This window comes from Papilio xuthus, unplaced genomic scaffold (assembly GCF_000836235.2).
Source record: "Papilio xuthus unplaced genomic scaffold, Pxut_1.1 DF825017.1, whole genome shotgun sequence".
NCBI classification, from domain to species: domain Eukaryota; kingdom Metazoa; phylum Arthropoda; class Insecta; order Lepidoptera; family Papilionidae; genus Papilio; species Papilio xuthus.
Window position 1 is genome coordinate 5599595 of NW_013533632.1, and position 72089 is coordinate 5671683.

Sequence of the window (72089 nt, forward strand, 5' to 3'; positions counted from 1 at the left end):
AATTTCAACAATTACTGAGCCAAGCTCTTGTTCAAACATTTTCAACTTACTATCATAGATTTATAAAAAAGTTGTCAATTTATGAAAATTGCTAATCTTGTACATTATATAAAAAAATGTTATCACTTTGAATCTCACTGTTGTTCCCTAGACATTGCTTTGTATTCTTAAATATCAAATATTGAAATGCTTCATTAAATCCATAAGAATTATAAAAAATACCCATGTAAAAGTGAATATTATAATATATAATATAATTAATACAATTAAAAGAATAGCTACAGCTATAGATCCGTCCAACAAACTTATGTCCCAAATTAAAAGTAAACAGGACCTAGCCAGTAACTAAACACCAGCCACAATTTTACTATTGTATGATGAATACCAAGTACATTCATCTCAATACTTATTGTAACAATTTAAGCTTCATCAATGTGCTGAGCAAAATTGTGCATTAATTCACTGATTCAAGCAACTACAGTTAATTGAACATTTCATATGTTTGCCAGTTTCACACAAGGGCAGAACAGTGCGGCAAAACAATAGACAATGCAGTACTCCTACTATTTGATTACATAGTTAGTGTTAAAACAATATCAATACTGCACTACCTTGCTGTTCTACCCTGCATTAGACATGGCACTATCAGTGTTCAATGACAATACGAAGGTGTTAAAAAAGCACTCATGCTATTGGCCGGCGAGCTTTGCAAATGGATTCTCACAATCCTGGTTAAAATTTATCATATACATTTAGTGCGTACTTGCTCATCAAATATAAGGTCCGATAAGATATTATAATGTTATGATACAAGCAGTTAATTGCAGCTGTAATATTCAATATTTTTAAATATGGCATAATATTTAATAATTGTTATTAGATTATAAAAATATGCTGAATATTACAGTGATAGCTTATAAACATTTGATAGCTTTGAGGGTTTTAACATGTGTATGTTATTTAACCGCACAAATTACAGAATCCTGCATCCCTTTTTCTTTGGTGGTTCCGGAGGCTCCAAGGCAGCAAGAATTGCCTCATCAAATACATTTTTCAATCCTTTCTGAAAATCAAAAATTTGCCACTGATATACTTACTAAATTGAAAGACAAGATCCATGTTAAAAAGAAGTACTTGGAATTATTATTAACAAAAACAAAATCAAACTACAAACTTAAATCAATTTAAAATGCAAAGTTGTTTTGTACTACTTCTGATGTAGATGTTCCGTTATTGTAAGTTTCTTCATAGTACCATATGGGCACAAATTAAATATAAGTTAAAGTATAAGACCTTCATTGATAATCACTAAAGAACTTATGAAATAAACAGTTAAAGTATATTTCAAATACAAACCTGAGTCAGAGCCGAGCATTCCACATATTTTACAGCCTTGAGCTCTTTAGCGAGTTTCTCTCCTTGTTCAAGAGACACTGGCTTCTGTTTTATCTTAGCCAATTTCTCCATAGTTGCGGGATCGTCACGTAAATCTATCTGCGTCCCAACCAGCAGGAATGGAGTCTTTTGCTGATGATGAGTTATTTCCGGCACCCACTAAAATATTTTTTTATTATTATTATAAAACCAATGTTATATGCATTACCGAAAAGTATGAAATAACATGTATGTTTTTATCGAAGTATTCCAATTGATTCAACATTACCTTTTCCTTCACATTTTCAAAGGAGCTTGGACTCACTACACTGAAGCACACAAGGAAAACATCTGTTTGAGGATAACTCAAGGGTCGTAGTCTATCATAATCTTCCTGACCTGTAAAAGATTGACTACATTAAATAACATAATATTTTGTCACAGTATAAGCATAAGACCATAGACAAAAATCAAATAATAATGAATAGTAACTTAAAAATAAAGAAATAGAGGTGCTTCACCTGCAGTATCAAAGAGTCCCAAAGTGTATGGTTCCCCACCAATCATAACAGTTACGGCATAATTATCAAAGACTGTTGGCACATATTCTGATGGAAACTTGTTGGTTGTGTAGCTGATCAGAAGACACGTTTTACCAACAGCCCCATCACCAACTACCACACATTTAATAGTCTGCATTTTTAAGACTTTAGAAATTAGTGATATTTACTTCAATAAAGCCCTTGTTTTTTTTATTCCAGTTATTCTCCTGTCATAGCCTCACAATGGAGACAAGTACCTGAAACAATGCATAAAAGTACTTTAAGATTTTGTTCAATTTCTTGAAGTCTGTTTCTAGAAACATACACCGGAAACACAAAATAACAAACATATAACAGCAAATACAGATATAACATAAGCAGGAAACCAAAATCATTCATTTTAATTAGCTCAGCGCATTTGCATCAAAATAATATCATATACAGTTGAACATAAGAGAGAGATATGGATTAGAGATAAATGTTTAATAGCGAGTAAAAATATTGCAGTGTCTTTGACTCTCACTTATTGAGATTTAATTGTATTTATAAATTAAATTTGATTAATGGTTTTTTCTCTTACTAAACCTAACTTAAATAGTCTTTAGAGAGATGTCAACTGTGAGCAGTTTGACCGTGTATTTTATTGTATAAAATATTGAGATAATATAATAGTGTTATTTGAGTGATTGATTTGTGTTTTAAAATGCTTAAAAATTATAATCATATAGTTATTAAGTGCCAGTGCATATATTTTATTTAATTACATTTGTAATTGAAACATATAACAATTAAAATTTAAATAAACAAAGTCATATTTAGTTGACGCAAACTGTACAATCATTATAAACAACAAATTGTTGTTCTCAACAATTTGTATTCTTACAGATATCCATTGTTAATATAAACACAACTTGTAAAGAATTTTATACCTATATTCAAAATGTAATCTCCTTGTGAATACTATGATACTTATATTAAGTACCAACTTTTAGTCTAAAGTACTATCTAATTATTCTCAAAACTATACAAATTTCAAATAGCCTGATTGCCCAAAAGCCAATTTCGCCTACCTGAAAATTATGAATTTAAAAAATTCTTTCCCAAAAATATAATTTAACCCAATTAAACTCTATCGAAAATGATTGCTGATATGGTTAGATGACTACTTTCATGCTCTACAGTACTCAGCAAGTTTAAGTTAAGGGGTTTGCGTTATATGTTTGATTTAACCTACGGATCTTTGTTGCACTCATCTTATACGGACTTCATATCTAACAAAGAACACAACAAGTTTTGTATTCCATTCATTAATAATCTAAATTAATGATAATAAATGAATAAGAACTCTGTTGTAGGTCATACATAATAACCCATACTTCTTCTGTATCTGTTGTTACAGTGGAAGAAATCTAATAAATTACCACACATTTAAATTTTGATTAATGTCAATGACAGCTTGTATTATCTATTGAGCATAGTTTATTTTAAATTTTTGATTCTTCATAATTAATATAGATGATTTAGGCTAAGAACAATAGCCTATACCTTTGGCAGCAATTTAAAAACCAGCAAACACCACTATTGTCCTAAATTAACCAGCCGATGTAATGCTTACTAATATTCGCAAAGCCAAAATAACACGATATGACAATGTAATACAAATGTAAACAAAAATGCACAAAGAATTGTCTAAAATACAAATAAAGTGACACGGTTATTTTAGTTAAATTAAGCTTGATAGTAATATCGCTTCACAATAATTAATTTACATGGAGTCATTAACGAGACTAGCTAGTCATCGCCATGCCTTCTTGTCGGATGCCATCATAACTGTTCTACACCGCATTCCATTGTACAAATACACATACATCTCATAAATAAACGATTTACAAAATCTACATATGTCAAAAAGTTTACAAACCACTATATTGTAATCGAATCCTTGTATATAGCTTTGGAGAGAAGTATTTCTTTACATAATCACGTCACAATATGATTTGACGTCCATTTTGTAAAGATAGAATACCATCTATGTCGTAGCGTTTGAATGTCATCAATTCTTATATTATTCAATAATTTTCTTACCTTTGTTTTAAATCTTCAATGCAATCAACAATTACTACCTGGCCTTGGAATTACTCTAGATATTATAACTCATAAACTACGCCAAGCTATAACTGTCTGGAAATTTAGCGACTAGCGACGACTCAATACTACGTTTTTCAAAGTTGCGCCCCTAGCGCCAACGCACTATAACCACACCTTTTAATTTTAATTATGAGAGTGTTCAAAGAGTAGCCATAGCATATACCAAAACCATAGATCATGTAATAAGTGCAAAGCTTTGCTCAGTGTTACCAACATAGAACATTTTCGAAGAAAATGGATAAAAATAACATTTTTTTTGATCGTTGTTAGTTAAACTATGGAAAATGGTGAATTTTTACTGCCACATCACCACTATTGAAATGTTGTTTTCTATGTTTTCCCATAGAATTTTATGATTTATACAAGTTCGTCCTGTGAAATTTCTCAGATCTCGAACTTGTATTTTATTGCGTCAGAAATTCATATAGACCGACACGGACTCATGTCTTCCGATGGGCATAAGTTAAGCTAAATTATGATAGGTCACTAACGCTACATTTTCAATATCAATAAGTTTCAAAATCCTTTCAGTACGGAGCCGTTACTTTTTTTTTTCTTTTGCCATTTTTTATGCCCAACTAAGTTTTACATATTTTACAGCGCTTCGCTCACCGGCTTAGATACTCTTATTTGGGTCTAACCGTTATACATAATATTCATATACTGTTTGGTTCAGATAACGTTATACTAGAGTTTTATATCTTAAATTTTAACAAATCTCAAATTGAAAAGCTGGGGAACTTGGGAACACTAGTTATAGGTCATACTGACAAAGAACTTTCTTGTAACTAAGCTTCAATAAAACAATATTTTATAAAGACATTTTAATAAAAAAATATTTCCACCGTTATATAAAATAGTGCTTTTTTTATTCTCCTAACTTTAAGGCAGTACCAACATCACGCATTAACATCAACTTTGAGTCATTCAAAACAATTTAATTTCTATTAAAAAGCCATTTTATCTCATTGGGGTAAATAGGTAAATATTTGTCGTATCACAAATCTTAAAGTTACGAGAATACAAAAAGAACATAGGTATAGAACCATAACATGTAAGTATAACTTCAATTAAATATTGCTTTAAGTGGTGTTTCCATTAGTTACAATTTACTCAGCCTACTTTACGGACTGAATTAAATTAATTATTGCTAGAAAATTTTAATTAGTTATATAAAAAGCAAACAGTGCCTTATATTAATTTGCTATAAAGGCTTTTAATAATACAAAAGGCAAAAAGATTTTATGGTATGTACCATAAAATTAGTAAGTATTAGAAACATATATTTAAATTTTTCCCGTTGAATTAATCAAGAAGGAGAAAAAAAGTCTATTAACTGATTTTAAATATCTTTGTGATGACAATACTCCTCTAAATTGATGACTACTTACTTATTTTCCAAATAACATCATTGCTCATTTAAATCAACATTGTATAATTATTTTATTTTCAATTGTTTACTAATCTTTTACTATTTACTCATTTTGCAAATAACTCTGTTATAATTATTATTATTATAGTCATAAGATTTAATATTAAAATTTATTTAATTAACATTATCATCTTTAGTGTTAAGACAAAAAAGTATTTGTAACCATAGGTTTTTATTGTCGAAACACTTGACATGACTCTAAACCACATTTTCATATGTGGCTTTAAAGTGTAACATATCTTCCTTTTTACATATACTTTTTTGTGTTCCTTCAGTGAATACCCACATTAAAAATATTGCTAAACATTTAAACACTTTATTAATTTAATGAAAAAGCTATGTATTATAAAATAAGATTGTACATTTTCAATAATATATTTTCTTCTATATTATAATTAATAACAATAAACATTTACTAGTACCGGTTCCCATTTCACTAACATTATATTAAAGTATATAGTATGTTTTCATTACATCACAACAGGCCAATATCCGTTCATAAAAAACAGAATATATAATATAATCCTAATCATCAAATATATTGCTCATGGATCGTGCATTTAAAAAACAATGCACACACTGCTGAAAAGTTACATAGAAGCTTAAAAGCCAAAATTTAAAACATTAAGAATACAGCAATATTATAATTAACGATTTAAATAACAAATATGTTATTTGTGATGTTACGAAATTTATAGTCATATGTTAAAAGCGACTTCAATTTCCAAATCAATTATTTATAACATGTATAACTAGTATTTAAATTCAGTTTAATTCACATAACAAATTATTATTTAATCATACCACATAGGGCACTATATAAGACAATAAAATTGTATAAAAATACTTTAAATCTTCTAAACAAAAAAAGTCTTATTGATATGAATGGTAATAACCATTTTAATATAATGATGACTTTCTAATATATTCATTTGGTCATATAAAAATTGCTTTATTATAACACTGTTTGTGTAGCACTAAAATCATTTTAATAGTTATCACAAAATCATAATAATAATACTTTAATATTTGTTTGAATAATGTGTGGCGATCTGATTATATTTTGTAATGTGTACCAATGCTAAGGAGATGGGAGGCCTAATGTCTTTCTTACGAGTTTCTCCGCTATTTTATTGAATTGTTTGCGATCCTCCCTCCACATTTTGGCAGCATCAACATTTGCTCCACTCTCATCGTTGGGTTCTGTAAAATATTTGATACCGGTTAATCCATTACTTAATTCGTTAACTTCTGTTCTGTAAGAAAATGAAATTAATGTTTTAGTACACATGATTCAGCAGTGATCTACGGAATGAACTTCGTGATGCAATTTAAAATAAATAAAAAATAATTTTTAAATATACGTGGATGTAGTCGCGAGCGACAGCTGGTTATAATTTTTTTTTTTTGAAGAATCTCACCTGCTAACATGCTGACTACTGACAGAAGAATTTTTTCTACACTCTGTACGGGTGACCATCTCTCTGCACTGCTTTCATAGCCCATCGGGTCATCACCCGGAGCATGTAGAATGGAAATGCAAACTCTCCCATCAGCATATACTAAAAATATAATATAAAGTATCTTAATATACCACTTAATGTGATAATGTTATCTATATATATATAAAAGAAAGTAGTGTTAGTTACACTATTTATAACTCAAGAACGGCTTTACCGATATGTCTGGAGAGGTAAAAAATATAAATTGGTGAGGAGGTATCTTAGAGCCAGGAGATGGACATAGGATAATATATATTCAATTTTTTTTCGAATTTATTCCTTGAAGAGTTACTTTTTATTTAACTTACTAATATTATAAATACGAATGTTTAGATGGATGTGATGTGGATGGATGGGTGGGTGGGCTACAATAATTAAGTTTTTTTTATATATCCACGCGGGCGGAGTCGCGGGCGAGTAGCTAGTAAGTAATATTTTAATGATTGAAATGGAAAACTGATGTATCTGATATAAATTAAGTTTTCTAAGAAATGTAATGTAAGTCATTATAGAATACATGGAAATCTTAATGAGAGAGAATTGTGTTTAAATGATTCATAACATTCACTGTACGTGAATTTGAATACAATTTCTTGTTTCTGTTGATGAAATATCTACAGCTATACCTGCAAAAATACATTTAAATAATATCTTATTAATTAAGAATAGAAATGTAATAAAATATTTTTTTCCAAATAAAGTTAAACAAGAAATAATTTTTAGTTGTTTGTCTATCACAATGTTATGTTTATGGAAGATATTTATTATGTAAAAAGTTGTAACATCCTTAAAAACTGGCTGTAAAAAAAACTGTTTTGTTTTATATTAAAAGAAGTAAGTGCAGTCTATAGGTAAAATTACCATATTTATAAAAAATTTAAGGCATCTTTCTAGACAATAATTCTATTAAGATAGCATACAAATGAAAAGAATACAAATACCATAGTATTTAACTATTCTTAAATCTTTATATTGTTATCTTGATTTTTTATAATATATACAGGTATTATAACATTGAAAAGTTCTCATTAGATTAGATAATTATTACAAATAGTAGGCACTTACTATTAGGATGGAACATTTCACATATAAACTGCATTTTCGGGGGACTTAAAGGATAATCAGGTGGAAATATTAATTTTGCAGGAAAAATTCCCCCTTCAAAACATGTCCCTTCTGGTCCTCTATAAAAGAAAAGAAAACAATGAACAAATTAATATGAAAATATCCGCCTGAAAATCAAATTCTTTTCATGAGGTTAACTTGGGGGTCATGATGTTTCATACCACCTGTACTCATTACTAACTTATATTGAGACTCCAGGTTTCAGTGTTTTCTTTTTAATTTATTAAAAATTTTCTTATATCTTATATTCTCAATAACAACAAAACATCATGCTAACCACAAACAAAATATTTTATACATCCCAACAGAAACGGAATAACTGTTTATCTGTTATTCATGATTTAATATAGGTCTCACCACAGCGCCATCTGTTAGGTCATCAGAAAATAGTGTAAGGAATACACAACAAGATTCCAGGCGCTGTACAAAATCTTTTCTCATAGTACTGCACAAGTTTCGGGTAACTCTCCGCTTAGTTTATTTGCACAATTATTTACAGCGAAAAATAAGCCTTATTGATTTGAAATAGAGCTTAAATTACATGACCATATTTTCATTTAAACAAAAACAAATTTATGATAATTTATTAAACATTTTGTATTGATATTGAAATTTATTGAATTTTGGTAGTTCAATGCTTGAGCACAATTAAGGGTGAATAACCATTGGATCAAGCTTTGTATTTACTAAGAATTGTATGTACTATTTAAATGTTAATTACACTTACGTTATTAAGGCCTCCCACTCAAAAAAGTTCTCCTCATTTATTGGACCAGCAATAATACCTTCTGGAGGATTTAGAGTTAATTCTGAAAAATTTATAAAGTATACATAATTAAGATAAAAAACATACCTTTAAAATTATCTTTATATATGTAATAATTGAATGACTAATGTGGTGTGTGTGGTTTCACACACTTGCTTTCTATTGCTGCAACAATTTACATGTGGTGTTTTTTAAACCTTACATATATTTTGAGTGTCATTTGCAAGTATCTGTGATTATATAATACACGTGTGGCAATTTTACGTAATTGTAATACATATAAAACATTGGAAATAAATTATCTTTATGATTGCGAATACCGTTAGGTTCAGTTTTAGAAAGTGAAGAGGTGTTTTTTTAGTGTGTTAATGTAGATTTAATATTTTAGCGCCATAAAGTATCACATTTTACTACTTGTGTTTTGTTTCAATTTTAGTTATAAATAAATATTTACATCCCGTACTTACGTTTATATTCAGCCATAAGACGTCGCAAAGCAGATCCTGCCATGGTTTAAACTTAAAAATTCACATGAAAAACGAAATTGTTATGAATGATCACCAATACATATTATGTAAATTTAAACCTGAAACAATTTTTATAAAGTTGTTATTTTTATCATTTTCCTGACAATATAATGTCATCTAATAAAAAAAAATATGTACTCGTTTCCCGTTTGCTGGTTCGATTTCGATGACACCAGATGACACGACTAACAACCAGTGTTGCCAACTAAAGGCCAATGTGACGTTTTTAACGTGTCACGTCATCTCATGACGTAACACGTTAAAACAATTTATTAAGAAAAATTAATACGCAAAAATATTTTTCTAATACAATTCGTGTGTAAATTAATAAATATTTGGCTACCACATACCTATCTATATTTTAAAATTTTAATTATTACCAAATAAATACCACAGAAAATTGTTATGGTAATAATTGACCAGGAATTAATCAACCTCTCTTCTCTTTTGATAAGTTTCATAAAATATAAAAGGATAGAAAGAATATCTATGGATAAAGGTTATGTCTTTCACTTTAACTGATTGCCTGATTATCGATTTAATTAAATTTTACAAATAACTAATTTACTTTCTATGAAGAATATATGTTTAAAATATAATTTTACGCATTGTTAAACCAAAGGTTAGTGTTGTTTATTTCTTTTAGAACATTCATTGATATAAATACGTTACAATCTAATTTTTTACTGTTGTTAATTATTTTTAGTTGTTTTATGAGATTTGAAACTTTTCGTAAAATTTAGATTGCACAAACATTCAAATTACAATAAAGCGGTCTTTTCCGTCGATTTCGATTTAAATTTTTCATTTAAACGGTTTACGGACGGTTGTATTTTAAAATCATAAAGTTTACCTATAAATTTATACTTATAACTTTTGGCAAAAAAGATAGTAAAAAGCAAATATTGTATTAAGCGAAGGAAAAATAGCGATAATATAACGAGTGATAAACAGTATCGAAATTTACAACAAGTGGAGACCAGCTGTAAACAGGACATCGATAGAACCAGGGCCAGTAAAAATTGTTGCGAAAATAATTATCACAAGCTTATGGACAATAGTTTAAGTAAATAGTAGTAACCTAAATTTGTAATAGAAAAATGTCTAAATCATTAATTTTATATGTCGTGATATAGGTTATAAAAACCTTTACCATTTACCAATTAAATATATTATTAATTTATTATTTTGTAGAGTAAAATAATAAATCTATGATGCATACTATTTTTTAAATTAAACTAGCATAAAGAAATCTATTATCGTTTCTTTAGTTTAGTAACTAAAATGATACTCGATTTCTTTGTGCAAGTTTAACTTTAAAAATTAATATAAGCATACACAGTATTTCATTAACTAATTAGACAACAATAATTATTACTTTTTTCTTTTTAACTTCAATTTGAGTAGAAACTACTCAAATTCTTCACAACCTTTCACAGACCGAGAATCTTCAGGAAACAAAAATTTCATAATAATGTGGAAAAGCGACGCGATCAATAGTTTGGATTTGGCCGAGGAAAATTGTGTTAAGATTCCCAACCTTTCTAATTTGATTTCAATGGTGAGAGAATCTTGCTAATTTAAATATAAAAATTATTCTTTGTAAATCGTATAAACTAAAGAACTCTGTTTTACTCCAACGTTATGCTTAACCACAAAACAGATCGAAATTCGGTTCTCGCCATCGTGTAGGTCAAAAGTTTAGTATTCATTAATAGACAGCGTAATTTTAAACTCGTAAAAAATTGTCTTTATTGATTTTGACTTCATCGTTAGAACTATATATAAAAGTCAGCGATGGCAATTCTTTTACTGTTTTGGCACAATAACCATTTTGCTTTAGAAGAAGCAAAAAAATATGTTATTTGCGTCGCTATTTTTTCGGTTTTAATACTAATCCTTATCAAAATAAATACCTTCCTTACCAGGGAAAGTTTATGGACAATAAAATTACCTTTCACAGTATATAATTTTGACGAATACTTTAGAAGATATGACGATCACAAATAAGTAGCGTAACCGAAAAATAACCTCGCGGACCGGCCGCGCCCGCGTTTACAATGTTGTTTCGGGACGGAACATCAGAAAGGAGATCAGAGTGATTAGAGAGATCCTTTGCCACCCGGGCGAAGCTGGGGCGACTTGCTAGTAAAATAACTCAACGGAAGAACCTTTTTTTACATTAAATAAAATAGTCCTCCACTTACCCTCTAGTCCTTCGGCTATTTTAAAATGGTTCTTCGTAAATAATAGACAATTGTTACACTGTTATTTAAACATCATTTAATTTTTTTATATAGAAGGAGGAAAATCCACGTTACAATTGTAGTTTTTGCACCAAAGCATTCTGTAATGAGACGGCAATGCGAAATCATGAAAATTTTGACCATCTTCCAAGGGCATTGAATGATGAATCTGATCAAACAATTGCGTCTGCACAAACAAATGATCAGGTATAAATTTCCTGAAATAAAATCTCTATAAAATAATAAAAATAACGCTAATTCCCTATTATTTATTATTATTTATTATGGCTATTAAAGCCAGATATTTATGTAGATAGGGAATTGGCAGAATGTAAGCCACTAAAAGAAATATAGTTTTTTTTCTTCTCTTATGTATAACATGTAAATTTTGTATTGTTCTGTTCATGCGCCATTTATTTATTGTATGGCCCTCACACAAGGCAACGGCATTTTCAGGGTGTGGAAGGACTTCGCGGATTTCAATTTGTGCCAAGTAACTTTGAAGATAACAAGGAAACAACTATCGTGGATGGAAACAAGAGGTGTTATTTTAATGAAAATACAAGTTACATACTTTTAAAAGTTGAAGGGGACGACATAGATTCGAACGCATTGAAAGGATACCGCCGCCCCGGTATATTAAGACGCACACAAATGAAGCAAGGAAGACAGACTGTTGACTTAAGGTAAATATAAAACAGAAATTTGTAAAGTAGATGGTATCGTCTAGCGATTAAAAGAAATAAATTAAATTCACCTCTATCAAATTTTTATAGTCAGACTCAATCCTGTTCACTTTTTTATGCATACATACATACATACGTCTATTAATAAAACTTTAATCAACATTGTTATGAATTGTCGGTTAAAGACAATATTTTCTACATTATTATTTTGCAGAGGTCCCTTTACTTGCTCTGCAACATTGGCCCTAAGACCAGACCTTCAATGCCAGGAAATGTTTTTTAATTGTTGCGAGTACTCCCTGCACTATCGCGAAGAACACACAAAGAGGCGGAAAGCTGCCTTGCGTTGCCAAGTTTGCGAGAAGAGTCTATACAAAGAATTTGAGGAGTCAAAGCCTGCGGGATTACAAGAAACAACACCGACGATGGCATTTTCTTGTCGTATTTGTGGGGAAAATTTTATGACTAGTTCCGATCAAGAGGAACACAATCGTATATTTCATATGAAAATGAAGCCACATCAGTGCTCTATCTGCGACAAGCGATTTACGCAGCAGGGTGGGCTGCAGCAGCACATGCGCATGCACACAGGCATACGCCCCTACGAGTGCACCTTCTGTCCGAAAGCATTCACACAGAAAGCTGGCCTCGACCAGCACATCCGCACCCATACTAAAGTGAAACCGTTCAAGTGCGTGATCTGCAGTAAGTGCTTCTCGCAATCGGTGCATCTACGGCAGCACATGCGCACTCATACCAACATCCAACCGTTCGAATGCCGCGTTTGCGGACGCCGATTCAAGCAAAGCAGCCACCTCAAGTTCCACATGCGCTCGCACCTCGATGACGGTGACGTTGTCATCGACGTGGAGACTTACACGCACACCGTACTGCCACAAAGTCAGATGGACTTTTTGAATATCGCCAATTTACAAGAAGTGCAAGATGGTGACACCAAGTACTACGAGGCTAAGCTCAACGAACCAGGGCCGCCCACCGCTGCAGACATTCGTTCTGCGTTACTATTACCAAACAATTATTAACCTTCCATACTCAGTGTATTTTGATTGGCTATTTTCTCTTGTCTGAGTGTGGTTGTTAGTGTATTTTTTACTATGAAGTAGTTGTAAGCGAAGTTAATGAAAAAAATGTACGTATGCAGCCAGTAATGCATTATCGCGACTAACAGTGTGTTTGATCTCCATGTTTGTGGTATATTTTATAATATCGGTTCCATTTTAATTTCCACTAGTAATGCATCGATAACAAGTTCTCGTATTATTAAGTGGAGAACGATATTTTTTTCAGTGGAAACTAAGTTGTAGGTTAAAACAATGTTACTTTTTTGCAATATATTTTTATTAATTATTAATTTAGTTTAGTTTGGTTTGTAACAATATATTATAACTTAAGAAATTAATAATGGCGTTTTCTTTATAGTACAGCAATAATGTTACCGTTTTTGCTATGAACTAGAAACTACGAGAATAGAAACTTGTTAAAAAAACATATTCGAACAAGAAAAATATATGTTTTTGCGGGTTTTACATTTCTCTTTATTATTCTTGCATAATGTAATGTAACTATCACTGCATTAGAATTCAGATGAAGAGCAGTATTTAGACAAAGGAATGACGGAGTCGTCAAAACACGGACGCAATGAACGTGTGGGCGCGGGGCGGTTACATTTTGGTGATTTGTATATTGTGTTAGAGCCGCGTATGGCGCTCAAGTAAAAACAAAGGGAACCCGCTGATGGCTGCATCCTGACGATTAGACGTCCCTTTGTCCCGATTTCATCTTTATACCCGTCTCCGCCATCATGATAAAATTATCACGACGTCTTGTATGAATTTTAAATAAATTCGAGATTATGGGACAGGTCAGTCACTAAACAATTAATGCCTTGCTTTTCCCTTTTATTCATGCAGCTTATTAAATATTAATTTAATTAGTCATACAAAATCTTATTATATACCATCTCGTTAACTTTTTAACTTCTGTTACTCTGTTAGTGAAATTGAAATCTTAACTTCGTTATTTTAAAATGAAGTGCAATGTTGTACGAACATATATCTCACACAACATTTATCTGTTGAGCGATTGGGCTGCCCCTGTATTTCGCACTTAGAGTTATCTTTTCCCGCCAGACATGTTGTAAAACTCCTAAGTTTTTTGTTAACGTCCATGCCAAGCCAAGACCAACTAGTAAGTTTTTTAACCTCGACCAACGCACATGTGGCCGATGTGCCGAGCATGATTTACATTTTGTTTACATCCGCCGCCCGAGGGTTAAATGGTTACCTATATCATATTGTGTAAGGGTTACGTCCAAAAATGGCCAGCAGTACCCCACAGTTTCTTTAAATACTTTTAAACAAATTAACGAACATCAAGTAATTAATTCTATGTCTACGCCAACTGATTGTTTCTAGAACTTCTTTTTTGTTAACTAATATAGAGAGAAGACTCAATACTCGTAATCTCTTGTGTTTTCGCAATTGAACTTCAGAAAAAAGAAGTTATTTTCTTTATTAAGTTTCTGCTCAACTCAAGTTATAACACAAACTAAAAACATATTCTAACAATTTCCATGGAAAGAATAAAGTTTAAGATCAACGTAGATCCAAATGTAAACGCAATAAATTTCGAATTTCATGGCCGATGCGGTGAAAATATTTCTTTTAATGTAGGCATTATAATAGTTCTTGTTTTTTAAGTATTAAGCGCTCAACAGAATACTATAGGCACGATAAGCCAATTCATCTTTCAAGTGTAGCAAATATAATTCATTGTATCATAAATTCTAGTTCAATATGATTTATTCTTATGAATCTGTACAATATATACTTGCGGTGGGAAAAAAAATATGTCTGCAATTTCGCACAAATAAATGTCTAGCAAAGAATTTGGAATCAAAATATTTAATAATATTATAGAGAGATAAATGCATATAGTTTATTTGTAGTTAGTCATAAATAAAAACGATTATTTCTTTTCGTATTGACAATTTTATCACTTACCTCAAATAACAAATTTATACGTAAGTAGGCGCATCACAAAATAATCTACTAAGTCCATTGTGTTAGAATAAATACTATGGTACAAGTGATTTCTATAGAGAAAAACCGATAAGTATTTCGTATTTATCCATTAACCTTCGAAAGTTTTTGATCTGTGAGCTTTCTTCTTTAAGTCTTTAAAAAAGTTGTTTTTAGATACTGAGAAACGTATCTCAATTAAACTTGTCTAGCCTTTCGTGCGGCAAAGAACAAAAAGCGTTTGGACCGTTTCGATGGCCGTAAATGCGTTTAAAGTCGCCGTCGGCAGTGCCTATGTTTACATAGTCCGGTAATGGATCCTGTTCATTGGAATGTAGACGTGGTGATGATATACGTTTATAGCGACGTTTTATATAACACTGTATTGTATATATGTATAGATCGATGCAAGCGAACAATAGAATATTGTAGTAACATCATTCGGAAAAATACTCTGCAGCGTGAAAAAAATTATCTGAATTGTAGAAAGATGTTAAATTGTTATTAAAGGAGGAACTTCACTTGTTTGTAAGTAATAGAAACTATACGGATGGGATATAAAATGTGTAAGTATATAACATTTTTAAAATGAAATCGACCTATAATAATCCGCGTCTATGTACGTCTATGGCACTATATCTTTTGATATAACGGATAACTGTCAAGCCTTCAACACTCCAACTTTCCCCGATGAAATGTTTACGTAGCGCGCTGCGGGCTGCAAATGAAATCGTTGAAATAAATCTAGTTGCCGCTTCCTGAAGTCTGTTTCTTATTAAAACATACGCCTCGCTCACAAAGCAATGAGGAGTAAATGTAGGCGCGCACGAAAAGCTGCTTCAAGGCGCGAATTGGTGCCAACAGGGTTGCCACATCTAGACAAAATATGTATAAGATATACAAGGCTGCAATCAAAATATTTACTTACAAAATTATTCTTAGAGAATAGAAACGGGCTAAGGGACACTGCCATAAAGAACTGAAAATTAAACTGATTTCGATAAAAAAATCAACATGTTAACGACTTTTTATGTATGTCTGTTTAACTGTGTGAAGCCGAGACATAATTCTAGTTTCTACCTAGTTATTGATAAGGTTACAATTTAACTTTTTTAACTCTTCGCAGCAGCAAGTACACGTAAATTAGTAGCCCTAACGCTGCACGCCTGGTACCCGCTGACGGACACTACGCACATGGCCACTTCGTCATAAAATGTGATTTGCGATCTTTTCTTGGTTGCCAGCGCATGCATCTTTGTGATTCTACACATATTGGGGTAAGGGTTGATCAGATAAGTGTCAGCGTGTTATAAGCTTGGGGTTATAAAAAAATAATTGAAATTTCCCTTTAAATGAAACGTCAAAGAAAAAAAAATTATTGTAAGGTTCCACTGTACTGACATTTACATTTCAACATATCGTCATCCCACATATTCTATTTTGAAAAACAGAGGCAGCAATATGTCCAACACAACCAAAGAGTATAATAAGTATACTATAGAAAGAGGGGCAACTCGCACGAAGTCGTGGATCCACGGCGATTGTGGCGCTCCATGCGTATAATCGCTGAACTATTTTTTTTTTTTTTGGTATCTATATACGTAGGCACGCTTATTTAGCTCACTATAATAATAACTGATAAGTGGGAATCTAATTTATGAAATTAAAATTGACATTAAATCAATGTTCAAAAATAATACACCCACTTATCAGTTATTATTATAGTGAGCCGATATCAAGTAGCCTTCTATGAAATACCTCTATTAAAATGATCCTATTATTATTGGGGAAATAAAAACAAAATATTTTTGTATTTTTGTACATTATTTATTATATTTCTACATAACTTAATTTTAAATCTATGCAAGTACATATACATCAATGACTTTCAAGATATCAGCTCAATATTTTAATATTTAATATATATATTTGAAAATTACATTTACGGTAATAAATAGTATAGCGCGGTCACAAAAAAATGCATACCCTGTAATTAAAACCAACCCCCAAAATATTTTCAGTCACATGCAAGCTGGCAACTGGCAATTTGTAGTTATTTGCGAGTTTAAACACTCTGAACATATTCTCTTACAACATAGGCAAGCAGATTTTTCTTTACAATAAAAAATTACAAATAAAAAAATATATTTTTTACATATACACACATGGACCCACCTACTAATTTCAGACACATCAGTTTATGGCTCTATAATTCCAGTGATTGGCACACATTTTCTGAACTTCACTGACCTTCTCTCAGGAAGGGGGAAACCGTGTATATGTGCACCTACAACAAACAAACAGACTGTGATTTCCTGTCAAGTATAGGAACTGATATGTAAAATGTATTAGAAGTAGGGCACCATTCAATATGATAACCGGAAAGTATAAATCACTGTGGTGCTAAAAACTACACCAAAATACGAAAATATTTAAATGTTTAAATGAGTCTGACGTATGGGAATAACATGAAAATTTTTATTGAATTGTAACTTACCATAATCAGTCCATCTAAAACACAGTTGCATACAGCGTCGTTTTTCACGAACACACATTTTAATTAAAAACAAAATGAATGAAACAACATTTAACTAAGAATACAAGAACAGAAATAGAAATACGAAAAAACGTAGCGGTTTGATGACACATGAATGTCTCGATGACAGAAATGATGCTTCTTCTCAGCCATGAGATGAAATGATGTTTACGATTATATAAAAGGTGGCGCCACTTTCCATACAAACCGTCGTTCTTCTAAGTTTCCACCCCCTGAACACAACTGTCACGGCAGTCGAAACCCACAGATATAGTTTTGTTGTTACATTTATATCCGGTAGGAGCGTTGCAATCGTTATTGACACTGCCAAAAGTGATAGTTAAAATCCAAATTCAAAATGCACTCGAACCAAACATACCAAAAAAAAACTTGTTTTAATTTTTTTGTAGATGGAAAAAAGTTGCAACGAAAAACTATACTGTTCATTCATCGTTCAATGTAAAAAATATGAAAAATAAAATTAAAAACATACCTATTTAAAAGACCGAATCGTAGCTATTTTTCATGGTTTTGCATATTTTATGGCAGGCAGCAAAGCCAAAACGACCGATCAACCAGGTCAGATTTTGAACTGGTACTAGGGCATCATGAACAGTTAGGATATGAATTCGCATTCAGAGGGTGTGTCGTCGCTATGCAACCTGCGAATATCGTTCTATGTAGTGGGGGTGGAGGGGGAAAAAGCTGGGGAAATGCGGGGGTGGGGGCTATTGCATCCGGTAGTTCGGCTCCAACTCCGTCATTGCAGTCGACGGAATCGCGTGGAGCAGTGGCTCCTCACGTTTCTATCCTGCACTATAATACTAGTGAATTACCTTTTAAAGTATGGGGATTATAAAGATGTTATAATATTTTTTTTTAATAATTATTCTCTACAATTAATACAACTTCCTGAGCATAGTTAATATTATTCTAAAAAGATTTTTTTGTTGTAATATAAAACTATTTATCAATGAATTTTAATTCACTACTATAAATATTTTATCGCGAATTGTCAAAGTCTGTGTTATTTATTATTTACGTTCAATAATTAAACCATTTCAATGCCATTGCGCACGGAATCATACGCAGATGTAAAGCGTTTAAAATTCCTGCGCGTCTCTCGTGAAGTAATCAAATCAAAAACTACCCACCCAAAAACGTGTAATAAGTGTTCTTTTATTATGACTAGTACTACATTGTATTTTTTTTCTAAGAATTTTTTATTTTCATAAAATAGTCGAAGTGCAGATAGAATCCATTTTGACTATTAGGTTGTGTCTTAAAATTCGTCTTTAGTTTTTCCCATTAAGCTAATCGGTATACCAAGCGATCAGTCAAATGGGAATAAAAATCCAATTGAGCCGATCGATCGAATATATGAGAAATTGGGCCACCTCTCCTAACTTAGGAACAGGACGGGCGAAAGATGAAGTTTTGGTACAACCTGTAACTAATAGGAGTGAAAGTATTTTGGATAAATAAATAGATTTAGTCCGATCCTGACACACCTCTCTCGTTTTTCGACGTTCACACATATCTTTGGTTTCGGGTACTCATCTTTTGCTGTATGCGTTTATTTTACTGTAACAAATTTAATAGACATTTTCTCGTTCTTTAAATGTTACCAGTAACTACGCTAACGTAGTGTCGTGTCAATGAATCATTAACAAAAAAAAGCATAGAATCTAAGCAACAATCCAAGACAACGATAAACTTTGTATAGACATAGTGGTTTGTCCCGACTGCCGGTTTGTTATTAAACACCTAGTTATTAGAAGTGATATAAAATATGTCGGCTCGGCGTTACATTTCACAGTACGAGATGATAAAACTTCTTTTGTCTTGCCGACATATATCATGGTGCAACTTTGTTGTTCTTTGTTATATTTTATTTTGCGATAATTTTTATATAAACGTATTTTACGTAAATTAATAGCTACTATAGTATTAACTAATACCTATTTTTTTGTCCGTAACTACATGCTCTTAAAGGCATACTGCTAGATCATCAAGCAATCAAATAATCGGCAGATTTTAAGGTGTGATGGAAATATAAATTCTTCCTGAGCGAGTCGCAAGTATTTGTATAAAAAGTATGTATACTACATACATTTTTTCGTACAAAATTATGTGAACTTGAAAATTTACGATAACAATTCGTTTGGTTCTGGTGGTCGAGAATCAATTTACACCACTCATAAATGTCTAATTGCGTACCTAAAATTAAGGCGAAACCGTAAAAACCTCAAAGATAACATCACTGGATCGTAAAAGGTGATGAATGGAGGGTTCAAGATCAGGCTACGTCCGGCGCCCGCGCAGTACGCGCGCCATCTTGTAGGCGGGGCCGCGCCCGCGCGTCTGCTCACCCGAGTGTCTCTCTCAAACTCGTCGTGCCGACGAAACGTATGCGGGAAAGAGTAAGGCGGATGAATCTTGGCCGTATCATACATAAACTTTTCATTGTGATCAGCGTGTGCTGTTTTTTCTTCTGTTTTTAGTCAGCTGGAGATTTAATGGACAAGTACTAACTCGAATATATCCTATCTACATAAGCCCACATGTTATATCTGATTATGTATGTATTTCTTTTATATATTCAATAGATATAAAACCAACATTTACAACTGTATTTGTGATGAGGTGTTAACACAACGATAAATATGCGTGAGCAATAATAGTGGCAACCGTGTTTACTACTGAAGCAATTGTTTATGACAAAGATCAGCAACCCTGCTCCCGTCTCGGCGCGTTTTACGTTTATAGATAGCTACTTAATGGTAATTAATTAATTATTTATTTATTGCAACACGGAAATTTCGTATTAATACTATTTACTATTATATGTTTTACTACCTATGTATTTAACGCTAAGCTTTATTTAAAAGCTAAACGGTATCGAATAATTTAAAGGAACCCACTTAAAAAATTAATGACATTAAAAAAAACATTATATATCTTTGCCTTGGGCTCTGGGGTCCTAAATACAAGATTTTGCTAGATGGGAATTTCGATTATAAGGTGTCAATATATTTAATAACATTTAGATATAGATAAAATAAATTTATAAAAGAGGGAGGAAAATATTAAAAACACCAGGACATCAGATATAACGTAATCACCTCTATGAATTCCGCCACGTTTGCAGTTCAAAGTGAAAAAGGAAAGAAATAATTACTACGACTACGAAAAGTAAATAGGTCAATTGCTGCTGCTAGTTAAAGCAAATTTTATATTTTGTCCCTCTTACAGATTAAAGACATCTTAATAGATTAATCGTACGTTAAATACGAGTATGTAAACGAGACGAGACTTTCAACAAATCTTTTATACATTTTTCTAAAAGACTTACACGGCCCGGCTGTTCACTAAAGACTCCCAGGGGTACTCGTCAAACGATTTTAACACTTTACACACCAAAATAAGATACAAACTTGAGTAGATACGTTTTTTCACAATGACTTCCACGACGAGCATGCTACAGTCATATGAATCACTAGTCACATGAAGTTTATATTACAAAAGAGCACCTTATCACCCGTGGATAAAGATAGTTTTTGTAAACCGACGATCGTTTACACGATACTGAGTAAATAAATCCGGCAAGTTTAATGCAAAACTTTTGGTTTACGCTTTATGGTAAATATTTGGTATACGTCGTATAACTGTTTTATAGATCTAGTAAAATGTTTGCTTTAATTGTGCTAGGTCAAGAGCGGCCGTTCGACAGGCGTCCTTGCGACGGATAAATATTATTGTCTAAGCGGGTTTTCCGTTCTTTAGTGTTTGTACGTAAATGTTGATGATACAGGCTGTGGGCGCGGGTGCAACGACCGCCAGCGGACTGCTGCCCTCCACTTTCACCACAGACTCCACCTGGCTCTACCATGGATTTTGAGGAGGACGTCGACAGGTCTAAGCGATGTCCACTGGAAAGTATATTCAATAGGCTCAATAATTGTCGTCATATGTGACAGCATGGCACCTAAACAATAGCGCAGTTTGTTGCAATTTTTTACATTTATGTGTAGTATTTACTAAGCATGATCAATATACTGCTTACTCGAACATTGTCGCCTCGTAATGTAGCTAACGTACATAACTATAAGGTGTAAAGTGGAAGTTGAAATCATTGGTTATCGTAACCAGTTCACGTCAAAAAATTAATTAAAAGCATTTTCAAAATTGCAAAAGATTAAAGTGTGCTGAAAAGCGTGGGTGTGGCGGGGAAAAGAAGACGCATAAAGAAGGGGTAGGAGGGGAGCGGCGCGGTGTGGGCGGCGGCGCCGCGCGCGCAGTGGGCGGCCGCACTGTTTCCCGACACGCGGCTCGACGCGCACGCGCCCGCGCACGCATGAAGACCGAAGACCAAACCAGCGAGGAGGCGGCGCGCCGCGCGCCCGCCACGCGCAGGCAAGAAAAGCCACCCTTCTCTTACATAGCTCTAATAGTTATGGCGATACGTCACTCGCCCAACAAACGACTCACCCTCAGCGAAATATATGCCTTCCTACAACAACAGTTTCCCTTCTTTCGAAGTTCCTACCAAGGCTGGAAGAATTCAGTTCGACACAACCTCAGTCTAAATGAATGCTTCGTCAAACTTCCAAAAGGCTTAGGCAGACCGGGTAAAGGGCATTACTGGACAATAGACCCTTCGACCGAATTCATGTTCGAGGAAGGTTCATTCAGACGGCGGCCGCGTGGGTTCCGGCGCAAGTGTCAGGCACTGAAGCCGCAGTTCGGCAGCGGCAGCTACCTGTGCGGGGGCGGGGTGGCCGCGCTGCCGCCCTCACAGCCGACGAGCTACGAACTGGCAGGTGGCAGTGGCTCGAACGCCGGCGGATCAACCGCCATAGACTACGGAGCCTGTGCGTACTCCCACGCGAGCTCCGGTGGTCAGCAGCTGACGTACGGGGGAGATTACTGCTCATATGGGGGGATGGGGGAGCGCGAGTGGCCACTGGCGTATAGCGCGGTGGATCCGACTTACCGGCCGCCGCCGTCGTCGCCGCCTTCTCGCCACGACTTGCCTGACATCTTACCGAACTATCAGTATGCCGTCGCTAATGAACATGGTAAGTCTTTTCTATTTTTACAGCTTTAATTACGTATGAAGATTTTATCAAATAAATATATTGAACTAGTCTAGTATCCCTAGTCCCCACTGCTTTGTAAATGTAAACACTTGATGTAAATTTGGTTCACTGAAGTGGCTATAACCCGGACTCAACGGGTGTGAAAACCATATTAACTATTATAAAGATATAATTTGTATGATTTTATTTTATTACAATAAGTTGCAGACGTTTTTATTGAACCCTTTTTCCGCATTCATCGAGGATTGCAATTTTTACTTTTTACTACCTTTAATTAATGTTAATTACTTATATTTTTGTGCAGTCCCATTTCAATGTTAGATCAAAAAGCAATAAAAACATAATATTACTACCAAAACTACTATTCGTATAAAAGTAATTTGTATACGTAAGTATACTTTAACAGTAACGAATGTCTAAAACATTATATTATCTTTGTTTTGTCAAAGATAATGACAGGGATGACGATATGTTTTATACAGAGATTTTGGTCTTAAAAACTCACAGTGAGTCAATCATGTTGAACTTGTCTAAAGATTAAGGAAATATGAAAGTATTTTTTTACCACTCGAACGGTACGACGACAGGATTACCGTCTTCGCAATCGGCAACTTCTGTTTCACGTCACCATCTCAAGTGGTGCAGCAGCTATCGAGTGCCAAACACATTACACTCATAATAATGTTCTTAACGACTTTACTAACGGTGTGTGCTAACGCTTTCAATGTTCCTTTAAACAATATAATAATTACATCCGAAGGGCAGAGATATATTTTGGCTTTGGTGCGTACATGATGCAAGACTAAAGCATCAAATAAATTATGAATACGAATAAATAAAAAGAAATTCCATAATATTTTTATATCGAATTTATTCTTCTGATAATATTAAAATGTAGAGTTGCATTTATTTTAAACGTTTTCTATGACTCATTCTGGAGATCTCAGATTTGTATGTGTAATATTAGTATATACCGATCAAATAATTTTTCATTAAAGCAAATAAAATATTATGTTGACTGCTACATATCTACAAAAAAGATAAATGGAGAGTGACTCTATCAAGATTCATGTGCAAAACTGAAGAAAGTTTTTCTTCTATTATATTACATTGCAAACGAGCAAGCAGCCATCGTAATTCGCTGAAATAGCGAAGCGACCGCTGGTTATAGATATCTGCAATTGCAGATGCGTTGCCTACCTTTAATTACAAAACATTTTTTTAAATCGAGGCTCCTAGGGATATAATGTTTACAAACTTCACTACAATTTTAATGAATTTCTTAAATATTATTACCACGATTGGTAGGTACACGAAGATAATTGAATATGGGTAAATCTACGTGCTAAAGTGCCTAAAGGTTTCGTAGCAATGCGTAGCCTAAACTACTACGCATAACTCTACGAGCAATTCTTGTATATTATGTAAATATTTATGTATGCAGTGTCGGAAAAATATAAAGAAATGTCGATGAAAATTTGTGTTAATATACCATCTATGTTTTAAATAAATAAAAGCACCACACTAGAGCCAATTACAATCATTAGAACAATTTAAAAAATTCAGTGATTCAAATACACCATTAGCACGTATATGCTATAGCATGATTTCATAATTTAAATTATTGTAATTTTTTAACAGCTTCAGATTTAACTAGACACGATCCGGTAGTGAAACTAAGTGCATTTTTTTGCTGTAGATAACACAAAATTGTGCACAAGGCACTACGGCACTCCTATGTATTAAATTTAAATCTATGGATAACTTTACTCTCTAATACTAAAGATAAAGATTTATTGTATTGCTCAAAAATAATTCTATGCGATTAAAATGTCATTTATTATTTTTTGGAATTAAAATTACGATCATAGCAAAAGTCCGTGATATACGGAATCGTGCTGCATTCATTTTGCCCGCTACAAATTCAAAGCTTAACCCTCTTTAAATTATGAACTCCGGATACATGAAACTATTCCGCGCTGTAGGTAGCCTTTCGTAGTTATATTTTGGCGTATATTATAAGAAAAACTAAAGCACACTCAGCAAGAATTTTTACAAGTGCTCTCCAAGCCATGCTTGCTTAAAAATAATGTTGAAAAACTACACAAGTTTCCAACAACAACTTTTCTGTTTTAGTCTTTACTAAAATCAAAATTTTGATTTTATGTCTTCAGATTGTTGTATAAACTCTACGGAACATGATCGCTTGAAAATTATTTTTTAATATATGCCTTAAAACAAAAATTAAAATGATTTAATTTTGATAACCCTAATCGCCATTTGTAATTAGAGATTGTGACCTCCTCTTACTTTATTATAACTTGTTTAATTGATTGATGATAATAACTTGAAATTAATTTTTAAGTTTCTATTACACTCAAAATCTTTAAGTGGTCACTAAATGAGCTCCTTAGTGTACTAACATAGGGAATCTGCACTAAGAGATTAAATAACCTTAAGAGGATTAATTTTCTCTTAGATATTTTAAACGTATAAAAAGATTTGACTTTTTTGTAAAGATTTTTCTATCGAATAGTTTTCCATATACAACTATAACTATCAGAGAACGGCGCCAAATAGTTTTATGTACAGGGAAATCATATTTTCAGAGGAGTAAACCTCGTCCGAAGTTATAAAGGTGTCCATTGTTATCCGGTACAATATATAACAGTGACGTGACGTCTCGCCCCCTAAAAGGTATTTAATACGTTGAAAAATAATTAGATTAGTAGTTCGCAATTACTGAATTTGACAGCCCTTGATAGAAAAGAAGATTATAGGTTCTCGAACATTATGATTTATAGAAGATGAAAGAAGGTAATAGATAAAGTAAAGTGAAACCTTATGTTGCCCAGTTAGAATTCATTAAATCAATTGATATTTCATGTATATTGCTTGTGTTTATTAAAATATCTGCGGGCCAGAAGAATTAGTCCAAACAATATGATTATTCAGGATAAAATGATAGTTTTATTTCTGTAAAACATATACTTATCACTATAATCTTAATAAATATCGTATCGTGTAACAATGTATACTTGTCAGCGCTTTCACTTTCATTATTTGTAGAGAGCAGAGTATTGATTCGCAAGATTCGTTACTGAGTGTGAGTTAAGTTGTTGTTACATAGTCACCAACATTGATGAAACTTATTCAACATACATTTTTAAGTACATCATAATATTTTATTTTATTTAGTTTCTTATCATTTTTTTTTGTCTAAATTGTTGTTTTTAATTAATTTACAAATTTGTTACGTCCTCTTCACCCAAATATTTAGCCAAATCTTTTTGAATTTTTTGCTATTACAAAGAATTTTATTTTCTGTATGTATCTGAGATCTCCTAAACTGTCTTATTATAAGTCTTGTTAGAAGTAATAAATAGGTAATACATAGAGTATTCACCTCTTTGGTCTAGTGTTTTTGGTGATCTTATTTAGAACAGAGAGATGTGCCCAAGATTTTTTAGTTGTAAGAAGTGGTTTTCATAAAATACGGTGTTAGAGTTTGTAGTGTCACGATATCACTCAGGTACCAGGAGTACATGAATTATGAGAAGCTACATATAATTCGATCAATACTGCCGTATAGAACGAATATTCATGCGCAGTTTGACGTCAATACAATACTTTCACTTTCAATGTGCGCAATATTGCTAGTTCCAGACATATCATTTGTTCAGAGATGCGCAGTACATCATACGAGGTATTTCCTTTACTAAAAATCATCAATTAAAAACTATCTATTATGAATAATAATTAAATAATGAGCTAAATCTTGTACAAATGTGAATATTCATTTCAATTTAGAATTGAAACATATACTTACAATTTTAAAGCGTACATAGATGTCTATTAAATACTGTGAGCGCAGCTCAGGGCCGGATAATCAAGGATTTATTGCAGTCCATGTGCGTTTCGGGCTGTTTCTTAGAAGCAGCAACACTCCCTTACGACGGTCATAAAAGCTGCGGTAACATGTGCAATGGCAGCGACTACATCGCTTGCAGCGCTGCAAGCGCTTGCTATTAGTTCGAAACGTCTGTTAAGGCAATACAGTTAAATATTCTTGTTCTCCGAATATTCCCTACTAATAGTTTTCTTGGTTTACCAATTTATTTCGCTTTTATTATTTATTAATTAATATTACTAATATTATAAATGCAAACATTTGGATGGATAGTTGAATGGAAGGATGTTTGTTAAAAGGTATCTCCAGAACGCCTGCATGTAACGCTGAAATTTCGCATAGATGTGGAAAATTGTTTGGAAGAGCACATAATCTACTTAGTTTTTTTTTAATTCCGCGAAGACGGAGTCGCGAGCGTCACCTTGTATGTATGAAAAGTCTCTTTAAATGTCCTAAATAATTTCTCGCCATAACTTAGATAATGAGTTAAGTGCTCTCATAATTATAGTCTACCAAGCTATAAGGCCTATCATTATTATCATCATAGTCATCGTAATTTAAGCCGATATATTGTTTACAAATATTAATCGAACTGAATCAACAGTATGATAGTTGTAAAACTTTGTAATTACTTGGCTGACGATGAGGGCAATGTTTTTCCCGCGTATTTAAGTTTATTTTTATGTACATGGGTTTGTAAGTATGTAAATTCATTTATGAAGGTCTAGAGCTTAATCGATTGCACAAAACATACTTTGATGAGTGCGGTGTCATAAATACATATAGTAAACATAGGCAATAAAATTTTAATATGTGCAAAACAAGTTTAAACACTCGCTACACTGTTTTCTTATTGAATCATTTTTCCATGACTTCGACTGTATTGTGAAATAGTAAAGAGTTTGATGTATAGGTCAGTTTATTAAGTTTTAATGCATCCAGAGATTGGGCTAGATTTTATCGCCATTCCATTCGTTGTTGTTCACTTACTATATCTACTGTTCGTACGAATCTCTTCAATTCATTTTCAAAAATATTGTTTACTTGTCACCCGCGTTCAAGTGGCCTCCCGCAAACATGATTCAGTTAATCTTCCATCTTGTGGGAGGTCGACTTACCCTGCGTTGACTTCTATGTTGTTTTTCAACAACCTAATGCCCATTTGGGTGTGGATATAAAATAATTTTACTGTTATTTATTGCGACAATAGATTTGAATATTTATTCGCCACTGATAAAACTAACTATTAACTTGATTTTAAATATAATAACATTACAAAGCTCTTCTATCAGCAAAGTAATCTAAGTTGTGTACGTGTTTATGTTAAAATATTTCTTTTGAAAGATACATATCAAACACCAGTTCATTTATCCACTCCCTACATTTTTGCTTAATGAAACCAATTATCATTTTAGAAATTCAAACAAATCAGTTAAATTGAAAGACACTCATGGGGAACGTCATCGAAGCAGCGTTGGAACGAATGACGTGCTTGTTCATAAAAATGTATGTAAGCACTTATCTGTATTGATAGCCTACGCCTTGTTATTTGAAGTCGATTAAATTTAAAACTAAGGCAAGTCGAGAGCGGGGTGATATGTTTCGGTTTACGCAGAGATAATGGCGTGTTACTTTCCGTACGCGCCATGGTGACTGCGCCTGCGCCGGCCGAGCGCCTGTACGCCCGTAGGCACGTATGATCTGTTTACACATACGCCCGTTTGTTCGAGCCGTTTGATCTTTATAAATGCAATAGGTATTTCAAGAATACCGACGGAGGAACTCGGACGCGAGCTTGCTTTAATGAAAAAGAAAAAGACGAGAATGATTTTTAAGAACGACAACCTTGATACAATGTTTATTCCTGGCTATAGGTGCTCCGTTTATGAGCATTTTTTTATTTAGCGTAACTGACATGTGTTTGAAAGTTTTAATTCAGTCTTGGATGTAGAAGGCGCCCGTCTCTCCGCCATTTTAGATTTCATTTTCAGCTCACGGTTAACCCGCTAAGTGAGGTCATCCTGCTTGTTCAAAATTATAACTGATACCTAATGTTTACTTGCATTCAAATAAAACTTCCACGACCGACGACAAAATGATTTAATGGATTAGTATAGAATTAAGAAAAAAATTATCAACTGACAAAGATAGAAAAAAATATTTTCTACCCGTGTTATAATAAAATTATCATCATCTATACAGGCTATTTAGGATGGTTTTTTGTCCAGAATACGATAGTAGACAATAATACCAATACTAACAAGTAACGAATTGACATATGGTCCACGAAAATAAATATAGTAAATGATATAAAAAGTTTTGTGGCTTCATCAAATTTTCAGCTTGAACTTTTGTGTCACCTGACATCACCAATTGCTTTTTCTGTGTTTATAGTTAGTTGCCTAGCACGAATATTTGCGACTAGCGCCTTCGCGTCATCGTTAATTATGTCAAAATAGTATTTTTTCGTGTTCTTTATGCCTGATAGAGGCGCTGCACAAATTTTTATATAAAGTGGTTGACAATACGATGGCGCATGTCACAAATATTCGTGCTAGGCCCACTGATACGTAAAGAGATGACAGGTAGTTGTAAATCTTATTTAATTATATTGCTTAGCCAATTAAGGTTTTACAATACTTAAAGCAGCGTTTTAACATTGGATGATACTTATACATAAGTAATAAGACTAAATAACGCAATATAGCGCAAGCAGTAGCGCTATATCGGCATCAGTTTAGAAACCGTTGTAAACGTGCGTTAAAAATAGTCAGTGTAATTGACACGGAGATCGATGCATTTTACAGTTTTAACGCGATGTGTGCGGTCCGCGGCATAGCACGTTATTTGTATGAAGCTTCTTGCACGACCCGCTCTGAAACTCCGCACCCGACTAGTTACTGTAAATACATAAAAAATACACTAATCCCCGACTCCGGCCGCCGGAACAAAATGATTGCAGTTCACCCTTTTACCCCGTCAACCATACATCTTTGTTTATCTTGTTTTTTATAGCTGTAACTCAATATGACGCAATCTTTAAATAAAATGTGACTTTACTAACCCATGGTTTGTGTGTTTTTTATTTTCGTTATTGTAAAAAAAAATTAAAATGTTGAAATTAATTCAGCCATTCAAATCGAATCGGTTTAATAAAAAAACATTTTATCTCTGTTCTTTACAAACATGTTTTGACATGAGAAATATGTTTCTGATTGAGTGTTTTATCAGTGGAATCTAGCAGTTAGAATATAAGGAATACCAAAGTTTTTAAAGTATACATAATATCAGAAAACAATGCTAACCCTACATGAAAAGTTCTTAAACTTTTTACGTGATATACTACGCCATAAAGTTTTCTAAATTATAACTAGTCAATTAATTTAATTAAACAGTTATTGAACCTTAAATTTTTCGTGGTCCATCACACCGTATGACAATGGGAAAAGCATCTTGAATATTTTTTATGTTACTCTTAAACATATATTTAAAAAAAACTAATTTTAACTATGGAAAATGAACGACTTTGACAATCAGCTAATTTTGGCAACTTTATTTCGAGTCAACTTAAACTTATTTCAACAACTTCAGGTTAACTTCAACTATTTAAAGTTGACACTAAAATTGTACATTCATTTTGTTGGTTTTATTAAGGAATTAAATTATTTTGCTTGATCTAGGATGGTTCGGAGGCGCAATACCAGATTATCTTCGAAATTTTACATCGTCCGTGACCTGAAATAATGTTCCCTTCGCGATCTCTTACAACAGGTACAAATATTTAATTAGCTGACTTAAAATAAAAGCGAATTGAGAAAATAATGTGATGATTATTGACTTGTGAACAAACAATGCCGTGTTAGGTATACAAAGGTACCGATGTTTGTCTATGGTGATAACTGTGTACGAAAGAAGATGTCGTATCCTTAGTATATTTTACACGACAATTGTAGATTATCTGATGTATTGCGTCCCGGTGAATCCTTAATGCCAAAACTAACCAAATGAACCATCGCTTTATACAGTTTAACTCTGGCAATAATATCGGAAATAAAAACTATCACTCGACCCGCCCCGGCATCGTAAAACAATTTATTAGGAGCACATAACATCAATATAAAATGAATTATCTTCTTTTTATTGCTGTAGTGACATTAAAATATTTTGACTGCCACGCGCACCACAAATATCCGGCATTCAGGATTCACATATATCGCTGGCGATCATTCCAAATAATAAAAAAGTTTATTTTGTTCATTATCATTACTTGCTGTGCGATTTATGCGAGTTCTCTGTGCGTTTTGTTGTTTTTTGTTTTGACAGTTCATTACCCTCTATTATTTCCCACCTTACCTGAGCGCACCACTTAAAAAACTATAAATCTATAGTTAAACGATGGGAGCACTGCAAACGGGTGGGATACGATACGAGTGGCCCCGGCGCGCGTCACTCATCGCCGCTCAACTTGGAGCAATTTATCCCATCGCCAAAGCCCTCGACTTGCTACCACGATCTGGAAAGTGATGACATACACCAGAACGCGCGCGAGCTCACTGAGTGCGCACTTTAATTTTCGATCACCAAATTGTAAGTCATTTATCGAAAGAAATTACACATTCGCCGCTTTTAAATCTTCGATGTAGGCGGATGGTTTCGGCTATTCCTTTATTTACCATCAAAGTTTTTTATTTAAATATAGCCGGGATCGTCGTTCATAAAATTATTATTCAGTTCGAGTACCTAACACGTGTTGGGATTCTGAGAAAATAGAAGCTCCCAGTAGGATTTTATTCCTAAAATCGTCGAATTGGGAGGTTTGTTTAAATTACGGCTATTAGGTATTTGAGTGTTCCACGTGGCCGACAACGGATGAGCGGCAGGCAGGGCGAGGCGAGCGAGTGGAGGCGAGGCGAGGCGAGAAGCTGTCGATGGGAACGCGGCCGTGCAATTATAGCTGGCCTGGGCACGGCTACACGTTTCACATGAAACATGTAGCTATATAATTTTACGCAGCCGTTACATGAATCAACGCGTTGTCAGCCAACGCGCCGTATAAGACCGCCTTTATTTTACTCTATCCTTTGATTTCGAGCAAAATTATTTCATAAAACAACTTTGTATTTACTTTAAAATAATTTCATGTTTCATACAGACAATTCTATAGTTCTGGTTAACGCTTTTTCTCATTTCTAGCCATTAGTATCCGGTATAGTTAAAACATTCTTTGTTTAATATAGCTTGTAAATGACACATTTAGGAAACCTTTACAAGATACCAATGATATCATGGCAACGTTTTCAGTCATGTCTTCACTTACCCTTTTATTACACGACTGACCAAAGTTTTTTATGTATGTGTTTAAATTCCAATGTCTCGGCCTAGAGTGTAAACGACTGGAGCTTTTTGGACGAGTGATGTATCATTCGATTCATCTTCTTCCCTGGAGCGTTATTAATAATTTTTGAAGGTAAAATAAACATTGTAGATTATTGCTATTTCGCTAGATTACTGTTTTGTATAGTACGAATAAAAGTAAAATGGGTACAGTTTAATCTCAAACGTAAGAAACTCAGGATTTCACGCATCATGTGCTATTTCTGTTTATCCGAAAAAATGTAAGAAAGAAACTAATAATTTATTACACGCTACAGTACAATAGGGAAAGGATGATGCGGTACAGTAATAAAAAAACGGTTAGTTCATTTTCTCTATAAAACAAATGAAAAAATAACTTTTTAAAACATTTGATATTAAATTGAAAATCTGAAGGTAGCTACATTGATTATTCATTTCCAAAATCACCGGCCTCTGTCAGCGCCTTACCTACCTTGTAACAAACATCCATCCATCTATCCAAACATTCGCATTTATAATGTTAGTAAGAAGTAACATTGAAACGGCAACGGCTACGTTATTTGAGAAATATGGTCCAATTTATTCAGGACTTACTTCGACGTTGTAAAAAAGGCCATAAAGGTCCTTAATATATTTACATGTGTATTACAGATATTATGAAGCAATTTACATGGCGCTTGATTCTGCGAAAGACACCTAATATATTTAATATTACCATTGGACGAACAGTAATAAAATATTTTTTTATCCAGGTGCGGCGCCGATGTTTGCAGGAATGCGCGGCGTTCATCAACAGATGCTATCAGGCGGTACGCTGACAGCGACATCTATCAGCGGCCTCGGTAGCTTCGGGCATCATCTCACCACATCCCTGCCGACCCTGCCGCCGGACCGCAAGCCATCTACCCCACTCTCGGGCCTAGGTCCTCCGCCCACCTCTTTACCACCGCCTGTCCCACCTCCTTCAACATCAACCACTGTACACTCATACTATGATCACATGATATGATCACATCACAAATTTCGTGCCGTGATTTTATTCAATCAATTGATATTGACCGTAGAAATCTCGAATAATTTCGGATTTGTCAAGACTTTGACAATTAAGATATCTTATTGTAATGCAGAAACTTTGGAGATGGCGGGAGAAATCATTATTTGTATTCAAATGTTATTAAGCTTAAGTAATACCAATTTATACATTTATCAGTCTGATTTATAATAATCTCATATGAAGATTGCTGTAATAAATGATAATAGTGAGAATTTAAACAATTTAAGAATATATAGTACTTATAATAAGTTTTCTATATTATATTGATTTCGAGTATAGTAGTTGTTACGTTTGAATGGTATTACATATGTGGATGAGATAGAATATTATGAGATTAATTTCTATATCTGAAGTGTTCATACACTACCTTTAGCTATTAAGATAGTACAAGAGTTTTCAGCGCATGAAATCACGATCTCAAGCAACTGACATTTCTTAAGTTTTCATAAAAAATATTTTAATATATTTCACTTACTATGACTGCTTAAAAACAAATGTGCTGCTTACATATCTTTATTTTTTTGTAATTATATGAATAAAAAGTAGATATAAAGAAGCAAATCAAATGATCATTAAAAATTTGGCCTCAACTATTTAAAGAGTTTGTTTTGTTTAACCGATAAGCATTATATTCAAATTTGTTATGCAATTTCGATTCTTTTTTTTTTAGTGTGATGTAGAATTGTATAAAAAAACAACTGACCTTTTTCTTTTTAATTGTCAAGCATATAAATAATTACATTTTAAAGCTCATAGTTTATATGAAAATATGTTACGATTTATGCAAAGAAGTACACAATAGTTTAAGAACGATATGATACCTTTACTACTTACTACATAAATTTTTAGTGATTTGCTAGATTATTGAAGATTAACGAGAAATTGTGAGTCATTTTACTTAGTTAAGACAAAACATATCTATAATTAAATACAAAGGATATTGTATGTACGTTAACATGACACAATTTAGATGTAATTTTATAAATTTAAGTTTGTTTCTTTTTAAATAAATTATAATTATGAAATGTTTTTATTTTCAAAAACTCCATAAGTATGTTTACCTAAAAAAATGAAAATTAGAGTAAGGTTTAAAAACAGAAACACTAAATTTTTTTTAAAGACTTCAAAAAGGAACTGGTTCTCAAATCGTCTGTATGTTTTGTCTATTTTTACTGATAACGTTACACTGCTGTTTTGTCCATTGGAATAACCACGACGTTGTAAAAATGCCTCTTAAATTTTTAGGCGCTTTGTTTCCTGCTTGAAACGCCAGCAAGAAAAAATCGTTTTGCGATGAATCTAAATTTGTAAGGCGCTCAATTTTTAAAATCAGTACAATCAAAGCGACCACGAAAAAAAGTTTCCACATTGAAAAATCTTTACATTATTTAATATAGGATAATCTATTTTAAGAGGTTTTCTTCTTTATTTTTTTTAATTTTATTTCTAGACACAATTTAACTTTTCTGGCAGTACCATTGCTATAGCCGTTGTATTAATTATTTTAAAAGTTATCGTTGACATTTTCAAATGTCAAACAATAATCAATGTCAATGATCAAATTTCAACTGTCAGTGCTTATGTTGAATTTTGTAAAATAATAAATTCACTTTTATCATGATATCAATATGGATGATAGATTTAAGCGTTTAATCAAAGGTTTTAAAATCATTTCGTTGATTGGTGGATGCGCCGTGTTATTAACTTATCATATTCGACAGACATGTAGATCTCTAGACAAAATTATCAATCTAAACGTCCTTAACGCGGAAAAAAAGTATACACCAGAGTATATATATATTGATGATCCAAAATTTGATTTGAAAATGGTACAAAGTGTAGAGACAAGGCAATCGGTGGGCTTATCTCGTATTTGGAAAAGTTTGAGGGATTCTTTGGCATCCAGACTTCTATGGCTGTGTCGTCACGGAAATCAAGAACAACGCGATCTCGCACTACAGCATTTAGCTTCTTTTAAGAATAATAAGAAATGGGAGTGCTTAAAACTAGCTCAAGCTCTCGATATGAACACTGCAGTGTTACTTGCTCGTACTCAGGGAGCTGATTTACGATACTTTTTACCACCGCCAATTCATGTACGAAGAGCAGCTTTATCTTCTGAGTTCATGTCTTTCAAGTTGCGTGACATGATTGTCGGCGTTCAAAAGATAAGCCCACATAGTTGTATCAAATATTTTTTGTCTAAATATTTTGCCAATCTTCAGGAGCAAGCAATGGAGGCTGACAATATTCCTGCTAAACCGGATGTAATAAGTGAAAGAGAGCTGTGTATGTTGTGTCTTGATGCTTTATATCATCATATTATATTATTTCATTCTAAAAATTATGTTGATGACAAATCAACTTCAACACTAATAAATATGGATCTGTTGCCTCGCTTGGCTGAAATATTTTTAAGATATCGTAATGATGTTGATATGGATGTATGTATATTGAAAATCCTTACTGTGATAAGTATGCACACAGTTTTGCTAAAAGATTTCTTTCAAAATGGTCTGATCGGTGAACTGTGCAGACTCATAAAATCAGATGATGTACGCTTGTGCAGCTCTGCTGCTGTATGTCTTGCAAACCTTTCTGGGGAACATTGTTTTAGACCTGGATTATATCTTTTACATCCTTTGTATAGAACAAGAACTAAACAGATGTGTGACACTCTGTTAATACATGGGTTGAGAGGTGGTGTGTTTGTTACTTGGCGCCAAAGAGATCCTAAATGTGATGCCCCTCTAGTTATAACAGATGTAAAATCTAAAGTTAAATGTGGAAAACCTTGTGTTGAAGAAGAGGTTGGTGTTAATTACATGGATCCTGAACTAAAACAGGTACTAGATGATTTTTCAGAGATGGATGAAGAATCTTTGTTATCAAATATGGAAGTTGTCTTGCAAGATATACCAATTGAGGCTAAAAGAGATTCTACATTAAATACTTTTACTGCAACGAAAAAAAGGATTGCTTTGATTAGGGAAAATGAGGATAATTGTACATACACCCATTGCTGGCCCAAAGATTGGTTACCAAAGGATTGTAATAATTTAAGAATTTTAGGAGTAAACTACTGGAGTTCCCTTTCAGAATGGTTAGAAGGTTGTCCTTTACAAAGTGCAGATATACCCACTAGAGCTATTGAATTGATCCCAGCTTTGATAGATGCCAGAGTTGGCCAAAGAAATGTGCCCATTATTTGGTTAGCCCATTCAATGGGTGGTCTTATAGTGAAACAACTTCTTATTGATGCTGCAGAGAGCCAAGACAATTTGCAAAAGATTTGTGAACAAACAAAAGCTGTTCTATTTTACAGTACACCACACAGAGGTACTTCTCTTGCTAGTCTTCCTCGAGCAGCTGATGCAGTGCTGTGGCCGTCACATGATGTAAAGCAATTAAAAGAAAACTCTCCTTTACTTCTAAAGATACAAAATCAATTCCTGACAGTTGCAGATAAATACGATTTTGAAACCATTAGTTTTGCAGAGAGTATGCCTACTTTGGTGACAGCTTTTAAAGTTCCGATGCACTTTGTTGCTCCGAATTCTGCTGATTTAGGGCGAGGTATATTTTATCAGCTACCTCTAGATCATTTGACTATATGTAAACCAGCATCAAGACAATCCATTTTATACACAACAGTTATTGATGTCATTCAGAGAACAACACATAAGAAATGTGAATTGCAGTATCCTAATATATTTCTTGAAAAATTCTACAAACTGTTTTCATGGCACACATTTTTTAGAGCCACAGGTGTTATAGATTCAATAGATGACAATCAGTATAAAGAAAGGTTTCGATGGTTTGAGAGAATCATACTTGATACCGACTAAACAAATCTTAAGAACTTATCAGCATAAAACTAGTTTTCTGTGTTGTATAAAAATTATGTAAAATTAATCATGCTTAAATTTTAAACTGTGATACTATTAAATTATTTTCGCCTGTATTTATTGTAATATGTAAACTGTTGTTTATAAAAATGTTCAATATGTTGATACCAATTTCTTGTTGTTTACTTAAGTGTTTGACTAAGTGTGTTTCACTATTGCCAAATATAACGTGTGTATTAAAAATTGCATTTTAGTACCAGTTCTAGTTGTTTTATTCTTTTGATGATAGTACATAATAAAAATCATTGTAAATAATACACAACATAATCCCATCAATAAAGAATAAGTATCCATTTAGCAAGATACTAAAACCAGCCGCTGAAGATTGAGTGACTGATTTCTTTTAAGAAGCATTTGTATTTGTTTTTACAACTTTTGCAAATCTTCTACAGTGCCTATTATACAAGAAATATCTTCACGATCAGTTTTATTGCTAGAAAATTATCTTACCGTGGGTTCCTACAGCAGTAACACTTATTTTAAAACATTTTATTTCTGTTTTGTCGTTGATCACTTCGGTGTACTCACCGCCCGTTTGACTTAAGTGGAATTCTACGGTTAATGTGTCATATACCTATTATTTTTTATATCATAAAGTGACAAACGCACGCAGCGACCTGAATCCGCAGAAAGAGCAAAATGATTGTTACCCATAGACATCCGTAATTGCCGAAACGTTGCTAACCTTTAATCGACGGAGTAGGGGACGCATAGAAATATATTTCCCCTACCTACACCTTCTCTCCTGTGTCAAATCTAATTCCCCACTCCCCCACTAGGGAAGAGGACTAAAATTAGGCTTCAGTTAGCATAGAATACAAAGATAACTGTAACTCCGTCCGTGCAGGATTTAAAGAAAAGTTAAGTTGTTTCTGCATTCTTCCAGACTGGCCGGCAACGCATCTGCGGTTCCTCTGGTATTGCTGATGTCCATGGGCGTCGTTGAACACCTCGGTGTTCCCACTGCTCGTTTGCCCCGTTCTGTTATAAAAAAAAAGACTACGTTCTACATCTATGCCAAATTTTAGCGAGATCCATCCATTCATCTAAATATAAAAACATATAAGTGGATTTTGCGGAGCAAGGGACGTGAGAAAAGGTGAAATATCTACTTTCTATATGTCCTCTTTTGTCTTATAAAAGTAGGCAACTTACAATGTCCCCTTGCTCGTTTTATCATCTTCTACTATTTAAATAAATACAAAAAATGTTTTCATAGTAAAAGATAAAGGTCACCAGACGTCCTCGGCTAGATTTCACACTAGGTTATAGTACCAGGATCTCATAAGACAATATGAGGAGATTGAACAACGGACATCTGATGACCATAAACATGCACTAACCGCAATTTACCCAGTAAATTTGCGTAGTAGTTCATATAACCTAATGATAGATGGCGCTGTACAAGAAAACCCTTTAACTTTTAGATCTTACTCTAATAAATGAGAATGTTTGGATGGATGGATCATGCATGTTTGTTTGAAGGTATCTCCGGAACAGCTCAACGGACTTTGATGTAATTTGGCACACATATAGAACATAGTATGGGAGACCAAGTAGACTACTTATTAAGTTTTTTTTGTATCCGCGCAGACGGAGGCGCGTGCGATAGCTAGTATACAAGTCTGCCTACCGCGAGGTCTTCATCTATATGTAGCGTGCGCGGGTCGAGCGAAACAAGTATTCAAGATCTCTTTATATGTCATGTTTTCCTAGTACAGATAGATAGATTCAACACGTTCAACGGCCTCGAAACTAGATTTTTACACTAGGTTGAAGTACCAGGAGAGCATACGTTACGAGAAGATTTGATAAGCGAACTTTTTAATACATTAAACAACAAAAAGATGGCGCTACGAGTATATTTCATTTGAAACATTTTAGTTTATATGGAACTAGATGGCGGTATTAATGCAAAAAACGGCTTGGCGTTCTTTTTTCATGATTATAAATTAAACAAGCTGCGAAAACGATTGTTAAAAAATTATAAAAAAAAATTATCAACAGAATTGCAGGCGAATAGGATTTTAATAATAACGATAAAATATGATGTTTTTAAAGTGCGATTTTAATACATTGTATATTAACGATTAAAATAAATGAATACATAGTATAAAGACACGAAACTGTTTCGCGTGCTAATGGTATGAAATAGGTACAGTCGGATCTACCCAGTGGGATAATCCAAACTTAGGTTGCTACTTTTTCAACATTTGTTCAACTCCGTTATTTATATCTTACACTAGCGGTCGCCTGCGACATCATCAGCGCGTAAAAGAAAAAAAGTTGCCTTTTATAACCGGGTGCATTAGCTACCTTCCCGTCCATGTCCCACCAAAATCAGTCCAGCTTTACCGGACATTGCCTGGAGGAAACGCAGCCTTGCGCACAACAAATAGGCAGTTAAAAATGTGTACGAAGTTTATACATGTTTTATTCGATATTACATCCAGACACTCCATTTTTTAAAATATATTTGCATTTAAGAGAATCATATTGGCACCTTTTTCTTCAGAGGGGAATGCTTTACGCATCCTCCGCACTCCGGGAAGGAAGCGGTAGTTATGTGGGATTCTCTTCCGGATGGGACCTACTTGAACTCATTAATTTCCTTACTTACTTTACCTTCCTTGATGAAATCTAAAATGTATGTCTGTCTGTTTATCTCATGCGACCGTTTATAAGTAATATGTGTATGAATAAAAAGAATGTAATAATCAATCAAATAAAATATGTAGGTAATTATAAATATTTTACCACATCACTTTTGCATCAATTACTCGTACATACAAAGATAATAAATAAGTACAGAGAAAATGAAAAGCAAAACAAGCAACGAATGTAAGGAGAAATTGTATATCAGATAGCATTAATTGAATACGTTGCCTTACGCATATTTGTGGGGCGCCTAATATCCTTTCTGGTAACTGAGTGTTCGCTGAAAACAAAGGTCGGGCAATGGTTCGGAGACAGTCGGGCGATCGATAAAGTTCCATGCGGAGTGGTTGCCATAGTGACAACGTCTTGGCCGAATTCGAATTACTTAAAATACTAGTTACACAAAAAGTTATACTCTCAATAAATATAAGTTTATTTTTTTCAACAACTTCTGTATCAACAAAATTGATTTTTGTAAAAGATTTTATAGAAACAAAGCTCTTGAAACTTGAAGGTTTTTGAAATGTTTTTATTAAAGATTTATTAAAAAGTAATTTTCTAATTCCATTATTAGATTTTTGTTCAAATCTTATTTTTATATTTATTTATATTTTTATCTGATATCAGCAATTTTTCGTTTGCAGAAATTTTCTTGTCCTCACATTGGACGACGTAATTAATGTACGACCCTTTATAAGAACATTAAATCTTAGTTAATTTTTGTGGTTATCATCTAGAAGAAAATAAATACCATTATGACTGCGTCTAAATGAGACTGTTGTAATAAAAATTACACTGAGTTAACTTCTAACACTTGGTTGTTAACCTTCATCGACCGATCAATCATTTGGTACACCAATGCACTTTGTTCTTTATTGTTCACTGTACTCAATTTGTCCTCAGTAAATACAGTACGGAATTTACTGTAATTTTTATGAAATTTCGATTTTACGAATACGAACGAACCTATTAAAGTCATACTCGTTTACATCTCTATTCATTGATTTCTTTACAGCGTGTCTCCAAAAAATGTTACAAAGTCCATAAAATGCGGCCGTTCATTAAATTGGAAATTGCCGCATTCCCACTCTCTCGCCTACATTCACGTTAGTAGACTATTGCTGATAAATATTTTATACTACCTACCTCGGTGTCGTACCGCAGAACGTAATGCAACATTTTTTTTCAATCACATTTATGTGCAACGTATTAAACTTCCACTGTCATGTTTTACACAAAATTAATTATGCGATTACGAAGTATTTCTCCATAAACAATTTGCCAACCGTTAAACCTATAAACATTAATTTGGTCGAAGGAACTCTATCACTCCAGTACCTAATAATTTAAAAAAAGTCGACTGCCACTTCCCCTATAAGGAGTCCAATACGAATCGATTTGCCCATTACTTTTTGTAAACGATCAAGTACTTTAGATTCTAGTTCTTATACACACTTACGAAATACATTACCTTCCTATTTGTAGAGCAAATATATGTAGCTTATTATTAACATACACATACATATAACATTTTCGTGTCACAATGTTAGTTACTATATTTCTCCGAAACGGCTTGACCGATTTTTATGAAATTCTATATTCATATATTCAGTAGGTGTGACAATCGGCTACTATCTTTTTTATAATCCCACGCGAACGGAGTCGTGGGCCACAGCTAGTAACGAATATATAACATGTTATATAACTAATTCTTCTTTATTATTGATAGATAAGGAAGTAATTTAGGAGTTCCGTCAAACAAAGACCTTCGCTTGAGGTACAGGCATGGTCGTTCATAGTATGTACCCTGTAGCCCTGTGTTTAATAATGTACTATGAAGAAACATGTGCGCTTAGTACTCGAGCGGATGACGTAATGGAATGATGTCAGAGGCCAAGCCCGCGAGTTCGCGCATTCTAGCTCGACGATATCGAGCCATGCAGGCTAAAATTGTATTTATACACACGGACACCACCTTTGAACAACATTCATTTGTTGCGTACTTATGACACTATTACCTCTGCTTCTATCTTTTTTATTTGACAAGGAGGCAAACGAACAGTAGGAAGCTTAATAGCAAGAAGTCACAGATGACTAACATAATCTACGTGGGTAGTCATAAAGTCTTTTAAGGTCTAATCTCATGTTTCTTTTTGTTGTGAAAGATCGAATATAACATATTTGAAGAGCTTAATCAAATATTCTTACATTACTAGAGCATAGCCGCGTGTTCTAACTGTTGTTACAAATAAATATACTTGCATTTATATAAGATTTTTTTCTCCTTATTAATCTTTACATTGATAAAAACTTTTGAGTTTTCTAGTGAGATGTAAATAAACAAGTTGTAGATTAAATCAGAGACGCAAATTGACTGTGTGTAGCAGTGCGTTAGACTTTGATCAAAACCCTTGCATAGTTAACTATGTGTATTTACCGGTAAGTAGCCGGTAAATACCAGCTTAAAAGCACTACTTAAATTGACATAAATCAATAGAAGGTACAAAAGGAAAACTAAAGGACAGTACCAGATACTTAGTTAACTTATATTTACCCATCTTGGTTACGAGAGTCAATTCAGTCTGTGTCACGTGCAAAATTTGTTCAAGTAGGTAGCTCACATAACTAGGTGTCAATCGAAAAGGGTTAAACAGTCATAACAGTCGTTACGCAATGGAAAATTTCAACTCCGCTTTCATAAATGTTTACAATCTATCCCTATAGAAATCTATAGGATAGCATTGTCCCAGTTTCACAATCGGTGTTAGAAATTGATATTGTATATGAATAAGTCATAACGAAAATTTGCCGTTGTCTTCTTCAACCTTAAAACATGTAAATGTTGGTAACCGAATGCATTATACAAACGCAAATATTAGGTTCCTTTGTATCACAGTGGCGAAGATACGTAAACATCATAATTTTGGTGTCAACGCTTAATCTGGATATTCGTTGATGTAAATTGAAAAGATTTCGTATGCTTTACAGTAAATTGATGAGTGAGACATTTACTTAGTTATGTTATAACTTAACTAAGTAAATGCCTCGCCTTAATCTTTGACGTTTTTCGTGCGTATATAATAAGTTCTTATGTGGGCTTGTATATATGTAAATTCCATTGTCACTGATGGTCTAGGACTGGACCGATTAAAATATCTTACTAATATTATAAATGCGAATGTTTGGATGGATGTTTGTTTGAAGGTATTTCTGCATGGATCTCGCTGAAATTTAGAGTAGATGTAGAACATAGTCTGGAAGAACACATTGGCTATATATTAAGTTTGTTTTTAATTCCGCGCGGACGGAGTCGCAAGCGACTGCTAATACTTAATATATTAAATATATTAGGGCGCACTTTTAAAACGGGAGGTACGATTAAATTAATAACTGTAAGATTTAAATTTTTATGGGCGCATGTGAATGAAATATTTCGGGAATGGCTGCTTTCGAGTCTCTTGCAGTTTGTGGCTGTCCTGAGTATTGATTCTTTAATCATCTTGACCCAGTTACCCGCGAGCGGTTTGCCAGTCGCACTCTGCTAGCTCCTATCTTATCTTTCATTCTATATTTATTTCTAAACTTGCTGTCGGCCGCGACTCTGTCCGAACGGAATTAAGAAAAACATCAATAGTAGGCTATGAGTTCTTCTAGACTATTTTTTATATCTCTGAAAAATTTCAAGGAGATCAATGCAGCCGTTCTGGAGGCCTTCTAACAAATAACCATCCAAACATTCGCATTTATATTATTAGTAAGATTACACGTCTCTATTAAATTATTAATCTTTTTTCAAAAATATTTTATTTTTATGATTGTCAACAATAAAATCTTTGTTGTATGAAAGTATGAACAACTCCACTCATAGTCACAAATATATTTGTACAACTTTATTAATTAAATCCTTTCATTCAAATGAAATATATGTTTAATATAACATTTATAAATCGTAATTATTCCTCGTGTAATTTATAAAGACAACAATAAGACGGCACTTTATGAAATAATCTTATCTAATGAAATCTTTGATAAGGGTTTATCGCGATAATTTTGTCGTCGTAGTGCTCTGGATTTCTTGCATAAAACGATTCTGTTAATTTATTTCTAAAAAATTATAACACCATAACACTATTTGTATTTAGAAATAACGGTCGCCCGCGACTTCGTCAGCGCAGATACAAAAAGTAGATGGTATATAATACGCTGCGTGCATCCGCTACTTTCACGTCAAAAATCATTACGTAGAGGACGATTAGTTTTTTCTTATATTAAATAAAATAATTGAGGTAAATCCCCCATGAAGTGGACAGACAAGGTCAGAGTAGCAGTAGACGTCCCTCTCCATATATGGTACGAAAAAAGCAGTAGTCTGGGAAGTGTGGAAGCGTCTGGTGAAACGAGTCACGGCACCTACATAATGACCACGACCAGTCTGTAAATACTGTAGTAACTGAGTAGAAAAATCTAACGCTTGATCACGATTAGTTGACTTAGTCCACGATTTATCCTAAAGCATTATAAATTATCCACATTTTTAAGTGATTGGTGTTCCGATGTTTCTATGTCCCGTTGTATTTGACTTTAATTCTTGTTATAATCGAGATGTGCACGATCCAGTTTCTGTATTATTAAAAACAATTTTGAAATGTCCGTCTTGTGAAGCGATGTATTACGCTGACCTACTTTCCTTTGTGAAGTGACCTGTACATGCCAGAGGGATAACAGCGAAGGTTATAACTTCCAAAAATTGAAAATCTCTGTTATTAAAATCTAGTTCAACTTTGGAAACATCTTTTACTTTAACATCTCGTACTTATCCTATAACAATAGCAGCCGGCACGGTTATAAATGCTGTTAACTATTGCCAAAATGTAATATTTTCATTACAATTTTATAGAAAACTATAATAGCTGTTTTCCACGAGATAGCTCCGACAACTTAGTATTAAAAAACTTAATTAGTGGCTTATGTGTTTTTCCTGGCTATATTCTACATCTATGCCGAATTTCAGCGAGATCCACGTAATACCTTTAACAAACATCCATACAACCAAACATTCACATTTGTACCATGTATAGTAGATGTAGGATGATAATACAATATTGGTGAACTTTTTTCTTTGATACAATATTTGTTAGTGCTCACAATGTAATCCAGGATCTCATTCTCATGCATCGGGATCTCACGCCTTTATACATTGTAACTGCGTTCGAGATTATATAAGCTGTGGGTTGTTAAAGGTAATTCGTGTTGATTGCCTAAGTGACTGGCAGACGTACACTGATGTACACGTTGAAATCTGGAGCATTTCAATCAGACCCCATTTACTGTTCAATAGTCACGGGGCTCACGAGACAAGAAAATGCTAAATTCGGTCTTATCGCCTACATTATAAAATACATATTTGATAGGCTGTCATCTACGTCCTGAATAAAGTACGTACAGTAACGAAGTGGGCTGTGGTATCTACTAACCCACTTGTTGGCGATTGGTAATATTAGTTACGGAGAAATATTACAATTGATAGATGAGTCGAATCAAAATTGGACTTCGAAAATTGTTCACTATTTGAAATTATATAATAAATTTATTTACTAACGATTGATTAGTATCGTATCCTGCACCAGATGTCGTTTACTAATTTCTATATGATTGATAAATATGCCTTGTTGATATTAAAAATTATTTCTGTTTAATATTGATATGTTTGTAATTTTTCACACTGGTAACATATTGCTATCCCTAATCTTCAACGAGTATAAAAGAGATGACAACATTTTTAGAAATGTATTTAAAGTGGAAACACACAATTAGAGGTAATTTTTTTCCAGTTTAAATAAATATATTTCTAAGCAAAATCCCGACGTAGTTAGAAAGACGCGTTTAATTTAATCTCATCAAAATATTTCATATCTACGATGACACAATTCAATTACGTTCGTCACGGTGCCAGGGTAGCCTTGTCCTAGTTACAGGCAACATAATATGTATGCGCCCATGTGCCCTAATTTGTATATAATTTAACTTCCCTAAATCTCTAAATAAATCAATACAGCACCCAGCTTAGTAATCTGAGGAATCCTGTATAAATCTAATAATTAATAAAAAAAATAGTTTTAAAAAGTATCAAAAAGAGTCATCGTATAGTAATTTTTAATAATTAATTATAATTTTGTATTTGTCTCAATTTTATTATTGTAAATAGATCAAGTACCGTTAAATATATAATAAGACCAAAAAAGAGCCATTATTCTACACTGGATTATCAAGGTGCGAAAATGAAAAGCATCTTAATTTCTGCTATAGTAATAGACTAATCATATCTAAACGCGTCAGTGAACTGGATTGATTTCGTTGAGTCAATTAACTCAGTTTCATTTCATTAAATATTCATCACCCTGTACATGTTAAATTGTTACACTTCAATTGTTACGACCTCATCGCTAAAACAAGTAATAAATGTACGAGGGCTGTTGTCTCGGATCGGAATATTTCTCATTCAGTATTTCCCGAGATGAATAAATGAATTTACCAACGCGAACTGTAGATCCGGAACAAAGTTTTTTTTTTATCAGGAATGTAAATAAGAAACGTAATGTGGAGCTTTTTATTCAACTCGTTTTTATCGCTATATATAAATTTCATTTACAAATATTTGTCGATAGAGATTATATATTGCTTGTTTTTTTATTTGGAAAATAAGCGTTATCACTCAAACAAAATTAATAGTTCACTGGATCATATAAATCCTTATCTTATACTAACTGTCGCCCGCGACTCTGTCCGCGCGGGATTAAAAATAGATGTTGACCGATTCTCAGACCCCATCAATATGCCCACAAAATTTCATGAGAATCGGTCAAGCCGTTTCGGAGGAGTATTTGAACGAAAATTGTGACACGAGAATTTTATATATAAGATTTAACGATATCTATGGAAAATGTATAAAACAGACAAGTTATTACAAGTGTAGAGAACAGCGCAGAGTCTTGCAGTAATCGAGTGGATATACCAGTATAATCGTGATATTGCTTGAGGTACAACTATTTATTCAAATGACACATCGCTTTTCGTTGCATCAAAATAACAAGTAACGACATTACAAATACACTACAGAAACGAATACGCTTGGATTCCTTCCAACTTTGTTAGTTTCTCTGCTTAGTAATAATGCATTATTTACTAGAATTCATTCGTCACAATAAGGGTTTGTTTTAAGAAAGTAATTTTAATTTTTAACTTAACCTTCGATATGCCTACATTACAGATAACCACACTTTTTTTCGTAGGCCATTTTTAAGAGAGGCCCCTGTTCATAAATTTATTCTTCAACTTCTGAATCCTTTACTTATCCGCTGTCGTTAACCATACCGGGTCTCCGTGGTCCCCAGGAGTCGACCAGGACAACTTTGGGACGGGTTTCGAGTGCAGAAGATTTATGAATCTTCTGCACTTTTAGCGAGGTTTCTGCTATCCCACTAATAATATGTCTAAATCAGAAATCCTTACAGTAAAATAGGAGACGAATTTTTGATCTGAAAAATGTACTATATAAAAACATAAATACATTCAGCTATTCAATATGTATGTGAATGAAATTATTTTGTGTATGCACAAATATTATTTTGATAACAAGACGTCGTGTAAAAAGAAATGTATTTTCTTTTGAATTCCTTTTCATGACCTGAAAAGCCACGTTAATAGGATCGTGCGAGGAGCATTGAATTAAGGCTCGCCTTTACAACGCTGAGTACATAGTGCATAGTTCATATGAATTGCCTACACTGCGCCATGTTTACACGTCAGTGTTTTAATTAAAAAGAGAGGTGCGATACCAATGCTTGGCAGCACATTCACATAAAATGTTGTCTTAAAAAAACCACCACCATTAAAAGAAATAAGAAAAACTAAAAAAATAAAGAACTTATTTTAGATACCTAGAACTTTTGGTGCGGTCTGTGCAAAATAATTTCTTCTAAATCGATAATTTACACGAAGAAACCAGTCTTATTTAAAATTAAGTTATTGCTAAACATATTTTGCTCAAATTTAAAATAATATTTCCTCTTAGCTATATTAAGCAGCCCTGTTTCCGGGCAGTAACAAAAAAAATAGAATTCTATATTTTCCTTCCTTGTATTTAGTTAAGCCTGTTTATTATATGTTTTTATTATAATATATTACATAAACCGAAATATGTATAACAAAGAACCATAATCATTTTAAAGTCGTAGTTAAGTAGTCGTTTATCATCAACCTGCCTTCCTTAGGGAAGGAGGTTCGGCACAGTTTGTACTACTCCTCCATACTATCAGCCGTCATATCTGAATCATCACTTCCTTTTTCACACGATCCATCCATACTTTCTTCGGTCTTCCTCTACTTTTATAGCTATCCATATTCAATCTCATTACTACTTTGCTTATTTCATCACCATCTAATCTAAAATTAGTGAAATACCTTAACCATACCTTGGTTGGAGTCGATTCTGGTAGCAACCTTTGCAATGTCAAGAACAAAGTATTATAAAAAAATTAAATATTAAAGAGTAAAAAATAAATGTCCACGGAGTTTCAGGCAGCATGTTTTTAAGTCTACTTACTACACGATAATACACAAGCAATAAAACAAGGGAAAGTACTAACATCGTAGGAAGAAAAAAATATAAATATTTTTTTGTGATAATTATGTTTTTAAATATTTTTTATCTTTCACAATTGTAACAACATTGTTATGTGTATTTTTTTAATGCGCATACATATGCGCATTAAAAAAATATACAGTAAAGTATTTGATAACGGCTGAGGTCGCTTCGTGACTCAAATACAATTACACCTAAATTTGGACAAAAATTTGCGCTAACAATGTCTTGGGTACATTTTAATATTTTAACATCATTTTGAGCATTAACATGCGTTTTTCTTAATCTTTAAGCATTATCTTATTGTTAAGATAGTTTTTAAATAAAAATACTTGTAGAAATGCAATTGTTATTGCAACTGGATAATTAATAAAAGATGCAAAAACATAATAATTATTTTAAAAAAGCACTATTTCGTTCATAGATACAAATAGGTTTTGGCTTACGGTAGATTGATAAAAAAACATTTTTTGTGATTCGCAGCGTGCAACGTTTGCAAAAGAAAATAATAATATGGAGTAATAATATTATCGTAAGAACGGATCTCAAAACAATTTTATAACGCGTATCTAATTAGTGCACGAGAGGAAAATGATGCAGCAATGCAATGAATGTTTAATGTATCAAAGATCACTATACATATTTATTATAAGTACATATAACACGATAGTAAAGTGGCACAAATGCGAACGGAGACTCGGGTCTTGACAGCATTTAGCATGGCGGCCGCTGCGTAGACAAGGCCACTACGTACTAGGTACTGTATAGGAAGAACATTGTAAGTTGCGACTTAGGTTGATTCGTACATTCTGGAAATATTCCACTCTCGAATCTTCCAATAGGCTGAGACCTACAGTTCGAGAGATTTTTTTTGAGCATGCAACCTCAAATATGGTCGCTGTAAAAGCATTAATGTCTGATGATGATGAAGGCAGACAAGAATTACTTTAGCGTTTTGAAGGAAATTAGAATATTTTATGCATTTAATTGGAAATACTAATTTCGGTCGGAGGCAAATGCTAAGTTTCATGAATTTGTAACAAATTCATAGATAAATAGCTGTCGCCCGCGACTTCCTCCGCACAGGATTATAAAATAGATAGTAGCCGATTCTCAGACCTACTGAATATATGAATATAAAATTTCATAAAAATCTATCAAGCCGTTTCGGAGAAGTAAAGTAACTAGCATTGAGACACGAGAATTTTACTAATTTTTAGATGAATGATGATGAATGAATATAGCGTTGTCTCACTTATTGAAAAACCATGGTATTTTCATCATTGTCATCAGCTTCCCATCGCTTCCGCATCTTTCCTACCTTACCTGACCTACTCCGGCATTCGTCGGTTTCTATAAAAATCAAAATAGGATGTATGCATGCAAGACATGCATTAATGTTTGTATAGAAACTGGTATTGTCGTCAGTCCGCAGTTTTCGAGGTTGCATTAGAAGTACATAATCGTCCAACAAACGCGAGCTAGTGGTACTGCGTCGTTGTTCTGCGGCCATGTTATCTATTTAAAGATTTAACTAATGCTGTATTACGTTTGAGAATCGTTTGGCAAACAGTACTGCAGAATTATATTAGGTAAAATTCACAATCCGTAACATAGACTCGATGCTGGAATTTTCACTTATCCACACCCTGTTTCATTCTTTTGTTATTTGTTAACATTTCCACGGCTTTCTTTATTTCTTTAAACATTTCCTTATTCAATGGTGGCATAACATTACTCACATGTTTCTCAATCAAATCATACTGTATGGTTGTGTACAAAGGACAAAAGAAAATATAGGGCTTTGTGAAGTGTATTCGCATAAATTTCTAAAACATTCTTTGCTTTGAGAATATTCGAGTGAAATAAAATTAATACAGACGGAAATAAGAAAATACATATGCTATTGTACTCTGTTGTTCATAAAACATAGAGTTCGCAATATCATATCAAATAAGAAACGCATAATTTTTATAGAAAGCAATTATTTCTCAATACTCGAGTAACTATAATAGAAAATCATAATATTTCAACGCACGGTTAGACCATATTTGTAGCAAAGAATGTCAAAATTGACTGATAGGAGTTTTTTGTTTTAAATTAATACGAGCTAATTCCTTTTTGTATTTCTTTTTTTGCTGTGAAATGTTAATATTTGCAGTAAATATTCAGTTCAACTGATATAATACATAGAGAGAACAAAACAGAGCAACGGTGTGTTAGTAATCCGCTCGAGCATACCTGCAGAAGGTCACAGTATGTACCTACGTAATGAAGTGTACGCGATAAAAAGTTTTTAGAAACAAAACTAAACTCTATCCCATGGGAATAAAGGCGTCCGTTGAAGCAAATTAAATTTTCAAACTCCGATAAGTAGTTAGAAGTTTCTCAAGGCTAGTTAACTTGTAGAGGAGTAAAAACTTGGTCAAGGTTCTTCTGTATCGAAGTCGTTTAACATTTAACATGTTGAGTATTTTTATTTGAAGTTCCCTTTACCTTTAAAATGGCATGGAACATATGTTCCCTACCATATAACCTAAAATAGGATAGTGATCGATGTCCGTGGGCGTCGATGAACTCAGTGTCACTATTTCCCGCCACTCTTTTACTCCTTTCTCCTATAATAACAAGTCAGTCAATACTTCATATCAATATTACAAAGTTACGCACTGAAAATTACTGAAATTAGGCAACGTGCCAATACAAAATAATTTAATAAAAGATCGAGAGAATGTAGGAAACAATACCGTTAATGGTGTATTAAAATAAAACATTTTTTAGAAAAAAGACACTTAAAATCGGCTATTGCTTCCGAGACTTAAAGCTCCAGCTAATTTTTCCACTTTATTAAATTAAGTGTAGATACTATTTTAATAAATATTCAAATCAATCAATATCTAATATCTCTATACATAATATCTTGTTCCTTGTTTATATGATACTTGTATGTACTTATATATACATAATACGTGTTGAAAAGACGTGTAACCGAGCACCAATAATTCCTTGGCCGAAATTGACAATTAAACCCAATTTACCACGACCCAAAGTTGCTTAGTACTGACGCTTGCAGACTTCAAAGTTTATATCAGTAAGTAATCGTTCAGTGACTCAACACATATTCATAATAATATTAAAAAAAATTGTAAAGGCCACATGCAGCCTTCAATATGTTAATACTGTGTGTGTGATATAATCTGAATACCATTTTTTATCTTTTGCGTTTTTCTGAATGAAACAATACATATGTAGTTTATATCTCAAGGTGATATAAATATTCATTCATGGATGCTAACCTTGTGAATATTAATCAATGACCAGTGATGCTGAATTGTTACACTTTTACTAGAAATCGTGAGTTTCAAAAACATTTTGACATCTCTCTCTTTTCTTTTGTAAATTGTGAGATAGTAATATATTTTTGTACTGGTATCCGCACTGAAAACTCGCGGTTGTACTAGATTTGTGAATGGGAATATTTCAAAATCGATAATAATATAATTTAGTCATTGAACCGTAAATTTTAAAAATATTTATATTTCCCCTAAGGGTTTAAAAAGGTTTTTTTTATTATAAAAGAAAGCATTTTATTTGAATTTTTTCCGCAACGTGGCATTGCTGGGTCGTGCGTTTACTGTCACACTGATTGCGAACTCGTGCAATTAAAAAATAATTAAGGCACGTCTGTTCAGTCGACGGTAGTAAATTGAAAAATAACCAACAACTCAATGCGGTTTTTATTCAATCGTTTAAAATGGCAGAATGAAATGTTTTGCGACATTTTATATTTTAAAATGTGTACAATGTATTTAAAATTACTTAAATACTCGTAAGCTTAAAATCGTAACGTAAGTATTAAGGTCGCTTAAGTAACACTGTTAATCAAATTACTTAAAGGTATTGATCGTTTTGACCAAGTTGTTCACTAAGCGTGTTTAAGAATATTTTTAATGCGGCACTCATTTAGTAGTGTTTTTTTTATAAAACGCATATGCGTAGACAATATATATGCTAACGATATTTATGATAAAACAACCTTTAATTGTGTGCTTGTTAATTAAATGAACTTAAATTTAAAATAAAGATCGTCAATATTAAATGAGCCCAAACTTGATGAAGTTGTGTCATTTCAATGCGAAGTTCTTAAGGCCACCTTCCAGTTACATCATCAGATCAGCACCATGTCATCATAATATTACATTGTTACGTAAATTATATATGTAGGTATGCAAAATTTCTGCTCAATCAGTAACCGGAAAGTAAACTGAATAAGCACTTCTACTTCCACCAAACTGAATAAGCAATACTTGATGACAAACAATGAACTAAATGAAAGTTTCTAAAATATATTATATTTTAGTGACTCCGAAAATAACGAACTAAACCAAAGTTAAGTTATAATTGAAGTACTTTAGCTAAATAGTTTAAGCTTTTTACTCGTCCATAATCAGGTTTGCGGCTTAGTGTAAAATCAGAGCACAGAGGAAAAGCTGTCTAGAAACGAGATCGTTAGTTAGACTTTAGTAAGAAGTTTGAAGTGGTACTGCAATACTCGTTCGTAGAAAGGGGAATTTGTTTTCTAAAGCCAGGTCACAGCTTAAAACTTTATACAGAATCCTCTTGTCTCGTTCGTTAGGAATAATAATTTCGTAGTCTGCTCTTTGAATTGTATTGGGAATTTATTATTGATTTGTTTGCTTGTTACAACTTTGTCTTTGTTATCGAAATTTCATTATTTTGTATTAAATTTAGCTATATGTCTACTACAGGATTCTGGTGGTAAGTTATTATTCAATTTAGCGGCAATAAAGTGATAATTTTCTACAGCTTCATTAGATTAGTTGGCGCATCTAGGGTTATACTTTGCAGAATGCTATATGACTAAACTTTGCTTACTCTATTATACTCTTTTCTATTTAAAAAAAAAATAAAACTCAATATTTCACTGCTTAAAACGTAACTTTTGATTAGTTCATGATTTTCTAACCTCTCTGTAGCCCCTTGTCCTATTCAAATATAATATCAATAAGTCCAGTTCGTTATTGTTTAACTGCGGTCAAAATTTAATTTCAATTAAGCCGCTTAAATGACAATAAAGCCTTTGAACGTTTTATACTGCCATTGTATTTATTAGTTTCACAACCCACACGAGTTCGGATAATGAATACGTTTGGATGATATTAAAGTTAGTAAAATATGCGCATATCAGATCGCAAGCCATACAAATATAATCCGATAATATTTAAGTCATTTGCGGTTCAAAATTAATCCTTTCATATTGAATTCTATGAAACGTAAGCTTTGCATTCTATTTTAATATGAATACGTTTATATGGAAATTTTTCACTAACTTTTCATTAATTATCTTTTTTCATGTGAGGAAAATACCTACACATAGCAACAGCAGCACTCTTCTTCCTCCGCGACTCCACCTCGACTGCGAAGACGAAGGTTGCTCCTCAAGTCTCCACAGACCATAGCACCCCTCCAAGGTAGACTCACAGTAGTCCTACCGCTTGGATCGGCCTGGGTTCCTCTTACCTTCACCATGGGGAACCAAGCCACGGCTACTAAAGCCTTTGCAGTTTCTACCCGGCTCTGACTGAAGATAGTTCAATTTGATGACGTAAATTGATTGGTTAACGACTTTAGTGCGACAGATAGGAACTTTAATGTGCCTAAGGGAAACAGGATATTGAATCGATACTGCCCTGAGTAATAAAATTACACGATACTGACCCAGGTCACTTTGTGGCGTCATTTGCACTTAGAGCCTTAATGGACTTTACTCTTTAAATTTTCAACACTCATTAGTCTCTTATTACGTAAGCTAATAGCCATTAGGTAATTTCCTCGTCGTGTCCTATTAATTGATACAAGACGCTTCAATGTCCGACTACGTAGTTCAATTATGTGAACTAATTTCCACGCTGTCCTGAAATTGACACTAAATTATGTGGAAAGTGTACGATCAAAGTGTACAGTCAGCTGCATTAATATGTATACCTACATGACATATATTTACAAAACTTTCGAAACATCTATATGACTTCGGTTTCATGAATACGGTGTTGTTATTGTAATTATATTAATTTAAATTTAATGGTAAAAGTGTGGTGCGCGGTAAACAATTCAAAGAGGGAAGCTAATTTTTTTCTTTGTACTGTACTCGGTTTGCTTATCGGAAACATGATATGACATTAGAAATTAAATTTTCAATAGAAAAATATACGGAATAAATATATAAACTTCTATTAATATTCATTGTTTAAGTGAGATTTCCTGTGCATTTAAGACAATACGAAATTAAGATAAAATATCGGAAAAACGTACTAACTTGAAGGACTTAAAAATACTTAAGAATTCACATTTGCGGTAATTTTAAAACAATTTAGGATAAGAAAATAAGAATTGAGTAGAGACAAATTATTATGTGTTTAACTGCCTGTCTTCTGGTTATTTAATCTACATAAAGCGTCTCCCTTAATTTTTATTTAGCCATTGGCTTAAATTTAGAACTAGGAAGCATGATAAGAAGGAGAATAGTGTTGAACCTTGGACTTATCAATAATAAGTACTTTAAAAATAAAATGTTTCAAATATTAGATCAAGTGCTTGAACTGTTTCAAAACTCGTTCATAAAATGTCAGTTGGTGTTGGTTAGTTTAAATATAAAATTGGAGAAAAGCCAAAATGTCGCGTACGACAAATGTGAACTGATGTGTGCGCAAAACTACAATTGGATAATTTATTTTTGCAATCTTAGATATAATATTTTCAACCAATTACAGGCATATGTTATAAAAAAATGAAATAGTAAAATGTAAGGCAGGTGACTAAAGGAATTAAAAATAAATTTATGTCTCGCTTAATTGTACCTTATTTTACTTAACCCGTAAATAACAAACGACACGAATAAATGTTTTCGTTATTTAACAGTAATCCGCTATCTTTAAACGATGTTTATGTTTATATTTAGGTTAGTTCAGAAAAACAAGGTGACATTGATAAACTGGCATTTATAATTGGTAAGTTGTTTTTGTTTTGCGATTTGTGTTCCATTTATTTATAGTAATTACTCTGACTAGAAACTAATAAATATTTTACCTAAGTTAATACCCATTTTATGAAAGGAATTTTACTTAGAAGTTAAGCAATGAATGCTTAACTTCTATGTATAGTTGTATGCACTTTGTATGGGTTTGGTTTTGTTCTATTTTAAAATTCTGCGTGAATAAACTCGATTAAGCCCAACATTTACAATCAATGAATCTTTTCATTAAGCGATCATTCGCGCGGTCGATTTTTTAACGTTGCGGCAAAACTTGGCGTCGGCGGCTCTCAAGCTCACGTTTTAAAATCACTATATTTCCGTTCGCTCAGCGCTTAAAATGCTTTCATCATCACCATCTCACTACGTCCCCACCGAGGGGCTCGGAGCCTACCCTAAGTTAAGGGTGATAAGGCCATAGTCAACCACGCTGGGCAAGTGCAGGTTGGTTGACTTCACACATATCTTTGAATTTCTTCTCAGATATGTGCAGGTTGCATTACAATGTTTTCCTTCACCGTATAAACGTCGGATAAATGTACATATGTAAATTGGAAATAGAAAAACACATTGGTACATGGGGGAAGTCGAACCCAAGACCTGCAGCTTGCAAGTCAAGTGCTTGACCCCCTGTGCCACCGACGCTCTCGAATGTGTATACATGGAAATGCTTTTGTTTCATTAGAAAGCTTTTTAAACGCGCGATAAAAATGCGCTCGTGCGAATGGGCACCGAATGCGAACGGAAAATTACAATTAAGTGATTGATAACGAAGCATCCAATAAGCAATGATTGGAGCGGAGCGATGAATATATTGGAGTGCTTTTTTCATGGATTCAATATTTTCAAAAGAAATGTGCAAATCTCTGTTCGTTGTTTTTTTACTAAAGTAGTGGTATCCAGTATATTTTTTAATTTTAATGTTTCGTATTCGAGCTTTATTTTAGATAGGCATTGTAGAATTACAAAGGGTTACCGGGAGAGTCCAAGCGGAACTTTATTGTTGGAACGCTGCTTGTCTGTTTACTTGTCAGTTACGGTTCGTAGGTACTTTTGTCTGCCTGTCGGTGCTTTCCACTTATTAAGAGAAGTTGGTATAACACAATGTATTCAATGATAATAATGAGGACAAATTGAGGTCAGAACAATCTGGCCTTGTGGTTGTATGAATTAGCCTGTGCCTTTATTTAGCATTGGTTTGTTTGCGATGTTTTTCAAATCAGGAAACAACATTTCCGAGCCCTTATTTATAGGGATTTTTTATATGAAGTTGATATTTAACTACAAGACATGAACACTATGGATTTTTGAGAGTTTCATCAAGGATTAGGGTTTTGCCAACATCTACTTAGTTTTTACTTGCAGAAGTGAACGGTCTTGCTTTTGCAACGCTTTTACTATTACTTCAAGTATTTCTTGTAATTTTATTTTGCTTTTCATCGGTCTTAGAGCCTTTCGTCTGTTCACAGATAAATTCTTCGTGGAACCCAATGCGAAGGTACTCAACTGTATTATCTGTCTATCTATGGTTGCTTCGCCTTATTGTGTTTTTTGTCGTAATAAATAGCATTATTTCAATTTTTTCGTAGTGAATTGCACTTACAGAAAGTCTTTGTTTTTATTTCGTGATCCAATCGAATATCTCTGTATTTCAATTGCGGACTATCGGACTTTTTATTAAAATATTATTTTTGTACTGGAACTTTTGTGCTTGATTTTCCAATTATAAAGCTATGGAGTGGAAGCTTTATATTCATAACAAAAAATTGCAACAATGCAATTAGGGAAGCATGGTGACACTAGAACGTTCTCCAGCGTGTAGCTCCGGCGAAGAGGAGCTAATTAGTTAAAGCACATCTCACAGGCGCTTCACAACTTTGGATTGCAGGCTCATTGAATAAACTCGGCAACAAAATTGGGTCAACACTACCAACAGATGTTGCAACGAACGGGATAAAGTACTCGTCTTTTATGAACGAGTGCTCTTTTGTATATTATAAAAATGTGAATCATTACATAAATTAATTGCCCCAATGGATGTACCACATAAAAATATAGATTGTTGTGGCACATTCTTATGTCGATAAAGTTCCTAATCCAAGACATTTCGTGGATAATGGCTTATTATGTTGACTATATCAGTCACGTGATTTCGTCAGGGACAAAGCAATTAATGAAAGGATGTTAAAAATCTAACCACACACCTACTAATGGTTGGTTAGTTTACAAATCTTTATTTAACCATCAATGTTTGGTAAAAATTCATTCTTCAACAATTTGCAAAAAATAAACTAATTAAGTAGCCATACCTACTGCTGAATACCTTACTAATAATTACTATGGTGTTATTAATAAATAATAAGTACTATACAATTTCCGTTGATAGCGAGTCAAATTATGTGAAAATAAATAAAATTCGTAGAGACCGCGGCGTTGTGGGAAGCATTTGTGGCCACTTCTATCGAAATATCGTTGTAACTAGGCTACTCAAGTGCGATGACACCGGCGATTTTCGGCGCAAGCGCCTCTCTCCCCGCACTCCGCCACCACCGCGCCGACGTCCTCCTCCCCCGCGCAGTCGTGCCCCTCCCCGACTGAGCCGTCTCCTACCCCGCGCAGCCGTCCGCTTCGCCCTCCCTACCTCGTAATCGTATTAACCGAATATAAAACTATACATTTTGAATACTGGTCTTAAATATTATAGCACAATATTATTTTTACTTAACAAGATTCTAATAATAGATTAGTCATTCCCTTTTTAAGACATTGCCCGTATTTCTTCCAAAATGTTTACTTCTTTAGAAATTTTATCCAATATGTTGTATGAAAGATTAACGAATACTAGTTTGTATATACGCTGGTAATGGGAGACGGAGATCTCGTAATTTCTTTCATTTTTATTTCATCTGTTTATACCCAAAGGATTGAAGAATTTAATGATCGACTACCTGCAGCGAAATCCAATATGAAAAAAATGAATAATCTCTTCTTCCCTTCCGCATTTCCAAGAGGCGCTCAATTGCATTTCAGGTTTCTTTTATCTAGGAAAAACTTTGGTGGACGCGACTGCTTTCGCGAGTAATAAAAAAATATGAGAGGCTATTCCAGACTGCCATCTCTATCTGTCGAGATCCATACAGCTGTGTGGAGTTACGTGGCTATAAACATATTCTGAGAGAGATTTTTACAAGTTCACAAAATGTAAACTAATAAAAACACGAAGATGTTGGATTAAAAAGACTCATAATCAAGAGATCTTTGCCTAGATATGACCGTTTCCAAAAAGGCGAATGTTTAAATGAAAATACAACGTAGATAAATAATATACTTACCGTATTAGTTACGACATTGCAGAATAATCGTAGGTACATTATGTAATAAATTGCAAGAATACTCTTAATTTTCCTCATTGATTCTATTACAAAGGCAAAACAATACTATATATACTCGTATATATAAGTAGATATCGTTACAACGTTTCTCAGTCATTATCAGTAAAAACAGTTTCATAATATTATTTTTAATATATAACTTAGAAAACATGTACAAATATCACTGCGTAGCACGTTTATATGATGCAAGGATCATGCAAGAAATATAATAAATGAAACGCAACGAGATAAAATCTAATAAAGTACCAACGCACATTATATCAAAAGTATTGCTAATAAATGTCTGACATTTTTCTGTTGCAAAAAGGATTTTGTTTTAGAAATATTTTTAGAACTTTAGTTCTCCAATATACTTCTTCAAGAGTAGAATGCATATATTGATTTTTCTTTTGTTCATATTTTTATTTTGTTTGGTATGTTTATTATTATTAGAAATCCATTAGAAATCGGCTGATTGTTCATGGCCGACACTTGTACAATGTCTCGGGGCCAATTTGTTAGAAAGGTCTGAATATTTTTCCACAAGCTACTTCGCAGTGAAAGTTGGTACTGGCCGGTGTAGAGCGGAGATTTTTTGGCATTGCCAAATAAAATTGTTTAGAAACTTTGAGGCCTCGGACTGAGCTCGCCTAGTGACAGGTGTCCGTTACTTTTTGTTTCATTTCTTACTTGAACTGAGATCGCATCTGATTCACGACTTAAACGGATTGTGTTCTCTCTCACCTCTTTATTTTGCAGTTGTCGTGGGAGTTGTTTCATAGCATCTGTCCATTCGTAGTATTGTTTTAATGTCGTGGGATTTGCGTAAGAATTGTTGGTTATGTTAGGAGATATCATTATCGGCAATATTAGATTCCACTAAAAACATTTCATGTAAAATTGCTTGGAAGTTGTACGGGCATAATTATTTTCGAACACATACTAAACCAATCGCTTTCTAGTATTTCTGAAAGTACCTTAAAGTTTTGATGACCAGTCATAAACCGGTAAAGTTTGGCTTGGAAAAAACGACGAAACGTATGCGATAGGAGGGGGAGATTCTTCATTCCTTCGTCTTGTCTTGGAGATCCACCATGATACAAAATTAGAGACTAATAAATTAACAGTTAAACTAACCTTACGCAATTACATCAGAAGCTTTTACCTTAGAAAACGTTAGCTATGTTTATATTGTATTATAATATATGTAACCTAATACCGTTTTATTTATCTCAATAAAGTTCTAGAAATTATATCAATTCGGTTATGAATAGAAACAATGAAAAGCGCGATAATGGATTTAACGTACTGACTGCGAGTCTAGACGAGGTTCAATAGATAGTGTGTCCTAGCGGACAGGCTGCTCATTGTTGCTAAAGAAGATTGATAGACACCTCGTAATTGATAGTGTACGAAGAACAAGCTGCCGATACAAGCAACAATATTTTATCGGTTATTACAAGTATCATACTGTTCTGTGTATTCAATAATTATAAAGCATTTACACTCAGTTACAGTTACCTACAGTCTGGTTACGAACAACTGTTTCACTTTTACTTTCAAACTGATTTGACATAACGTAGATGTTAATATAATATAAATGATGGGAATATGTTTTTTTAAGACTTAAGGTCACATCGCAATAGGAATTGTTAATTTTTCCTAAATAACATATTTTAATAAATTATCTACATGGATAAACTTAAAAGAGAAAACGCTGTTAGAACTGATGAACAAATAAAATAAACCTATCTTCAATATCAAAATATCTTCATAATTTGCTTTATTTTATTGGTATAAAGTAAAAATAAATAGTTAAAAATATGCTATTGTTCGGAGCTCATGGATGTATGTCAACACAAGTTCAAAGAATATGAATAGGTATAAATTATTGAGAGCTATTCAACTGGCTACGGTTAATGTAAATTACCAAAATTACCGAAATAATTGAAACGACATAGAACAATTTTGATCAATCATTATAACTGTTAACCATATTTCGGCACAGGGCAGGGGCGCGCTGCAAACAGACCACAATGAGTATTGACACGCAAGAATTCACCGTATCAGCCGTCCTATTTTTGCTTTATTAGACCGATCTCTTCGTCTCGTTCTTGCGCGTTTCACCTCCAAACGCTATTCGGCGAAGTCGGCTATTCCAGACAGGGCTGGACTCGTTGGACAGGTTTCTAAAAATAGCGGAAACGAGCGATTTTTTTGAGTATATTTCTTAGCTAAGGTCCAGAGGGTCTAACATAACGAATTCGGTTCCATTATTGAACACCGAAGCTTGAGCTATATCGGGCCAGAGCGAAACTACATTCCGATGCTAAGTACAATTTGACGACAAATATGCAATCACTTAGCTTTGCAAGTGAGGGAGAAAGTTTGTTAAGATTATGAAATAAAATAGTCACCGACAGAAGAAAAACCTCGTCTTTTGCCGTCGGCGATTTTATAGCGAATCAACTGCGGAATTATGCGTCTAGATTGTAACGCAATCGAAATTTAAATACTGATCTCTCCTCGGCTTACTAATAGGGTTAATTAATGAAATAGCCGGATCGCCACACTCTCGCGTTTTCTCCGATTGGCCAAGAATTTAAATAAGCCTGAGTCGGCCCTACAGTTCTTGATGCCCAATTTAAAGATCGCTTTAACGTCGAATTCGTATCGTGGGAATGTAGCTCGAATAATAAACAGTTGTTATATTAAAAGAAAAGATTGAATCCACTATATTGTAATATAAGTAATAGTAAATGTTTTGGTCGCAACAAATTAAAATCCGCATGGAGCAATCGAGAATACGCCGCAGCCTTAAATTTATTCCAACTTATTTTTTGCGCACGGCAAATACGATTTCGAAACAAAGTGTAGCGCAGGTTAAAGACCTTTTACACATTAACTTACGCATAAATAAAATATTATAGTAATGATTATGTTGCATAATTATGTGCCTTCTGCCTCCTGCCTTATATTTTAATAATTTAAAGGTATTAAAACACATTTGCCGATTGTATCTATGGTTAGAAATATACACGTTTCTCTTTTTGATCACAACGGTCTGTTTTAATTAAGGGACCGCGTCTAGAAACGACGCCACGGGCCACAGCTGTGTGTTGCGGCTGCCTTAACGAACATAATTTGTGCGACGTTTTATCACAATGAATCTCAACACTTGCGAACAAAGACTCTACAGACCAGGCTCTTCCTATTTTAGCTGCATTAACACAAATAATAAACCGACAAATACCTAATAATATATGAGCTTAAGTATAGGAGTTCTAAAGTTTAATTAGCACACAATTCAAGACCATACTACAACGGTTGCTCACAAGTAAGTGATTTTTTTGAAGTACCCAACATTTTATTTTTGACTGGAAAATATGACTCAAATTGACAAAAATACCAAAAAAATTAGAACTATTTATAGCCTTAAAACAACATAAATGCGTCAATATAATCTTACACTTTAAATTCTTTGATTAAGTTGAAAGAAGTTAAAGTACACAGTTGAAAGAAAACTTATTTCCTTTGAAAACATTACTTGAAGATCTCAATAGAAAACCTCTTGTGCTCGTGAAAGAGGCAACTTCAGACGTTTAACATTTTTATTTTAATCATGCCAGAGTTTGCCTTTTATGTTATTTTTTATTCAATAAATAACTTCTTAGAATAAAGTGGAGGATTACGAATGAAACAAATACTGAAAGCTTTCATTTATAAGTTTGTACATTTTTATTAAGATTTGTAAAAAAAAATCCAAAAAGTGAAACTGGTCTTCAATAACAATATTTAAACATTTATGTATATATTACTTAACGTAACAACTGCTGCATATGATAATAATTTTACAAACCAAGACAAGCAAATAGCATTCTTTGCCTCAACTATTTCCTCGCTGTGATTATAAATTAAATGACTAAGTCAGTCTTTGATTAATGCCTAATATATAATATTGATAAATAAAAGTTAAAATGTATTTTATTAAATACAATAGTTACAATAATATTACTAACAAAATGTTAAAATGTTAAACGATAATGTATTTTATAAAATCAGCAAACATTTAGAAACAACGAGCTTTTAAATAAATGAAATTTCAGGAAGCACTCAAAGGTTAAAAGCTTTTATACATTTTAATACTCTGTCATGAAGCTGAATGCATTCCCGTTCGAACGCAGGATTTTCTCTACCGAATACGTCACATTTATGTATCTACGTTGAAATATTTTGCCGCTGGCAACTCGGTAAAATGGCGCCGACACATTTAATTAGAATAAAATTTTATCATTATTAAAGAGACGCTAATGTATCAACATTATGTATATTTGGCTTAAATATAATGGTAATATTGTTATAGTAAGATAAACACCGACAGTATTTGTGTTGTTGACGACAATTGACATCATATAGAGTTTGTACAGAGGGGATTCGCATCAAAGATTAATATATTTTTTAATACAATATTAGCTTATTTCAAGAAGGTAGGAATTAATAAAAAACTTAATTAGTACCCTATGTATTCTTGCAGACTATGTTCTACATCTATACCAAATTTCAGTGAGATTCGTTTTAACAAACATACATCCATAACAAACTTCCTGCCTCGCACAGCAGCGTTGTGGAATGGTCTGTCCTCGGCGGTATTTCCAAACCGCTACGATTTAGGGTCCTTCAAGAAGCAAGCGTTTCACAATCTCAAAGGCCGGCAACGCGTCTGGGGTTCCTCTGGTATTGCTGATGTCCATGGGCGTCGTTGAACATCTCGGTGTTCCCGCTGCTCGTTTGCACCCTTCTGTTATAAAAAACACATCCATCAATCCAAACATTTATAATAATAGTAAGATTATAATTTCAATAGTTTCAGCACTTTGTAAATGACGATGCTATACCTTATTATAAAATTATCCTCATTAAATTGAAATATCCGTATTTTTATGGAAATTTTGTATGAAACATGTTATAAAATTGTAATTGTTTTTAGTTGCAGATATTTTCAGGTACATAAAGTGGGCAGTTATTGTTTGAAAAGCTTTTAAGCGAGCTTTCAGTAAATACTTCCGATCCACTTTATCGCTGATGGAAGTGGACGTTCCATTGAAAGAGTGAACATACATAACTAGCTACTGTTCTCTTATAGTTAGCTATATCTATTTTACTAACATTATAAATGCGAATGTTTGATGGATGAATGTTTGTAAGAAGGTATCCGCGGAACGGCTTAATGGATTATCATGAAATTTTGCACAGATGTAGAACATAGTCTTCAAGAACACATAGGCTACTTATTAAGTTTTTTAATTTTGTGAGGACGGAGTCGCGGGTGACAGCTAGGATAATGATATAGGAAAATGTTCATGTGTGATAAGTTTTACATATAATAAATATGAAGGGCATATACGAGACGAGCTAAGGACGAGCTGGATTAGGAAACAAAAAAAGCGTAAAATACTTTGGATATTAAATAACGAATTTTATGAAATTAAAAAATCTATGTAGCCACCTTTTTTCAACTATGTTGTCGGACGGAGCTATCGAGTTTAATAACGTAAAGTGGTCATATTCATAGAAATTTTACTGCATATTGCTTCTAAAAAATTAGGTCAAGGATACAGCATTTGAAAGAGGGTTAGAACGAACCAGTCACAGATCGCCTTGGGTTACTACACACTTTAATATACATAAATGGTAAGTACTTAAGAATAATATTGTACTCCGGACCCTTTTTTAATATGAATGATTTTAATTTTAACTAAGAATTCGACTGCCGTGAAACTCGAAGTAATCTAATATTTTAAATCCAAAAGTTTGGATGGATGGATGGATGTTAGAAGGTATTTCCCGAACGACTGCATGGATATCCCCAAAATTTGTCATAAATGTAGAACATAGTCTGGAAGAATGCATATGTTGCTTTTTTTTAATTCCCGCACAGTGGGAGTCACGTGCGACAACTAGTACATAATATAGTCCTTACTTTGTCTAAGAGAACTTATACAAGTCTCGGCAGTCGAAACTCACTATAACGTTCTCTTTTTCAACAAACATTTCTGAATGCTCTTTGTGTCTAATGTATTCATGATTTGTGCCATATTGCAAAGAGCTGTAATATCAATAGTTACGAGGTGAATGACCTCGCGACCTAACGGCTATACTGCCTATCTGTTATACCGTAGACGTAATTTATCGTATACTAGTCAACTATCACTATGTCATAGCATAGTAACTAATCATTAGATTGTGGTAGGGCGTAATTTAATCATCTACCAAAAAAAAAAATTCAAATTATTTTTGATTTAATAAAAATAGCATGCATTTTATGCAGGCAGTAAGTTAAATTTCTATCTCTGATTATCCCTAAACTCTCTTGACAATTGACTTAAATAAATTCTACTTTATCTTATTCGGAAATAAACAGAAAAGAAGGTGAAATATAAAAATATCGTCTGACATAAAAATGAAATTCCCCTCAATTACAGTTTGAAGGCTACACTCTCCAGTAAAAGCCACTTAACAACCTATACCTCTGAAGTAATTGGATTACCGAGCGGAGGTATCCGTCCTGTCTTTACTGCGGTACAATTTATTAACATTTTCTTTTACTATCTATTTAATCTTTATTATATTTTTTCACTGGTAGTTAGAAAACCTATTAACACGAAATAGTACTATTACTATTTCGTGGTAATAGGTTTACTCTATTGTTTACTTTATTCGCCATTTTTTTATCCTTTTGTCAAAGTGAATAATGTTTAATGAAAAACTTTTTTGTGTTAAAAAATAATTATTTTGCTAGAAGAGGTAAGTAAGAAGGATAAGATTTGTGAGGAGTAACAAGTCTCATGTCTCGGAAAACTCGCAATGATTTTAGACAATTATACTTTTATGATTACAATTGTATACCTATCTATATTGAATATTATAAATGCGAAAGTTTAGATGGATAGATGGATGGATGGATAATTGTTAGAAAGTATTTCCGGAACAGCTCAACGGATCTCGATGAAACTATTCACAGATATAGAACATAAATTGGAAGGACACAGGCTCCTTATTAAGTTTATTTTAAATTCCACAGTGACAGAGTCGAGTCTGACAGCTAGTACAGAAATAAATAACAACTGGACAATGTTTTTGTCAATACGATAACAGTGGAATTAAACTGCGATGACCCTTGATACATATTATCTTCCCTTACATTCTACTTGAAAAAAATAAAAACAATGAGTGTCACAGCACTTAAATTCAACGATTACATGTCATTATTATCAAACTTCCAAATGGTAAAAAAATATATTACGTATAAGATTGGTGAATTATTTAAATCATTGCAATCCGGGCACGTGCCGAAACGGTATATCGATTCAATGTACTACTGTTCACGCCGAATTAATCGCAGTCAGGCGAGGAGATAAGCCACTGCCGATAAACTCGAATACAGCCCAAACATCGATTGTTCACTTTATAAACGATTCTTGTTTTTTGAATTGTTAAATACACAATGCAATCATTCGATACATTATCAAGTTACATTTTTAAATTAAGAACAAATTAGATATTATAATTAAACGGTAACACAGATATTGGTTAATTGTTGAGTTAATTAATTCATTCATAATCAACGAGCGTGTTAATATGCTAATGGAGGGAGAGAAATGAGCTAATGTTATATGAGAATCCGTGATATCGATAGCGGATGGAAATATCCATTTACATATATCTTCATAACAATGTAGCTAAAAATATGTACTGTATTAAACATTTACGCTATATTTTTGTTTTAGTAATCGCTTAAAATTATATTTCTGTGTCTTAGAAAAAATACGTTGCACGTTTTTTTCATGTATTATTACACTTTAAAAAAAATCAAGTTGAGAGTAATTAATTAGTATTGTGGAAAAAATAACTTTATGTTACAGCTTCCTCTTCCGATACTAGGTAAGGATTGATTATTTTCTTACAAACGCAATACACTTTATGTGTAAGATACTTGGTAATATTAACTATGCCCTAGCAACACCAAGAATTTTTTTTCTAAAGACTTTTAGTAACATTGTAAGTACAAATTAGAAAAAGTATTGTATTTTAAAAAACAATCACACGATCAAGTAAAACTAATCTTTGAATAGTAAATTATTTAATTGTTCTGTTAAAAAAATAAAAATCTTATTACCTTTGTTTGTGACTCGAAACTACGAATAAAAATGTAATGAAAAGTTCTAACGTCGCAAATTGCAAAAGGAAAATTATTGTCTAACATGTCTCTCTGTACGAAAATATAATGAGATGGTTTTTTTATATTTAAAAATACTTTTAGAATGAACATTATGAATTTTGGATTGTTTTATAAAAACTGCATTCTATCTAAGGTGAACGGAGAAATAAATAATTTTTTATTTAAATTTTTATTCGCAATCAAAGTCGTATTTAGATATACCTAGCCAGAGGATACATAAATTTACTAAGTTATTTCTTCCGTAATCTATGACTACCAAAGAGGTATTACGAATTCCAATTTAGTGGAATCCTAGCACACCTTTCTCGCTTCACATACGTGAGCATACATACTCGTGTACATCTTATGTAGACTTCAGAATGTTACTAATTTATCAATAATAGAATTTGTCGAATTCGACTATAATTTATAATCAAATTTTTATTTTTTATTTTTCATTAAAAGTGGATTTATGCCCGTCTTCACATAAACTTTAAATTTTCTTTAAAAAGAAATGTCATAATAATGATAAGTTTTTCTGATAATTTACCAATCACTTTCGTTACGTATACTTCTGTATTATTAAAGCCTGAAAATGCATATAGTGTTTGCTTCGAAACGCTTTTGATTGGAGTAGTTCTGTCAATATTTAATGCTTTAGAAATTTGCTCGATCAATACCTTTTCACATTGTACAAGGGCATTGCAACGTCTGTTCTCAGTAATAATGAATACATTAGAGACGAAACAAGCGCGCCGAATGGAACAGGTAAACGTAAATGTAGATAGGTTTATATTATTTATCTTTGAAATATTTCTAGCATTCGTTTCTTACAACAAAATTACTTTGAAACATTCTTGACTTTTTAACATTAAGATCATTTGAAACCGACATTGTATGCGTAAATATATTAATGTAGTAGAAGCGAGAAAGGTGTGTCACGACTGCGCCAGTTCGAGGTCCGTAGTCCATACCTACCCCTCTGGGTTACAGGCGTAAGTTATATTGTAGTCGTTGTTGTTTTAGTCAATATGTGTACCAAAAAAAATAAGAAACAAAGAAAAAAAAGACCCGTCTAATTGTTTTTAACGAGATAAAAGACAAATTTCCTCAACGACTATTTAATTTTATCCGTTTACATTTAGCATTCAGTTTATTCTAAAATTCTTCAAACATTTCTTAATTAGATATAAATTGTTTAGAGTTACTTACCTCAGTTCAGTTCAAGAAATAGTTTAGAACTTGCCCAAATTAGTCTAATGCTTTCAAACATTTCCTAAAGGATTGGTTTTACTTTGATACGATACAAAGGTGTTTCAAAGGAGGGTTTCCTGCTAATTCTAAATACCGAGCGAATAACTCGGATTGCTAGGAGTTTACTTAGCGGTGACCAATAGTTACAAATATTTGGTATCTTAGATTTTAGTTGGATTATTCTAAATAAAGGAATGTACAGCACCGGCTGAATAGTTAAGACTCTGTTTTAACATTGAATTTCTCTTCAATTCTTTATTTAATACAGTAATTACAAATAAAATTAAATAAAACACAAAATTAGGAACAAGCTAAAATTAGTCGAAGAATTAAATTCGCTTCCCACTTAGGATCGTATGTCCCTCAACTTCCACCTGATTGCATTGTAAACGTGCAATGATATTTATTTTTCATACTGTGATAAAAAAATCTTGCCTGTTACTACTAATGTATTAAAATATACGTAACTATGATACTCATATCCCATATCAAAACTTGAGCACTGCACTACAGAGTATTTCAGTAAAACATTAATCAACATTTTATTTTAAAAATCATGAAACAAACGTGTACATGTTTGCTTCCTCCCGGCTATTCATTTTCTCGTTAAATTCATTTCCATTGAAAAAGCTTTTAACTCATTTCCAACTACGTTGGCTTTAATGTTTGTAGATTGAAAATTGTGTTTAATATACGGACTTTAGTCGAAGTTCTATTTAAAAAAAAAACATTTTAAAATTAATAATTTGGAGTTCATGTCTCTATGTTTTTGAACTAAGGAGGATGTATCTAAGCAAGTGGTAACGCGAAGTGGAATCAACAGCAGCGAGCGACATTTTTAAATCGATACGTGTACTTCAAGTCTAGAAGCAACTTTCCTTGGGGCGCTTTCCACTTACAAAGTGCTATCTTGTTATACTTATTTCGCTAAAACGTTTCTTGGAACATAATGTTGCAATATATATAACTGGTTTAAAAATATATTTGGTCTAGAAGACTTTGTTTATTACATGATGTGACAAACTTTAAAACGAATAAATACACAAATTAATTTATATAATAAATAAATGAAAATGCTTGTCTTTTGTAATGAGGAAAATGTTCAGAGGAAAGTCATATGAAAATCATTTAAAAAACGAATTACACAAATTCATGTAATGATTCATGTTATAATTTTTTTTGTTTAAATAACCAAACTTTTAGGTACAAAAATATCATCTTTGTTTTGTTACAGAGGATGAAAGAGAAGACATTGTTTTTATAAATATGTTTCGGCAGTGGAAATCTATCGTGAGCATCATTTAGGATCAATCTATGTGTAGGTATTGTGCATTGACGTGGTTTGATGTTTCAATGCACCAACCTGCGTCGGTCCAATTGACCGAGTCACATGCATCAATAAACTACCAATGACTTGTTGACGATTCCACTAACAGTTATCTACTTTGGTTATCACAACATATTATTGCCAATAGAACGATTTTTAATTTCAAAATTGTTCAATTTAATTAATAAGAAAGTAATTACTACTTGGTTTATAATGACTAGATCTGCAATTTAAAAAAGTTTCTTTGAGTTTTTTTATCAATTTTATGAAAAATATTGTAATTAACATGTAGAAAGAAATTTAAAATTATTTTTCATTTTAAGTACGCGTAGCCACAGACAATCGTAAAGATAAGCATCGAGTGACTAATAAAACGCGATCACACCTTGACCGCCTGCTTGTTACATATAAAAGAATTAATTAAAAATTACATGATTTCTTTAAGCAAAATGCCAGATGCTCTCTTACTTTTGTTTAGTTCACGCACATGCCTTTTTTTCTGGAGTCTATTTTAGACTTCGTTACCTATTCTAATAATATGTTTTTAGAACAGAAACTATTGTTCATAAAAGTGCCTAAGTACTATCATAAATTTAAATTTCTAAAAAATTCTTGAATAAGGACGGAGGTACTTGTGGTCAAAATTGTCCAGGAGCCAAATCGCAGTCACCATTGTGACAGGACATAGTTATGACTCTTTGTGATATCGCGATGATGTAATGTCAAAAGCTGGACATTTTCCAAATTGGCAATACGTAGGTAAGCTTAAATCTATCCGATTGTTAACCGTACTTACCAACTGATTCGTAACATATATTTAGAATTTTAATTATAGTATATCGAAAGATGCAAATGCCACTTTAGTAATTCAACTTAGTTTTTCATTTAAGGTATGATCACATACGCATAGTGTTTGCAACTAGCTTGAGTATTCGAGAGAAACCTAAGGTAGGTAATTAGGCTTAGTATGAAGAAAAAAATCACGAGGATGGTATTTTTCAAACACAGAAAGGTCTTTCCAAAACTTGTTGTTATTGTATAAATTTCCAACGGATTGTTACAATCTCCCTGTTATTAAATATGCTGCCGGCTCCTAAAACAACAATAATATCTTCTACGTCAAAAGTTTCAAGTTATTTGCTCTCAAGTATAATTTTACGTAGAGAACGTAGAGGCAAAACATTTCTCATTGTTGTACCGCATTGTAAAATTTAAATGTAGCCCTCGGGGAGTCAAACAACTTTGTCACGTCTGTCCGTTCCACCCTCTCCGTTATTTCAACTTTACAATTTCCACTTTTCCATTTTCTTCTCATCTTCTCAAGAAATAGAAAAATTTTCTACGCATAGAAAGTTATGAATAAATTATTTTGTTACATTTGTTTTGTGTTCGTATATTGTTTTAGACTTTAATATACCTTCATAGTGTTTGAAATATGAAAATGTGCAATTTTGTTAAATGTCATTTCGCTAATAATTAGACTTGTAATTATATGTTTACTTATTTTATAGTTTTAGCAAGTGTAAAGTATCGACTGTAGTGACTGGAAAATAACAATTTACATTCGTACTTAGAGTTGTTAATTGCTTACTAAGGAAACGCTAAAGTAACAATAAAATGCCATTGAATTGTAGTGGGTTTTTATTATTAATTAAAAAGCTGTAAGTAAGGCTTGGTGTTCGTTTGAGCTAGCGCCCGCGCCCGCGCCCGCAGGCCCGTCACATTACACATAATGGCGCAAGCTCCACACACCTGCTGCCGGTTTATTTTTACGTCGACGGCTTGCGCGAAATACATTTGTCTAATTGCGTTGCCTCATCATAATGATTCAATAATTATTTTAAAATTTTGGCAACAGTTATAGACCGTCTAATGTTTAAAATTTTAAGTTCAGGTTATTTATTCTAATAGGATTGGATATCTGTGGTGAATCATGTACTTTTGTCTCGTTGTTAATGTTATTTTATAATGTTTAGATGGATGGATGAATGGATGGATAGATTTATGGATCTTTGTTTGAAGGTATCTCCGAAACGGCTTAACGGAGAAATTTGGCATAGATATAGAACATTATCTGGAAAAACACAGGCTACTTATTAAGTGTTTTTAAATAACGCGCGGACGGTGTCGCGGGCGTTAGCTAGTTTATTTTATAAAATATACTTAACCAATATTTCTAGACATTATTCTGCAAGTACGGACTAACTATGTATTCTTATAATAAGCCGAGACAACGAACTTCAGAACTAACTACGTAAAGTGAAGCAAAATCCCGTATCAAACGTTCCTTTGTTACAGTTGTGAAAAGACTAAAT

At 33.1% G+C, this 72089-nt stretch overlaps 5 protein-coding genes across 7 annotated transcripts; 3 read left to right on the top strand and 2 right to left on the bottom strand.

Annotated features, from left to right (window-relative positions):
- Positions 1-505: 505 nt before the first annotated feature.
- Positions 506-4199, bottom strand: Cdc42 (Cell division cycle 42). Of its 2 annotated transcripts, none has more exons than XM_013324026.1 (5): positions 4002-4199; positions 1896-2173; positions 1664-1773; positions 1357-1554; positions 506-1063 (listed from the first exon to the last, which is right to left on the bottom strand). In XM_013324026.1, the coding sequence occupies exons 2-5, from the start codon at positions 2071-2073 to the stop codon at positions 974-976; spliced, it is 576 nt and encodes a 191-aa protein (XP_013179480.1). In that variant the 5' UTR covers positions 2074-2173; positions 4002-4199; the 3' UTR covers positions 506-973. The 2 variants fall into 2 exon arrangements, with proteins under 2 accessions (XP_013179480.1, XP_013179481.1); XM_013324027.1 differs by lacking the exon at positions 4002-4199 and adding an exon at positions 3838-3927.
- Positions 4200-4879: 680 nt separating this feature from the next.
- Ubc7 (ubiquitin conjugating enzyme 7) lies at positions 4880-9629 on the bottom strand. The gene is made up of 6 exons (XM_013324140.1): positions 9555-9629; positions 9357-9475; positions 8851-8932; positions 8064-8182; positions 6918-7058; positions 4880-6699 (listed from the first exon to the last, which is right to left on the bottom strand). The coding sequence occupies exons 2-6, from the start codon at positions 9397-9399 to the stop codon at positions 6578-6580; spliced, it is 507 nt and encodes a 168-aa protein (XP_013179594.1). The 5' UTR covers positions 9400-9475; positions 9555-9629; the 3' UTR covers positions 4880-6577.
- A 290-nt stretch (positions 9630-9919) lies between these two features.
- On the top strand, positions 9920-13667 carry LOC106126181 (zinc finger protein 90 homolog). 2 transcript variants are annotated; one of them, XM_013323673.1, is made up of 5 exons: positions 9920-10038; positions 10856-10977; positions 11717-11869; positions 12119-12348; positions 12563-13667. In XM_013323673.1, the coding sequence occupies exons 2-5, from the start codon at positions 10891-10893 to the stop codon at positions 13389-13391; spliced, it is 1299 nt and encodes a 432-aa protein (XP_013179127.1). In that variant the 5' UTR covers positions 9920-10038; positions 10856-10890; the 3' UTR covers positions 13392-13667. The 2 variants fall into 2 exon arrangements, with proteins under 2 accessions (XP_013179127.1, XP_013179128.1); XM_013323674.1 differs by lacking the exon at positions 11717-11869.
- An 8585-nt stretch (positions 13668-22252) lies between these two features.
- LOC106126189 (forkhead box protein F1-A) lies at positions 22253-33434 on the top strand. The gene is made up of 2 exons (XM_013323679.1): positions 22253-23006; positions 33045-33434. The coding sequence occupies exons 1-2, from the start codon at positions 22283-22285 to the stop codon at positions 33299-33301; spliced, it is 981 nt and encodes a 326-aa protein (XP_013179133.1). The 5' UTR covers positions 22253-22282; the 3' UTR covers positions 33302-33434.
- A 1470-nt stretch (positions 33435-34904) lies between these two features.
- LOC106126455 (protein SERAC1) lies at positions 34905-37431 on the top strand. The gene has a single exon (XM_013324138.1). It carries the CDS (start codon positions 34975-34977, stop codon positions 37192-37194), a length of 2220 nt encoding a protein of 739 aa, XP_013179592.1. The 5' UTR covers positions 34905-34974; the 3' UTR covers positions 37195-37431.
- The last annotated feature ends 34658 nt before the right edge of the window (positions 37432-72089 follow it).

What these genes read in the sequence shown, in the direction of transcription:
- LOC106126189 (XM_013323679.1), top strand. Translation starts at nt 22,283, where the DNA reads ATGAAGACCGAAGACCAAACCAGCGAGGAGGCGGCGCGCCGCGCGCCC. An exon ending in TGCCGTCGCTAATGAACATG is followed by an intron (nt 23,007 to 33,044) that starts GTAAGTCTTTTC and finishes TTTTTTATCCAG; the next exon opens with GTGCGGCGCCGATGTTTGCA.
- Ubc7 (XM_013324140.1), bottom strand. Translation starts at nt 9,399, where the DNA reads ATGGCAGGATCTGCTTTGCGACGTCTTATGGCTGAATATAAAC. An exon ending in TCTTATGGCTGAATATAAAC is followed by an intron (nt 8,933 to 9,356) that starts GTAAGTACGGGA and finishes TAAATTTTTCAG; the next exon opens with AATTAACTCTAAATCCTCCA. An exon ending in TGAAATGTTCCATCCTAATA is followed by an intron (nt 7,059 to 8,063) that starts GTAAGTGCCTAC and finishes TTATATTTTTAG; the next exon opens with TATATGCTGATGGGAGAGTT.
- LOC106126181 (XM_013323673.1), top strand. Translation starts at nt 10,891, where the DNA reads ATGTGGAAAAGCGACGCGATCAATAGTTTGGATTTGGCCGAGGAAAAT. An exon ending in TTTCTAATTTGATTTCAATG is followed by an intron (nt 10,978 to 11,716) that starts GTGAGAGAATCT and finishes TTTTTTATATAG; the next exon opens with AAGGAGGAAAATCCACGTTA. An exon ending in CTGCACAAACAAATGATCAG is followed by an intron (nt 11,870 to 12,118) that starts GTATAAATTTCC and finishes CGGCATTTTCAG; the next exon opens with GGTGTGGAAGGACTTCGCGG.
- Cdc42 (XM_013324026.1), bottom strand. Translation starts at nt 2,073, where the DNA reads ATGCAGACTATTAAATGTGTGGTAGTTGGTGATGGGGCTGTTGGTAAA. An exon ending in TTGAAAATGTGAAGGAAAAG is followed by an intron (nt 1,555 to 1,663) that starts GTAATGTTGAAT and finishes AAAATATTTTAG; the next exon opens with TGGGTGCCGGAAATAACTCA. An exon ending in AATGCTCGGCTCTGACTCAG is followed by an intron (nt 1,064 to 1,356) that starts GTTTGTATTTGA and finishes TTTGATTTTCAG; the next exon opens with AAAGGATTGAAAAATGTATT.
- LOC106126455 (XM_013324138.1), top strand. Translation starts at nt 34,975, where the DNA reads ATGGATGATAGATTTAAGCGTTTAATCAAAGGTTTTAAAATCATTTCG.